The 72,089-nt window shown below is 42.2% G+C and overlaps 1 long non-coding RNA gene and 1 pseudogene across 5 annotated transcripts; both read right to left on the bottom strand.

The window, feature by feature from the left end:
- Positions 1 to 15,080: 15,080 nt before the first annotated feature.
- LOC125921605 (ATP synthase membrane subunit K, mitochondrial-like) lies at positions 15,081 to 15,263 on the bottom strand (annotated as a pseudogene).
- Positions 15,264 to 30,925: 15,662 nt separating this feature from the next.
- Positions 30,926 to 64,255, bottom strand: LOC125921170 (uncharacterized). 5 transcript variants are annotated; one of them, XR_007457327.1, is made up of 6 exons: positions 63,693 to 64,255; positions 50,235 to 50,546; positions 48,145 to 49,980; positions 47,528 to 47,589; positions 33,415 to 33,611; positions 30,926 to 31,013 (listed from the first exon to the last, which is right to left on the bottom strand). It is a non-coding gene; the product is annotated as an uncharacterized LOC125921170 (long non-coding RNA). The 5 variants fall into 5 exon arrangements; XR_007457325.1 differs by lacking the exon at positions 48,145 to 49,980 and adding an exon at positions 45,121 to 46,025 and having other exon boundaries at positions 63,693 to 64,254; XR_007457324.1 differs by lacking the exon at positions 48,145 to 49,980 and having other exon boundaries at positions 63,693 to 64,252.
- Positions 64,256 to 72,089: the final 7,834 nt, after the last annotated feature.

The raw sequence follows: 72,089 nt of genomic DNA, 5'->3' as shown, positions 1-72,089 counted from the left end.
GAAAAGACAGAATTTAAAAGTTAAAACTTAAAAACAAAAACATCATAAGATTTGGAAAAGAACATAGGAAACTAATTTTAGCACCTTGTTGGAAAAGGGGGCAGATTTTGCTTGTCAATTCACAAAATCCAGAAGCCTTATAGGAGAAGATGATTTGACAACACCAAGATTTTTAAAAATGTTGTTTTGTTCTCTTATCTTTCATTAGCTGTTTGGAGATTCTTGTCTATCTGCTCATGATTGAGATTGCAAGAGAGAACTGACTGGAACCTGTGTGTGTGTGTGTGTGTGTGTGTGTGTGTAAGGCTTGTTAACTCAACTTCCCTGTTGGGTGATATGGGCGAGCCATTTCTTGAGGAATTCCCAAAGTCTATATTAGTTTCCTTTCGCTGCTGCAACAAATTAGCACAAATTTAGTGGCTTAAAACAACATAAATTTATTATCTGACAGCTCTGGAGGCCAGAAGTCTTAAAGAAGTTTCACTGGGCTAAAATGAAGATGTTGGCAGGGTTGTGTTCCTTTCTGAAGGCTCCAGGAAAGAATTTGTTTTCCTATCATTTCCAGCTTCCAGAGGTTGTTTGCATTCCTTCCTCCTGGCCCTCTTCCATCTGCAAAGTCGGCAATGGCAGGTCGAGTCTTTTTCACATCTTATTACTGTGAGCTCTTCTGTTTCCCTCTTCCACATTTAAGGAAACTTGTGATTACTTAGGTCCACCTAGATAATGTATTTTAGGGTATATGTATTTTAGTGTCAGATGATTAGCCATCTCAGTTTCCCTTTGCTGGGTGTAATCTAACCTGTTCACAGATTTCAGGGATTAAGATGTGAACATCTTTGGCGGGTCTTTATTCTGCCTACCACAGGTGTGCATACACTCAGACTGATGAGGGATAGAAGCAGAAAATTGCTCATCTTTAGCCTGGGAGGCTGACCTAATAGCCTGCACAGTTTTGATAAGGATCAAATACGTGCTGGTTGTTACATTCTTAAAGGGTCTCATGACTGCCTGTAAATCTCACCGATAGTTAATGTTGAGCTGAATGATAAGCACCAGAGAAATCCTGTGAAAGTAGTTTTCCGAGTAGAAATTCGAGGAAGACATTTATGATCTAAGACTCTCTGAATGTCCCTCCCTCTTGAGCACTAAGCATAGAACCACCAGCCTCCTACAGCAAAAGTGTAGCCCTTTCTGTCCATGAGTCCTGTCCCTGTGCTATTTAAATAACCTTACTAACTTACACCGTAAAATGTTTCAAGAATTCTTTCTTGACCATCACACTCAATGATCCCACAATAAAATGCAGAGAAAAAGCCTGGAATGATATATACCTAACTATATACAATAACAGCGATTGCCTCTAAACAGGGAATGTCCCTTGAGAGAGAAATAAGGGAGAACTTTGATGTTTTACCTGAGGATTTATTGTCCCTTTTACCTTGGAGTAACAAACCGTAACTTAAACATGTTGAAACATATTAATAAAATAGTACTGAATTTTAATTATTTATATTTGTCATTTGAACATAATGTATGTGATATTGTGATAGAATAAGAAATATACTTCGGTGTTCAGCTCCACCTCTGGCCAGAGTTCCTAAAACTCTTGTAATTTCCTAAGTGATAAGAGCAACAGGGACATCTTTTGTTACGGTATTTGGTTTTTGTCCCCGGTTCTGAATAAGTGTGCAGTGTATAGAGAACTGTCCTGTCTCCTCTGGGAACTACACTGGAGTCAGGTGGAGTGGAAGGTGTGTGTAGAGGGAGATCAATGTTGAAGTTCACCGAAAGCTGATGTATTTCCTATCACATTCTTCTACCTTGGTTATGACTTGTTAGTTACATCATCAGGTGCTTCCATTTCATGAGTCACATGGCATTTCCCTGGCTTTTGTTTTTGGTGCACCACCCTCTGAAGAGGGTCTTCTTTGTCTTAGTCTTTCACTTTCCCTCTTAGTCATTTTTTCTCTCATTGAAGCGTTTCTTCTTTCTTCAACTTCTTTTTTCAACTATTTTTATACTCATTGAATCACTTACATTTGATTAAATAAATATTTTAAAATACAGGAAAGTATTTGCAAAAATATATGCTCAGAGATGCATATTTTATCAAAAATGCTTTTTATGTGCTACTTTTAAAGTAAGTGGCACTAGCTTCAGTTACACTTAAAGAAATTCTAAGCTTACTTTAAAAAATGAAATACTTGAGGGGCACCTGTGTGGCTCAGTCAATTAAGCACTTTGGCTCTGGATTTCAGCTCAGGTCATGATCTCATGGTTTGTGGGATCAAGCTCTGAGCTGACAGCAAGGAGACTGCTTGGGATTTGCTCTCTCCCTCTCTCTGCCCCTCCCCTTCTCATGCTCTCTCTCTCTCAAATAAGTAAATAAACATTAAAAACACCCAAAACAAAAACAAAAAAAAAAACCCTGAAATACTTGAACACATATAATTCTTCTAAGGACTACCTATCTCACATCTGTGATAGTAAATACTTGTAAATTAACAGGTGTGGTTCTCACACGATCATAAGATGCTTGAATGTTCATTGGCTAGTGGGACGACATGAAAAATCACATCAAGCTATGCCCAACTCTTAATTTGAGAAAGAGAGAGAGGTTTCCAAGCACAGAAGAATTGGGGTTTGGAATGGGTCAGTATGTGGTACAGTCTAGAAGAATGGCTGCCCAACTCTAGCAGATTAAGAATTGGGGGAGCAGAGGTGCTGGTTAACTCTATTTGTGGACAATGGCTTCTCCAGGCGGCCTTTGCCCCATTCAGTGGAGACACCGAGGAAGGCCTGCGGCAAGGAATGGACAAGGTGTGACTCAGAACTGAGGTTAGAGAATAGCATCCTCCAGGGAAGAATTTTCATTTCTGCTAAGGCAGAGAGAATAAGAGAGGGAGACTCTTCCTGTTTCCACAGAGTCCAACAGTAGAAACACCATCCTTTGAGGCCCTATCTGTAGGGGCAGGGAGGGGCATGTCAGTGGTCCTAATAAGTGGTAACAGCTATGACCACAGAAAAAACCTCACACTTTCTTGACTTCATGGCCCAAACCACTCACTGGTGTAGTCAACCCCTGGCCATTCATTCTGTAAATATTTCATCCATTCTACCTATTTACAACTATGACATGTTCTTTGGCAGTCTTTGTGTTTTTTCTACATTGTTTTCTATATTAGGTTGTCTTCTTCAGGAATGAGCCTGTGTTTTTATAGCTTCTTATGAATATGCAACACAGATTGTACACAAATGTACACAGATTGTACACAAAATTGTTGATGAGGGTTGGAACTAGAGAAAGGGGAGCCTTCATTATGGGGAAAATGTCAGGGTCTGGAGCCAACAGCCAAGAAAGAATTCTTGAGGTATCTTTGGTGCAAAAAGGTAGTTTTATTAAAGCATGGGGACAGGACCTGTGGGCAGAAATTGCTGCCCTGGGATTGTGAGAAGTGACTGATTATATACTTGAGAGTTGAGGGAGGTAAAGGTAAGGGGAAGTTTCCAGAAGGATTTTCCTGTGCTAAAGAAAACTCACAGGATCTTGGAAGCCTGGCTATTGTCAAGTTAAATTTATTTTTCCCTTGAGCAAGGCATTAACATTAATACACTTGGGAGTTCCTGGAGGAATGTCCTACTCTGCCTGTCTCAAGTATTTGTCAGTGGGCTGTAGGTTATAAGGAAATTTAATTTTATCTATCATTTCCTTCTGCTTTTGTTTCCCCCATCATTCAGACTCATGAATTTGGGCAAATTTCAGAACTGAAATATTTGAAAAGAGAGAGTAAAAAGATTTTTGTTGTTGATGTTGTTGTCATTGCTATTTTCCAACAAAGCACAAGACATTTTGTATCCAGTACTCTTGAGGCATTTATTTTACTCAAATAATAAAAGTAAAGGGAGTCAGTATACCCATAAAAGACATAAAAAAGTAATATTCCAATTAGAGATGCTAAATTGCACATATGTATTTAATTCCATTTTCTCCCCAAATCCCACTAAAACATCAATAAGGTGATTTTTAAAAATGTTTATTTTTGAAAGAGAGAGAGAGCAGGGGAGGGGCAGACAGAGGGGAACAGGGGATCTGAGGTGGGCTCTGTGCAACAGAGACCCCCATGTGGGGCTCGAACTCATTAGCCATGAGATCATGAACTGAGCCGAAGCCAGATGCTTAACTGACTCATCCAACCAGGCACCCCAATAAGGTGATTTTTAAAGCATAAATTCACAAGAAAAAGAAATGGAGGAGAAGACCATGGCAACGACATTTTGGAAACTGGGATACTAAAGGAGTCATGGCTGGTAATAGTGGACCAGAGAAAGCTAAATTCTGAGCTGGCAGATAAGAAAAAAATCTGAGCAGAACTGTCGATGAGCTCAGGATTCGATGGCACCATGACTCTAGAAGCGAATAGTATGCGTGTGGTTAAAGACAAGATTCACTGAACGTACACTAAAAAAACAGTTAGATCCTGAGATTCTGGACCCCTCCCCCAATTCAAATGACTGCCATTTGCCTCTCCTCGATCCTGGATGAAGACTGGAGATTTATTCTCTGGATACTATAACAGAGGGTCTTTGGCATGGGGGACTTGAGGATACTGAATATTGTAGTTATTGTTGCTGCATAATTACCTCCCTGCCCCTCAAAAAACACCCTAAATGGGATAGAACAGCCATTTTATTATACTTGTATATTCTGTGTCAATTAATCAGACAGTGTATGGCAAGACAGCTTCTTTTCTGCCCTATGTGTCTGGGGTTTCCCAGCTGGGACGACTCAATGATTTGGTGCTGGAATCATCCGAGGTGTCTCCATTCAACATGTCTGGCAGTTGATGCCCTTGATTAGGGCCTCAGCGGGGCTCAGTGGCCAGAGTGCCTTTCTGTGGCTCCCAGTGTGGTCTCTGCCTGGGATTGCTTGGGCTTCCTCACGGCATGGTGGCTGGATTCCTAAAGCAAGCATCCGTAAGAGCAAGCGAGGAGGATATGGGTTTCTTGTCTAGCCTCTTCCAAGATATGGTATTCCAAAGAATGAACTCTGCCTACAGTGTTGAATTATCCACGCATATCTCAGAACAATAACCACAAAAAACACATTCTCCATGTCAGGGAATTGAATTTTTCTCAGAGGCTGCTTTGATTTTGAGTCCAACTCTGACAATTAATCCCCATAGAAGCCCCATTTGACTCCCAAAATTATTTTTGCAGGGACTTCAGTTCATGTTGATTCAGTCATGTTGACTGCCTTTAGAGCTCAATGGGAATGGTTCTTCTGTGTTAAGTTCAATCTTTGAGATGGTTTGATCACTATGTGACTGACATTAATCAGATAAGCATTTACTTTATATCTTTGGTCACTTCATATTTAGGTTGCAAATTTATCAGTTAAGTGTCTGCTAAGCCCAACTCTTTACAGAGTGTTCCTGCAATTTGCATATCCTAACTTGAGGTCATTTGAGGTGTCTTAGTTTTGGTGATCTCGGCTCAGGTCCTGATCTCATGGTTTGTGAGATCAAACCCTGCATCTGGCTCAGCAAGGAGCCTGTTTGGCATTCTCTCTCTCTCTCTGCCTCTCCCCCACTTGCTCTCTCTCTCTCTCTCAAAATAAATAAACTTAAAAAAGAGAGAGAGAGAGAGAGAAAGAAAGTACATAGCAAGAAAGTGAAGTGGTAAAGAAGCTTTGCTTTTTACCCAGCCATCATCTTATGAAATATATTATTTAAAAAATGAACATTATGGAACACTATAAATGTGCTATTTGTATAGAGCCAAATTTAAAGAAATAAACTCCTATGTATATTTTAAGCATCTTATTGACTAAGCCTCATTGATGTTTCCTAAAATTTCCTGTATCTTTCTATAGACAGAGCCTTGACGTTTTTCTCTCCCTTTTTTGATTTTCCATTGAAGTCTCTAAGCTTATATGAAGCTTAACTCTGCAATGGAGTAACATAGATGTACTTATAGCAATCCACAGTTGCTCTCTGTTATTTTAGTCTTATTGCCATTCATTAAACTGAGGAAGAACTGTGAGCAGAGCGAGAAAAACACAGCATTACTCCTCTCCTCCTTGGAGGGGTGCCTCTATTTCTTCCACAGAGCAAAACCCAAAAAAGTAACACTGTGGTCACACTATATTCACACAGCAGTATAAAAACCTTTTTTTAATTAGAAAAAAAAAGTATTCTGGGAAGCTCTCACCCCTCCCCTAAATTCATAAACAACTCCACCCTAGAACCTGAGGTGATATTTTAAACAATTCAATATATGCTGCATCTATGTGGCTCAGCCAGTTGAGTGTCTTGATTTCAGCTCAGGTCATGATCTCACAGTTTATGAGATTTAGCCCCACGTCGGGCTCTGCTCTAACAGTGAGAATCCCTGCTTGGGATTCTCTCTCCCTTTCTCTCTGCCTCTCCCCTGCTCTCTCTCTCTCTCTCTGTCTCTCAAACTGAACAATTGAACATTAAAAAACCCTCAATAGACTCACAAATATGGAGAATAAACGGAGGGTTACTGGAGGGGGTCTGGGAGGGGGGATGGGCTAAATGGGTAAGGGGCACTAAGGAATCTACTCCTAGACCAATGGAATAGAATAGAAACTCCAGAATTACCCCCAGAAATGTAAGGCCAACTAATCTTTGACAAAGCAGGAAAGAATATCCAATGGAAAAAAGACAGTCTCTTTAACAAATGGTGCTGGGAGAGCTGGATAGCAACATGCAGAGGAATGAAACTAGACCACTTTCTTATACCATTCACAAAAATAAACTCAAAATGGATAAAGGACCTGAATGTGAGACAGGAAACCATCAAAACCCTAGAGAAGAAAGCAAGAAAAACCCTCTCTGACCTCAGCCGCAGCAATTTCTTACTTGACACATCCCCAAAGGCAAGCAAATTAAAAGCAAAAATGAACTATTGGGACCTCATGAAGACAAAAAGTTTCTGCACTGCAAAGGAAACAATCAACAAAACTAAAAGGCAACCAACAGAATGGGAAAAGATATTGGCAAATGACATATCAGACATATCCAAAATCTATGAAGAGCTCACCAAACTCCACACCTAAAAAACAAATAATCCAGTGAAGAAATGGGCAGAAAACATGAATAGACACTTCTCTGAAGAAGACATCCAGATGTCCAACAGGCACATGAAAAGATGCTCAACGTCGCTCCTCATCAGGGAAATACAAATCAAAACCACACTCAGATATCCCCTCACGCCGGTCAGAGTGGCTAAAATGAACAAATCAGGAGACTATAGATGCTGGAGAGGATGTGGAGAAACGGGAACCCTCTTGCACTGTTGGTGGGAATGCAAACTGGTGCAGCCACTTGGAAAAAACAGTGTGGAAAACAGTTCCTCAGAAAATTAAAAATAGATCTACTCTATGACCCAGCAATAGCACTGCTAGAAATTTACCCAAGGGATACAAGAGTGCTGATGCATAGGGGCACTTGTACCCCAATGTTTACAGCAGCACTTTCAACAATAGCCAAATTATGGAAAGAGCCTAAATGTCCATCAACTGATGAATGGATAAAGAAATTGTGGTTTATATACTCAATGGAATACTACATGGCAATGGGAAAGAATGAAATCTTGCCTTTTGCAGCAACATGGATGGAACTGGAGAGTGTTATGCTAAGTGAAATAAGTCATACAGAGAAAGACAGTACCATATGTTTTCACTCCTATGTGGATCTTGAGAAACTTAACAGAAGACCATGGGGGAGGGGAAGGAAAAAAAAAAAAGGTTAGAGAGGAAGGGAGCCAAACCATAAGAGACTCTTAAAAACTGAGAATAAACTGAGGGTTGATGGGGGTGGGAGGGAGAGGAAAGTGGGTGATGGGCATTGAGGAGGGCATCTGTTGGGATGAGCACTGGGTGATGTATGGAAACCAATTGGACAATAAATTTCATATTAAAAAAAAAAAAAGGAATCTACTCCTGAAATCATTTTTGCACTATATGCTAACTAATTTGGATGTAAATTAAAAAAAATTAAATTAAAAAAAAACCCTCAATATATGTTTACATAATTTGCAAATGAGCTTTCATCCTTACCAAAAATGTTATAAACAGCTGTCGGTTTCAAAGCAAAATAGTTTAAACTTGATTTTTTTAATTTAAAAATGTTATTCAAAGAACTTTATATGTTTTTTAAAAGCACTTTTTTATAAACTATTTTTTATGTTTATTTTTATTAAAATTTTTTTTTAATGTTTATCCTTTGAGAGAGAGAGAGAGAGAGAGAGAGAGAGAGCGTGAGCAGGGGAGGGGCAGAAAGAGAGGGAGACATGGAATCTGAAGCAGGCTTCAGGCTCTAAGCTGTCCGCACAGAGCCTGATGCGGGGCTTGAACTCACAAACCATGAGATCATGACCTGAGCTGAAGTCAGCCGCTCAACCAACTGAGCCACCCAGGTGTTCCTATGTTTGTTTTTATTTTTGAGAGAGAGAGAGAGAAAGACAAATAGAACATGAGTGGGGAGGGGCAGAGGGAGAGGAGACACAGGATCCAAGCAGGCTCCAGGCTCTGAGCTGTCAGCACAGGCCCAATGCAGGGCTCAAACTCACGAACCACGAGACCTGAGCCAATGTGGTGCTTAACCAACTGAGCCACCCAGGTGCCCCTTAGAAAAGCACTTTTAATCTCATTTTTCATGTATTGCCTCTGCGTGCTGAGTTCTACCTGATTGATGAAACATCCTTCTAGCTTCTACTTTTGCCCCATAGGCCCACCTCCAGCTGCTGGTCTCTCCTGCTTTCCCATTCTGCCACAGGTTATAGGGCCTCTCCTGGATCTTTTCTTCCAACTCCATTTCCATCCCCAGCACCATACAGGTGCACCATACAGGTCAGCTTCCTACTTTCGACAGGGCAGGAGCCCAAAAGAGAGGATGTGCCCCATCAATTATTTCTCCGAGTTGGAATCAGTTGGGAAAGTCTCCTCAGCCCTTCAGCTCATCATTCCCAGTGTAAACAGGCTCAGTGGGCACACCTTTGAAAGGGAGAAATAAAGGTGAAGACTTTCTACTTGATCTAATCCAGACTGAGGATGGTGATAAGCAAGGAGCTAGGGCTAAGCACCAATTGTTAGGGGGATACAAATGTCTTTCTTCCTTCTTTTCTTTCTTTCTTTCTTTCTTTCTTTCTTTCTTTCTTCTCTTTCTTTCTTTTCTTTCTTCCTTTGAATCTGGAGTCATTGATTTTTTAAAAATATTCCCTCTTCAATTCAGGAGCAGATTCTCCTGTATTTAGGAAGCTATTTCCAGGAATCTATCAAGCCTAACCACGGGGCTGTTAGTCTTTTTTACTTTAGGGTTTGAAGGACTTGTGTGAGGCAGGCCCAATTTACCAAGAGCTAACCCCATTCATTGAACCAGGTGGCCCGAGGAAGAAGAAAGCCAGCAGGAGCCCGGTAAGAAGACTATTGTCTAATACAACAGGAAACTGTGGAATTAAATCTAGACTGGTGAGTGTCAGACTGAGAGTCTGTCCAAGGTTTACATGCCCTTCTCCCTCTCTAGCTGTCAGCTTCTTCGGGCAGGGATCGAGTCTTCCCTGCATTCCCAGGACCTGGTGCAGCTTAAGCAGAAACATCTGGAGATAGGCAGACTAAAAATGGGAAAGCCCATATGCAGGAATAATGAGAAAGTGGGTTCTTTCTCATATGGCCCCCATCAGTGGGGGAGGAAGGGAGGAAGACAACTTTTGCTAAGCACTACCTGTAAGACAGACACTGTGTATCATATTTTTACATATATTGCAGAAGGCCATTATTTCCAAAATTTCTGAGACTTGATTTGTCCTATATTAACAATATTTCTACAGTTTGAATATCTTAACTCCAAAGAGCAAAATAATAGACAAATAATTTTCCAGGCCAAAAGATGTGGTAAAAAAATTGTTTTGAAAGAATTTTGTTTTTAAAACTCCTTTATTTTATGTAAATACATCTTGCAAATCAGTTGAAGGATGTAGCATGTATCCATCATTACTTTGCATAGATTAAAAACATCTGGATATAACTAAAAAAGGGGAAAAAAGAGTATCTTGTTAAACTCCTAAATCTTTAGACATGTAAGCATGTATACAAAAAGGATACATTCTACTTAGTTTTTCTCAGAATGAAAATTGGAATTCACGATGCTCACTCATTACCTTAAAACTGGTGTGATACAGGGGCACCTGGGGGACTCAGCCGATTAAGCAGTTAGGCGTCCAACTTCAGCTCAGGTCATGATCTCACATTTTGTGAGTTCGAGCCCCGCGTCGGGCTCTGTGCTGACAGCTCAGAGCCTGGAGCCTGTTTCAGATTCTGTGTCTCCCTCTCTCTCTGCCCCTCCCCGGCTCATGCTCTGTCTCTCTCTCTCTCTGAAAAATAAATAAACATTAAAAAAAATAAAAACACAAACAAAAAATTAAAAAAACTGGTGTGATATACATATATACAAATATACATATATATGAAAACTTTTTATTCTTTGGAAATGCTTGTTGGTCTGTGGCACTTCTCTCACCTTTGTGAGTTGATATAATTGCATCTGCGAAACAAAAGGTGAGATGACGCGACAGCTTCTTGTAGAAGGTTTCTTGTCCATCTCCTCTAACAGAACCTTTGCTTTCCAAGCTCCCCTCTCGGCCCGTGCATCTGGAATATTTCCATGAAGTCTATGATGTCCTCACAACGTCACCCAGCCTAGGCAGAGCCATGGTGGCCCATCCATCAGGGTTCCTTCCCCTTCGTCTGTGAGCCATGGCGACATCACTCTGCAGTACGGGAAGCCAAGAATCACAACTATCACACCAGTCCCTGCTGGAGGCCTCCTCTGCTCAGACTCCCCTGGAAATGATCTTCTGTCTTGTCTTCTAATCCTCCTACTAACCACCACTCTACAGGTGAGGCACCTGATACTCAAAAGGGTTTAAATACTGTTAATTTGCCTGTCATCACACATGAAGTAGGGACTGGAATCCAGAGGGTTAGGACTTGAATACAAGTCTGTCTGCCTGCAAAAGCTCTACTCTCTCTACTTCGCTCTGGGAGATTCATTGATGAGAACAACATGAAATTAGGGGAACTACTGGGCAATAGGTATAACTTTAAAACCACAAACTGGAGTATGTGGGAGATGTCCCTCCTTCGTTTGTCCATAACTCAAAAGAATTTATTTGACAAGACCTCATTCTGCTGGAGATAGAACTCTAAGTCAATCCAGGTTGCCTTCCTCCCAATTTCTCTGGCTCTATCCCAGTCCCTGGAAGACTTTGGGGTGCGGGGGGGCAGAGGTAGGCATCTGGTTCTTATTTGTTGTCTGCTAGCTCTGGGGCCACTAAACCATCCATCCTGCTCTCAGGTCATGCCCAGCATTCCTCAGTCTCATGACAAACACCCTTCATACCTAATAGCTCTCTCTGTTGGTTTTGTGCCCCTCTGGGGACGTGATTCTCATCCTGCAGCACCTCTGGGGGTTGTGTGGAATCAGTCTCCACTTCTGGACCATGTTGTCTGTGGCTGGTGGATTTTGTGAGGTCCTCTGAGGCCTTGTCTGCCCAGACTTACGCAGCAGGTATTTAATCTCTAGGGTATTGCTGTTTTCCGGGTCATGTACCTGGATAGCAGGCCACAGGTGTCCTCTCCCCTCAGATCCCACCTTCTGTTCTGAGAGTTCTGCCTCTTTCACCTGATTGTAAAGTAAGCTCCTTACAGGCAGGGGTTGTGTTGAATTCATCTTTGTATTCCAGTGCTTATTATTGAGTCTGGCAGACTAAAAGGATCCCTATAAATGCTTATTAAATTAATAATTGTCATCTTCCTAGATGTAAAGCTGTATCCACTTTTCCTTGTTGTGCTATGGTCTGTTTTCATAGCTTGCCAATATGAATATGGTAGAGAGCATAGACTTTAGATCATGAATGTTCTCTTTTAAGGACTGGCTTGTCACAACTTAAAGCACCAACCACATTCCAGAAGTCAGCTGTGTGTTCTCTAAGGGTAGATTCTAGCAGATTCTGTTGGAATCTCAGCCCTTTGCCCTCTCTCCTACAACTTCGGTGCATGCCAGCAGTCTTCCAACTACCAATACCTGCATTCCTTTGCCCGAGGGCTTTCCCTGGCCACAAAAGCCACATTGCCACCTGTGTCGCTGGAAATGCCAGGGTATTAATGCCTTCCAACAGGGGCTGTCAGTCAGTGACTGACAGGATTTGGTGAATAAATACCCCAGGTCCCCTGTCCCTAGGGTCGGATATATCTGAGGCAGATGTCTACACCAGCTCCAAGTGATTCTCCAAGTGATTCAGGGTACTAAGTGCCAGTTACACATAGTGGTAATTGGCTTAATAAGCATCCTTTAGTGGCTTCCTGCTCTTCCTATGTCACCTTCCCAGTCTTTTAACTCCAGATAAACCACTTGCCCTTGAATCTTTGTTTCATGGAGCTTCTTGGGGAACCCAACCTAAGAAACAGATTTACTAAGATCCTGAGGTAACTTTTAGTTCTGGATCTTCTGGATTATTTTAGGAAGTTGTATACAAAAATAATGAGAGAAGTATTGAGGGAGGAGGGAATGAGTCTAGAAGATTGCTGTGGGTTGACTATGAAGAAAATTGTCTAACTTTCGTAGGATAGGGCTTGGAATGGCTTCAGAAGTGTTTCTTATAGGCATACATTTCCTATTGGCTGTATTGTTATATATATATATATATATATATATATATATATGATATATGATATATGTGATATATGTGATATATGTGATATATATGAGATATATATATATATATATATATATGATATAATCTGAATGTAGGCAAGAATTTTTGCATATAGATGTTCAAGGAAGTATTTTTCCCTAATAGTGACACAACCTAATTGAGGGTCTAGTTAAATAATTATGACAAAATATGCTGTGTCTACTAAATGGAATAGAATGCATGCCCTTAAAATGCATACTTTAAAATTTTATTTATTTTGAGAGAGAGAGAGAGCATGCAAGCAGTAAAGGGGCAGAGAGAGAGCGAGAGAGAGGGAGTGAGAGAATCCCAAGCAGGCTCTCCACTGTCAGCGCAGAGCCCGACGCGGGGTTCGAACGCAGGAACCATTAGATCATCACCCGAGCCAAAATGAAGAGCCAGATGCTTAACCGACTGAACCACTCAGGCCCTTCTTAAAATGCGTATTTTAAAACATGACATGCTAACAGTATAGACATGCATGTTAAAGACAATTTCCTTTATCCATTGCTGGAAGCAAGAGTCCTTCTGCTTACACTTCTGCTTATAGTTCCTGTGACCCCTTAATAGTGATGACTTCTGAGAAGAAGCCTCAGGAGAAGGTGGAACTGGAAGGAGAACAGATATGTAGTATCTGGACAAGTAGACAAAACTAATGTAAACAGCACAAACTGAGGGGATGGAATCGAAAGGAACTGTGTCTGCTGAGCTCTACTCGCCACCCCTTCCCCTCGGGTTGAATGTGTGCCCCCTGCCACCAGCACAGGGGTGATTGCGTGTCTGCTATTTATTGTGTGCCTGCTGCAAGCAACGCACCATCTTAACAGTTTTAGACACATCCTTTATAATATTTTCAACAACCTCTGGGAAGAATATCACAATCTCCATTTTCTCAAATATCGAAAGTTAGGATCAAGATGGTGTAAGCAACCAGTCCACGATCATTCAACCACTCCACAGAATCCAAACTCTGGTGTTTCTGTTGGTTAGAAAATGAGGGCAAGGGACAGAAAAAATGACCTCTCTTACGTGATGGAGAAGTGATTACCGAGCTCCAAAATGCGAGTAAGGAAATGTGTCACTGCAGGAACTTAGAAAGTCCTAATCCATGCTGGGCTGGCTTCTGGTGTGGCCTCCTGCAAGGAGGTTACAAGGTAACCTTGTTCTCATCTTGTTTCCTTTAATTATGTATTGAGCCGACAGCAGACTTGCCACTCAATATGGAACAAAAGCTTGGCCTTTCCCTGAAGTTGCAGTTCTCGGGGCACCAAACTATCACCAAACAGAAATTCCAGCTCAGAGGTGTGCATCTGGCCATGCGCCAGGGGCATCTGGTCCTGTGGAAAGAAGTGTTCCCTGGCTCTAAAGAGGTACAACAGGTTGGCTCAGTTGGCTCTTCTTTGGCTGGAGAGAGCAGATTGCGAACATCTCCCAAGTCTTTTCGATGATGTCCCAAGCGTAGCTTGATACCAGCCATGGTGTAGGTATGTGCACCATGGAAATTAGCAAACACTGTAAGCGAAGGCTTTTATCTTGGAGATCCATTGATTATTGGGCCTTTCCCTGAAGGATCAAAGGCCATTGATTAGATACTGCCATCTGTCCTGCTGTGGCATATACAAGGTGGTCCATGGGTAATATCAACTGAGTCTACAAAAACATATTGGGGTTTTAGGGAGCTGGTAAATATACCCATTTTCCCCAACCCAGGTCTGAACTAAGTAAAATACAAAGAACAGTCAGGTAGATGGAGCCCAATGTATAAGCTCTTTTGCTGGTAAAGGCTAGGTTGGTGAATGTGGTTTAGGTGCAGCAAGAAGGGACTTCCTAATACTATACTCCAGAATCAAGAACTACCCATCTGTCACAAGCTCATCTGGACGACCAAAAGCTTTTCCATATGGAGCTCTCCTCTTGAAAAATTTATAGTACTGAGAATCAGAACAGAAAGCTTGATTTCTTTGGGCAGTTGACTCTCTAGAATAAGGGTAGAGGAAAGGACTGAGCTCTCTTTGCCTGGTTCCTGTCACAAAGTCACTAGTAAGAGGAGTCCTCCTCTCTGGGGAGGAATCAGAGAGGGACCAGATAGACAGTAGAAGCATTTCTTGTACTGAGTGCCCACCACATGGAGGGAGATATCAGTTAGGGCCTGATAACCATTGTTCTATGAAAACCTAGAGACAACCAAGTGGGAAAGTGATGAAAAATGTAAACTGGATTCTATTTTTCCAGGTTCATAATTTATTGTACAAACTGAGTATCACAGGGTGAGTTGACATTAGCTTGTCCAGGCATGGGAACTTAACAGATGAGGTACCGACTATTTAGAGTTCATATGTGGCTTTCATAGCTGGAGGTTTTTTAGACCTTAACTTCAAGTATAAAACTACCAAAGCAATGCTGCTGCATGTGGCCAGTACACAATTCATTCTCCCTGTGGGAGTATTGGACTATTTTTTAATACCAGTGAAATGGAATTGGGCATCAGTTTCTGGTACTGCCATGATTTCAATCTCGCAAAAGACACAGATTCTGCAGCCCATACACAGCTACCTCTTGGCCCAGCTGGAAGAAGCCCTGTAAACTGGATTCTGTGGGTCTCAATATGGACACACTCTGCCTTCCCAGTATTGATGTTTTAAAAAGTATCAGATTGTCCTGCATCTGGAGGAATATATAGTGGTGTTCTTATCACACATACATACATATATACACACACATACACACACACACCCTTCTGACTATGACATTACAGATGGAGTCTACAAAAGTGCTCGTAATCTATGCAAGCTTTTTATTTTTTTATTTTTTTAATATGAAATTTATTGTCAAATTGGTTTCCTTACAACACCCAGTGCTCATCCCAACAGTTGCCCTCCTCAATGCCCATCACCCACTTTCCTCTCCCTCCCACCCCCCATCAACCCTCAGTTTATTCTCAGTTTTTAAGAGTCTCCTATGGTTTGCCTCCCTCCCTCTCTAACTTTTTTTTCCCCTTCCCCTCCCCCATGGTCTTCTGTTAAGTTTCTCAAGATCCACATAAGAGTGAAAATGTATGGTATCTGTCTTTCTCCGTATGACTTATTTCACTTAGCATAACACTCTCCAGTTCCATCCATGTTGTTACAAAAGGCCATATTTCATTCTTTCTCATTGCCACGTAGTATTCCATTGTGTATATAAACCACAATTTCTTTATCCATTCATCAGCTGATGGACGTTTACTCTCTTTCCATAATTTGGCTATTGTTGAAAGTGCTGCTATAAACATTGGGGTACAAGTGCCCCTATACATCAGTACTCCTGTATCCCTTGGGTAAATTCCTAGCAGTGCTATTGCTGGGTCATAGGGTAGGTCTATTTTTAACTTTTTGAGGAACCTCCCCACTGTTTTCCCGAGTGGCTGCACCAGTTTTCACTCCCACCAACAGTGCAAGAGGGTTCCCGTTTCTCCACATCCTCTCCAGCATCTATAGTCTCCTGATTTGTTCATTTTAGCTACTCTGGTTGGCATGAGGTGATATCTTAGTGTGGTTTTGATTTGTATTTCCCTGATGAGGAGTGATGTTGAGCATCTTTTCATGAGCCTGTTGGCCATCTGGATGTCTTCTTTAGAGAAGTGTCTATAGAAGCTTTTTATATTATAGGTCTTCTCCAACCCTGAGACATCTTGTGTAATCTGGCTACAGGTGAGAAATTCTTATGGGACCTGTCAGAGAGTAAGCTTTGCCTTTCCCTCTGCTCTGTGGGGTCTTTTTCCAGGGGCCTTGGGGATATCCAGACTTTACCCTGATACCACTGACTTCCAGTTTCTCCATTGGTTGTGAGCTAATGCAGCTTAAGGTGGCTGATCAGCAGACTTTATGAGGGGTGGCATTCCATAAGGTGTCTTTACAAGTTTCCTTCAGTGCATATTCCCCTGGTTTTCATTTAGAAAATGTGGAAATATTCTGCCCTTATCAAACTACTGGTATCCTGCCTGCTACAGCATTGTAGGCCAGAGAAGCCTTGAACGGTGTGGTTGGGCTGCTTTCCAGACTTAGCCCTTAGCTCTAGATCTATTACAGAGAAAATTCCCTAGAACTTCATATCCTCTTGGAACAATGAAAGGGCTATAACTCTTTCCACAGATTCTTAGTTTAATGTGAAAGACAACACCTAGTTGGTTACTGATATGCTTTTTGGGACATGAATTTGAATCCTGTGGAATTTCTCTTGTGCAAGTTGGGTCATGGTATCAGTCTCCTTCCACTAGCCTCAAAAGTCATCTTCTGTCACAAAACAATCTAGAATCTCTTCTGAGTGTAATTATGTTTGGATTATAATTTTTAAAGCTTGGGAGTTTAATTAAAACCAAAATGGGAGTGCACTTTACATTTTATTGGTTGGAGCCCTTCTGATTAATTGCATTAGATTGTTAGTACCTCCAGGAGATTTTCTTATTTTATTGACGTAAGCCTGGACTTTACAGGCAAACTCAGTGTTTGCCTGTTCATCTATTTAACAGCTGTTTAGTGAACGCCCACTGCGTAGTAGGCTCTGTGCTGGGCATGGAGGATAAATGCACACTCAAGGAGTGGAATGAAGAGAAAGGCACACTGGCCAAACATTACAGTGTAATGAGCAATGCAATGGTGGTTTACTAGAAACAGTGGAAGGATGGGAGAGATGTTGAAGGCAGCCTGGGTGAGTCATGAAGCACTTGAGCTAAACTTGAAGAATGATACGGGGTTTTCAAGAAGACACAAAGGGAAAGAGCCTTCCAGGCAGAATGGAAGGCTTAGAGAACATGGAATTTTGGGGAAGTTCAGTATTGGAACACCAAGGGCAAAGGAAGCAGGGGGTGAGGCCTACAATTGGCCAGATACTGCTCTTACTGATATATATTAATTCTCTTGCCTAATTTTGACAACACTATGGAGGTGGTTCAACAGAGGAGAAAACTGAGCCTTAGAAGGATTGTATAACTTGCTCAGGATTACTGACCTAGTAGTTGTTAGGGTTCAGATTTGACCCCCATGTAGAAGCGACATTCATCACTATACAAAACTGCCTCTTTATGTTTATCTTCATGCTTCAGCTCACAGACAAACTTGGTTTTCAGTCCCAACAAGTAGCTGCTGAAGTCCCTGTTTTCACTGGAAATACTTTGTCTACAAGGTCAGCAAAGACAGCTGGTGTATGGAATGCAGCCATTTTACATGATCACTCCTTGACTAAAAGAAATGCAGTTCAAACCCCATTCCTCCAAACATGACAATTGCTATGTGGCAAAGCTTCAAGCTCAAATCTGAGGCTCAATAATTATCAGCTAATCAAATTGTAGTGCCACCAAAATTCAGGCATACCCTTAAAGTAGCTTCTGCAGGGTTTGAGTTGTCGAGGAAGTTTTGGAGAGAGCTGTTTGAAAGTAGAGGAATGAGTGTGTTTATTAAAAAAGCATGAGAAAAACAAGCATTAGGGCTTTTACCACTGGGCTTCCTGGGAGGCTCCATTCTCCTGATACCTGAGGCCATGCATGAAGGGCCAGCTTGGAATGATGGAAATGCCGGAGAATCTGCAGTCTTAGATCTTAACTTCTTTTTTTTTTTTTTTTTAATTTTTATTTTATTTTTTATTTTTTAATATATGAAATTTACTGTCAAATTGGTTTCCATACAACACCCAGTGCTCATCCCAAAAGGTGCCCTCCTCAATACCCATCACCCACCCTGCCCTCCCTCCCACCCTGCCCTCCCTCCCACCCCCCATCAACCCTCAGTTTGTTCTCAGTTTTTAACAGTCTCTTATGCTTTGGCTCTCTCCCACTCTAACCTCTTTTTTTTTTTTTTTTTTTTTCTTTCCTTCCCCTCCCCCATGGGTTTCTGTTATGTTTCCCAGGATCCACATAAGAGTGAAACCATATGGTATCTGTCTTTCTCTGTATGGCTTATTTCACTTAGCATCACACTCTCCAGTTCCATCCATGTTGCTACAAAAGGCCATATTTCATTTTTTCTCATTGCCACGTAGTATTCCATTGTGTATATAAACCACAATTTCTTTATCCATTCATCAGTTGATGGACATTTAGGCTCTTTCCATAATTTGGCTATTGTTGAGAGTGCCGCTATAAACATTGGGGTACAGGTGCCCCTATGCATTAGATCTTAACTTCTGTCACGTCAGACCCCGTTGGAGTTTGGGCAAGAAACTTCCTCATTTTGATTTCCATGCTTGCATAGAAGAGTGGCTCAATGTCCTGCTTCTGGGGCCAACTGGGTGTGCTCGGGCAAGATGCACAACTCTGTGTTGGTTTCATAGCTGTAAATCAGGGATAGAAATAGTTTCTACCTCGCAGGCTGTTGGGAGAGTAACTGAGCCCAGGCATAGAGGATCTTAGAATGGTGTTGACAGAGAAAGCACAAGTCACATGAGCTTTCATTACTGTTGTTTTCTTCTAGTTCTGGACTTCCCTCCTCCATCCAAGGCGAAGTGATCATTTCTGCAGAAAATCATTCTTCTTTCTCTTTAAAATTTTTTTCTACTTAAGGAAGGCAAACTTAAACTTCTTTGTGTTGTAGTACACTTGCCAACGTTGCATCGACCTCCAGCCTGGGCATAGCATGTTCGGCACTTTGTTTGCTGCAGCTCCTCAAGACCAATGGGAATCCGTTTTGTTCAGACAAACAATGGTGACCTTTTCTCCTGTTTGCTCTGTGGCAAAAATTATTGTCTTTTTGCCATAACCAAACATGATGATCTTTGTATAATGGAAAAACAAATATCAGTGAACTTTTTATTTGTTTCTTTCGATGAGGAAAAACCTATTTTAAGTTGGCAAATTCCACTGGAAATAAATCATATTGCTATAGAAACCATGCACAATTACCCCTGAAATGTGGTTGCTATATATGTTCTTTAAAGGCACATGCGTGAAGCATTATATTTTAGCACGTATTGACTTTCAATTCTGTTTCCATAGTGTTAGACAAGGACCCGTCTGCTGACTGCTTCTCTGTTCAGCCTTTTAGGATTCCTTGCTATCTTTGGGATGTGAAATCATGTGGTGAAAACCACAAAAATCTTGTGATTAGTTCTGGCTATGCTACTTCTGTCCATGTGTCCTGGGGAAGGTTTTCCAATCTTTCTGATCCAATAAATTTATACATTCTCTAGACTATAAAAATAATGATAATGTCTCATAAGGTCTGAGTGAAGATAAGTGAGATGAAGTGATATCTGCATAGGTACTTAATGCTTTCTAAAATGCTGTATAAAGGTGAAACAGTTTTGCTTTCAGAAAACCTACCCACTGAATAAATTACATATCCCAAGTAACGTTTGGAGTTCCTGTATTTTTCTTAGAGTTCGGTTATGACAAGTTGAAGATGTGTGAATCCATACAGGAGGAATGCAGACCTACTTGGGGTAGGAATCCAGCAACATTACTCACTATCTATGTAATCTTGGGCAGGCAGCATAACCTAGAGAGGTTATGCTTTACTTTCTTCCTCTTCAAACTGAAAAAATAAAATAAAATGCATATCCAGTGTTATTGAATAGATTAGAAAAAATTTACATGTCAAACACAGCTCTTGACAGGTAGTAAGCACTTAAAAATGGGACTTGCATGAAATAATGATGTTGTGCCCAAGCTGACACCATTAAACAAATTCCCAACTACTCGACAATTTGGAACTTGTTCTACCAAAGGGAATACCATTTGTCAGCACCTGGAGATTCTTATCAATTCTTGAAGAACATTTGTTTGGAGATAACAACTACTCATGGGTTCTGCCACAAACGTTTAGTGAGCATCTATTAAGTGCATGGATCAGCAAGGTGAAATGGCTATTTTCTTTCCTTTGCTTCCTTTCCTCCCCTGCCCTTCCTGTCCCTTCTCTTTCCTTCTTTTTTTTTCCACTCCTTTTCTTCTCTTCTTTTCTGCCTCTGTTTTAAGGACAATGGAATGCCAGTGGAAGAGCAAATCATTCATTTAGAACTGGCAAATCTCTCAGACTGTTATGCCAGGAGACTCATTTGAAGTTTATGGCACTGAGGTAACAACACGGGCCTCTGGATGGCTGGCAGGTCTGAATGTTGCCTCAAAATTCCTTTATGAGAAGCAGCTGAGTGTTTCTTGAGTTTTGTCTAAGGAGAAAATTTGCGAGATGATGCAGTAGAGTCAATAATGTCTTCCAGAAAGGATATGTGGAGATGTATTTGGAATAATGTTCTTCTTCATAAGGAAAGTAGATGAGAATAAATTTTTCACTGCATAGAGTGAATGCAGAATCCCAGGAACTCAGACACAATATAGTATCTGTTGAGTGTATAAACTGACCAATGAGGAAAAAAGGAAGAAGTGTTTATGAAAGTAAAAGTTGGAAGATGAGAAGGAAAGATCACTCAAAGTTCCCCATATCTGAGATAAAGATTTCCACCGTGGGCAGAGAGGAATGGCTGGAGGTAAGATTTCATCATTACAGATTACATCATTGCTCTGAGCAAAATACCCCATATCTGCTTACCTTTTCCTTCTTAAATCACAGCTTCTAGGTTTCCTCCTAATACAACCTTTCTGCACTGCACCTGCTCAGTCAGAAACACACACACACACACACACACACACCCAGCTCCTATTCCTCTATGCCTGAAACCCTACTACTGAACAATCAGAGACCCAACAATAAACCACAGAGTTCCAACAGAACTTGACTACCTAACTTTGGTTTGCCAGGCAATTCTTTTTGTGTCCTGGATATTCCCATCCAACTGGTTTTATATCAAGATCAAGGCCTGATGGGGAATTCTAAGGGACTCATCTTCTCAACTCCCACCCATTTCCTAGAGACCCTCTGTGCAGAGTGGTTTCATGAACTTGACCTGCTGAACTCAAGGGAAGAGGTGTTCAGGTAACAGCTACAGGTATGAAATGTGCCAAAGGAGTAGGTTTCCGAATTGGGGTGAGCCGGGATGGAGCTAAGATGTAAGCCAGGGGGTCAAAAATGGCAGAGTCAATCACTAGACAGCCAAGAGCTGGATGGGATGTTGAAGCTGGTGGTCAAAGGGAGCTGAGGAAAAAGGAGGAGTTGGCATCAAGCCCAGACAATGTAAACAGCCTTAAAGGCAGGAGAAAACACAAAATTCTTGTATTGGTTTCTTCATTTATTTGTTTTAAAAGCTAGGAGTATGAACTGAAGCAGAGCTTACCTCAACCTATAGGCATTTTGGTTTTTGTTCTGTTCTGTTTTGTTTTGTTTTGTTTTCTGGAATAGGAATCTTTGATCGGTCACCATAGATGTGGCCAGTCTAGGCCCTGGGAATTCAGATGGTGGCACGGTGTAGCGGTCTGGGCATCACTCAGCTCTCGATTTGAGTGCTAACTCGGCCATTTGTTGCTGTGTCAACTTTGGCAAGTAGTTTAGCTGGCTCCAGATCTCAGTCTCTTTATTTTAAAGTTGGAGTAGTAATAGGTATTCATAGGAGGCCCGAATGAGATGAAATGTGTGACACGTCCGAAACAAGGGATGTCCCCAATATGTGGCAGCTGCTTATGATTGTTGTTGAAGTCTACTGCATCTCGCAGACTTTGGCAGAGACCTTCCCATGAATTGGTTCTCTTGGCTTTGGAAGGGAGTCGAGGGAACCGCGGGCAACCTCGAGTTCACGCGAGTTACTCTGGCCCAAGGGCACGTCATGGAGTTGGAGATTAGACTATCTGCCACGGCTTTGTAGGAGTGGCAGTTGGCCATGCTTCCTACAGCTCTGCCTCAGGAACAACAGGGCCTACAAAAGTGAGCCGCATCAAAGACTCCCATCTTGTGGAGAGCTATAGCCCCATTGTGGTCTGACTTCTTGCCCTTTGCCTTTCTCCTTTTATTTTTATTATTTTTTTAAATGTTTATTCATTTGTGAGAGACAGAGCGTGAGTGGGGGAGGGGCAGAGAGAGAGGGAGACACGGAATCCGAAGGAGGCTCCAGGCTCTGAGCTGTCAGCACAGAGCCGGACTCGGGGTTGGAACTCACAGACCGTGAGATCATGACCTGAGCCGAAGTTGGATACTTAACCAGCTGAGCCACCCAGGTGCCCTGCTTTTTTCCGTTTAGACACACATGCCCCTGGCTGCCTGATGAGAGTTTGAGGAGCTCAGAGCAACAATGTAATCTGTAATGATGAAATCTTACCTCCAGCCATTCCTCTCTGCCCACGGTGGAAATCTTTATCTCAGGTACAATACTCTGAAATGGCCATGTTCCCGTTTCTTTTTTCTTTTAAAAAAATCTTTTTTAATGTTTATTTATTTTTGAGAGAGAGAGACACACACAGTGCAGGTGGGGGAGGGTCAGAGAGAGAGGGAGAGAATGACACAGAATCTGAAGCAGGCTCCAAGGCTCTAAGCTGTCAGCACAGAGCCCTACGTGGGCCTCGAGCTCACAAATGATGAGATCAGACCTGAGCCGAAGTTAGATGCTTAACCAACTCAGCCACCCAGGCACCAACTGTGTTCCCATTTCAAGTCCTTTTTATACTAGATAAATTCCGGGTTCATTATTGTCTATCTGCCGAATTAAATGAAAGGAAAATATCTTAAATCATGTTTTTAGGGTCTTCTTATAAAATGGAATCCTTTTAGACTTGTAGAGCCAAATGAGCAAACCACTGCCACTGAAAAACAGCAAAAAGAAAGTAAGGGCTTTAGACTCCTTAGCAGACCATGGTCAGATCTGGATCAGGCTGGACAAAATGATGAGAAATGAATGCAGAATATAACGGACACAGTGTGGCTTTCCTGTGTGATAGGTGATAGGCCCTTGGGAGCTGATGAGACCCCACTCAAGGCTAGGGTGTCAGGTGCAGAAAGCCAGGGGCTAGTTCCCTATTCCCAACAGGCAGTATTAACTACCAGACCTCAGACGCTAGGGAGTTGCACCCACTTATTCATGTGTGTCCTCGATGCTGGTAGTTTGCTGGTCTGTTAGAGGGCTTTCTAAGAATATTGGTTGTCCTTCTAGCCCACCCTTTTTTTGAGAGAGAGAGAGAAAGAGAGAGAGCGTGAGCAGGGGAGGGGCAGAGAGAGAGGGAGCGAGAGAATCTTAATCCAATTCCATGCTCAGCACAGAGCCCGATGTGGGGCTCAACATGGGGCTCCACGCAGGGCTCTATCTCACAACCATGAGACCACGACCTGAGTCAAAATCAAGAGTTGGATACTTAACCAAGTCACCCAGGTACCCCTCGTCCAACCTTCCAATCACAGTCCAACCTTCACAGGCTGGCCTAGCTCAGAACAAGAAAGACCTGGGGGTACATTCTTGCTCTGCTAGTTCACGATCTATGATCACCGGCAAGTTTCTCATCTGTAAAGCAACACACATTTCAAAGGGTTTTTCTGGGCATTTAATGACGCCAAGGAAGCGTATAGAATGCCAAACAAGTATACACTCAGTAACTTCATATATTCCCACCTATTCCACAGGAAAGCGGCTGGAATGGCACTAAGCCTCATCTATAAATTAATAATACCCATGTTGCTGATTCTAAGATACGCGTTTGCATTTTTTAAGAGATTTTTTTTTTTTAACGTTTATTTATTTTTGAGACAGAGAGAGACAGAGCATGAACGGGGGAGGGGCAGAGAGAGAGGGAGACACAGAATCGGAAGCAGGCTCCAGGCTCTGAGCCATCAGCACAGAGCCCGACGCGGGGCTCGAACTCACCGACCGTGAGATTGTGACCTGAGCTGAAGTCGGATGCTTAACCGACTGAGCCACCTAGGCACCCCACGCGTTTGCATTTTAATGTCTTGTAACTGGCGGCATCTACAGTCTTGGGCAGCCAGAGGGAAGGTGTCACACGGGTGTTATTACACTGGTGCCAACTGTGTCCACAGACCACTTGGGGGAGTCTCTCTGAAATGTAGGTATCACATGACACCATCCCTAGGCCACACTGCTGGAAGCAGAGCGAGAGCCGGAGCTCGGCTCTACAGACATGTTCTGTGAGTGGGAACTGACCCTCTAGAAGGTCCCTGACTAGCGACACTCGAGACGCGCAGACTCAGCCAACAATAGAATGGAGAGGAAGCCAGGGAACCCACAGAAAGAGACAGAGAGCGGAAGCCACCTGCCAGAAGAAGCCAAGATCAAAGAAGCAGAGACCCAGAAACAAAGTAGCAAAGGGATAAGAAAAGCAGGAAGAGAAGGAAGCAAAGATGGAGGCTATCTGAAACAGCCCAATTTACTCCCATCTAACCTAGAGCTGGGATTCAGTGTAATGCATTTCTCAACTATGCGTTACTTATGAGATTTTTACAAGGGAATAAAGACACTTTTTAGCTGGTTCTTTATAACTTTCTTTTCTAGTCAACTGATTCGGTGGTCTTTCTTCTTAAAGTATCCTTATAAAACCTGTAGAGATTAGACTTAGAGCCAATTATAATGCCCGAGGCAATTAAATAAAACAATCAAAACATTTTCCCAGCTGCAATTCACAATAGCCAGAAACACACTGTACAGACTACATTTAATTCTCAGCAAATTGTCTTAGGCAGTGATTCTCTTGCTTATGAATTTTGAGAAATGGTTATTTCTCTTAACGTATTGCATATTTACTATAATTAAAAGCAGATACATTTTGTTCTCAGTTTAAGCTTCCAAAAGTACAGTCTGTATTATGTTGGTGCTATATTTAATGTTTGCAACACATTTATAATTAAACCTATGTATACTTTGTATATATAACTCTACATTTTAATATAATTATATGTGTGTGTCTATATGTACATATATAATGTATACGCATCTTAGTATAAGACGGAAGGGAGAAACCCACTGAATAATACCACAGGCCAGGCATTGAAATAAGTTTTATTTATTTATTTATTTATTTATGTACTTACTTATTTATGTATTTATTTATGTTTTATTCCTTTTTTGAGAGAAAGAGAGAGTGACAGAGTGCGAGCCAGGGAGGGGCAGAGGGAGAGGAAGACACAGATTCTGAAATGGGTTCTAGGCTCTGAGCTGTGAACACAGATCCTGACATGGGGCTCAAACCCATGAACTGTGAGATCATGACCTGAGTCGAAGTCGGACGTTTAACCGACTGAGCCACCCAGGCACCCTGGTATTTTATATTTATTATTTTAGTATTCACAAAAGTCACAGGAGATAAATTTACCTTTTACAGCAATTTTGATTGTTCTCTTGATTTCCGGAAAATCGCTTTCCAGGTCTTTTAGAAGCCATTTCTGAGGGACAAAAAAGATCGTGGCAGATTCTTAAAGTTGCTACGACCCTTTGCAGGTGTCCCCAACTGGCTAGGAAGAAACAGGCCAATGGGGATGTCTTTGAGTTATTGTAATGATCTGCTTAATTCTAAGCAGGACTAAATTGGAACCAATTACCTGGAGAAGGAAGGTACAATATATCATTATCAACTCCTGGCATCATTCAATTACCTGTTTCCTTTATAATTAGATACTTTCAAGCGTGTGGTTTTTTTTTTTTTTTACTTTAAGTAGGTCAGCCTTTTCTAATCAATTTACATGTTCTCTATACAGAGACACATAACAAATAAAAGATGTGCTAAGTATTGTTGGGATCGGAGGTGGTAAGGCATACACAGGGGCATAATACATATTTCCTGCCTTCAGGAAACTTTAGTCAGGCTAGAAATATATAACCACAGAGGGGAATGGTCTTTAATTCAAGACAGTCTTTGCTATGATATAAGGCGGCTTAAAGCAATAAATAAGTCCTGAGGAATGAAAAGGTATCCATCAGGAGCCTGGTAGGAAGAAGGTGTTAGGTTCAAATTGGGAATTACAGGAGACTTTCCTTTTTTAAAAAGGCTATTTACCAAGGTAAATGTTGGGTGGAACAGAACCACAGAGAGTTCAGTATTTAGAGAGTAAGAGGGCCCACCCATGGCACTCGTTTCCTGGGGCTCAGAGCAGGGTGACGGGTGGAAAGTGGATCTGAAGGGGCAAACAGAAGGCTCTAGCCCTGAAAGTTGCCGAAGGAGTAAAACTAGACCTCAGCTTTAAAATAATAGAAATCGAATATATTGAAGTAAGAGGAGAGATGAGGATGAACACTATTCAGAGTGAGCATAGGACATAAAGCTTCAGATCTGGGAATATGCATGCTCTGGGGCGACCAAGGACAGGGGGAATTGGGCATAAGATTACAAAATAGTTTGGAGCCAAACTGTGAAGGCCTTGAATGTCAAGCCAAGGAGTTTGTACCTGATCCTGAGGACAATATCCTGAGTGTTTTAAAATCAGTAATGAAGCCAGCATCTTAGGAAGATTAATCTATATCGATAGGAAAACTGGTTTGGAAGGAAGAGGCAGAGTGACAGAATATTCATCGTAGATATGTAACAGCCCCGTGTGAAGTGATGGAAAACAGAGGGAATGAGAACGTGAAGAAACATATGAGACATAATGAAGAAAGCACAAGGCTGAAAACCTGCCTCTGGGATGTTCTTTCTTCCCAAATGGTAATCCTGATTGAAAGGCACCATCAGCAAGTCAGGGCAAACGTCCTGTGCAAGCTGACAAGGTGGTCATCAAGCTGGACTCACAAATGTAGAGCTGGTTGGAGTGTGGAAAAGGCTTGACTTGGACCCCGAAGATGTGATTTGAATCACTGCTCTGCCATGTATGAGCTGGATGTCCTTGAGCAGACCACCCGGCCTCCAGCTCACATCCTCTCAAAGTGAGACACTAACACCTGTGGTGTTACGGCGGCTGTGAGAACTTGGTCAGGGAGATTTGCGGATCGCAGAGAACCACACTGGGTAAGGACCACAGTGGAGGGTTACTGTCACGCCCAGTCCCTCTGAATGCCTTGTCCCTCTGGGCAGGACAAGAGGAGAGGAAGTAGACTCTTGCCAAAACATTAATTTCAATCCTTCCTTGCCGAAGCTGCTGTGTGATCAAATTTGATTACTATAAACCTCAGCCCCCCAGTTATCTCTCCACTGCTGGGCAAGAGAGTGCACCTTATCTGACAAGGTGTGTGTGTGTGTGTGTGTGTGCGCGCGCGTATGTGTGTTTTAATCTTGGTTTATTTTCATTCTCTCAGCCCATGACCCCAAAAAGTTTTTTCTCTTTTTTCCCTGAGCTTGTCACTAATGCTAGTTTTGGCTGAAGATAATTTCTCCTAATATTTAGTACTTTTTGGCCTGAGTATTTAGCAATATGTTGAAATACAGATTACGAGCAGTGAGCCCATTTAAATAAAATGCATGTGAAAATTAGTTGTTTTTACAGTTTCAAGGTTTGCATGTAGGCATTTCTATGGATTTCCATGCAGGCACCTCTATGGATTTCCAAATGAAACTGCATTTTTAGGCAATTTTTATAGGTAATTCATTTTCTTCTCATCACAGAGATGTAAAGATCTGATAATAGTGATAAAATAACATGGCCACACTGAGAAGTAGATGTTAAGTAGCTGGCTAGTCTCACTCACCAGCTAAGGCTCAAAACCATTAAGTCCAAATTCATGTTTTCACAAATTATAAATGAAATGGAATTCTATGGTTGGCTTTGAATAATTGAAACCATTACTTTAATCCCGGTAGGGCCAGGGATACCCTCTACCTGATTCCAATGGATTGGCAATAATTTTGGGGCGTAATGCAGAAAGTGGTAGTTTATAGCAGAAAATCTGAGTCTCACTGCCCTGATTTTTCTGTATTTCTCAATGGTTGAAATTTTCTGTATTTCTCAATGGTTGAAACACTTAATTCATAAATATTATCAAAGCCCCTGTTAGGTCCATTGACTGTGCTAGATGCTTGGGAAGAAAGGTAAAGCCTTACAAGATATGATTCCTCTCTTGTAAGTGCTTAGTGGGGACACAAGACCCATGTGGTGGTGATGAATGACTGTCTTCTGCCTCACCTCAGTCCGCAGTCACACCCTAGACCTGGCCGTTTACTGCTTCCCACTCTCAGGCTACTGACCCAATCTTTCCAGGCCACTTCCTCCAGTACTCCAACACCAACAATTATTCATCCTCACCAGGACCTATAATCCATCCCTTTCTGTGTCCCTCACCCCCCTACTCAGCTAATGTTTCATGGCCCAACATTAACAATCTCTCACTTGCATTCACTACCTTTATTCACATTCCCTTTGTTGCTTTTCCTTCTGTTCCTTCCTCACATATGCCAGGTAAAACCCTGCTTAAGTCCAAACTCCGTCTTACTCATCACTGGCACCCCAGCAGCTGATGGGAGTGGGAGGGAATGTCCACAGTCACACTGATAAGTCTCAGATTCAACTCATGACTCCCAGCCTCAGTGGGCCCTTCAAGCTGCTGGCCATCCTTCTGCATTGTTAAGATCCATTCAAGTCTCTGCTTGCTTAGATAACCATTTCACATGTTCTCTTCTCTCTTTGAGCCTCCAGGGCCTCCTCCATCCTTTTACCTCCCTTTCCCTCCAGTTCAGTGGAGGGAAAACCAGAAACTCTCAGAAGAGAACCTCCCTATCCTCCCAACTCCCACATCCCCCAACTAACTGTATCTGTGCCTAAATGTCCTGCTTTCTTCCGTGTTGCTCTGGATGATGGGGTTGGACTCCCATCTGAAGCCAAATCCTTCCACTGCGTTCTTGTTTCCATCCCTTCTTGCCTAGCCACAAACATATTTCCAGAAATTACCTCTTCTCTTTCCTGATCGACAATATTTTTTCTCCTTTGGAGTTATTTCCAACAGCATACAAACCTGTGGAATTATCGTCCGTCCTACACAAATAAAACAAAACCTCCCTTGACCGCTCTTTGCCCTGTAGCTACTGTTCTCCTTTATAGCAAATCTCGTATTTCCATCTCCCTTCTCTCCAGTCTTTCTTAAACACACACCGGTAATGCTTTCTTTCTTAACACTGCTCCCCGCCAAAATGGTTTTATCAAGATTTTCAGTGGCCTCCATATTACCAAATACAAGACACAGTTTTCAGTTTTCTTATTATTCAACTTAATGGCAGCATTTTATACAGTGGATTGTTTCTTCTTTCTTCACATACTCTCTTCATTTGGACTCCAGGGCATCATTCTCATTTCCCTGCACTGGCTGCTCCTTCTCAGTCTTCTGTCTCTTCTCATCTTCCCAAGCCCTGAAATTTCTTTCAGTGATCTCCAGTTTCACAGCTTTACATTTAATTTAAACACTTTTGACTCCCAAATTTATGTTTCAAGAGTAGGTTTCTCTCTTTAACTCCGGATTCACATACCCAACTGCCTACTAGCTCTCCAGTTGGTCATCTAATAGGTATATCAGACAAATGCCAAAATGAACACTATTGTTCCTCTACCCTAAATTACTCCTCCCAATCTTCCCCATCCTCCCAGTTGTTCAGAACAAAGAACTTGGAGTCATCCTTGACTCATTTTTTCTCTCACCTCATATTCTCAATCTATCAGAAAATCTTTTTATTCCTTCTTCACAATATATCCAGACTCTGACCACTTTTCACCACCTCCATTACTACCATCTTGTCTCTCACCTCTTACTGCAAAAGCCCCTAACTTCATTTCTCCTTCTGTCCTTGTTCCTCTGAAGTCTATTTTCAACACAGCATATGGAGTGAGCCTTTTAAAAATCTAAGTAAAATAATGTAACTTCTCTGCTCAAAACTCTCCCATGGGTTCCCAATTCACTCAGACTAAAAATCAAAGACCTTTTCATCACCTTCCAGGTGCTATCCTTCTGACTGAGTCTTCTGTCATTCTCTCTCTGGCTCACTCTGCTCAGCCACACTAGTGTCCTTTCTAGAGCATGCCAGGCTTTCTCCTGCCTCAGGGCCTTTGCACTGGCTAGATCCTTTAATCTGAAATTTCATCCCACAGGTTCTTCATGGCTCTCTGCCTCTACTCCAGAATCACTGAAGTGAGGCCTTTCTTGACCACCTGATATCCTTCCCACTCTGGCACTCCATTTTCTACTTGCCCTACATCTTTTTTCATAGCACTTACCATTTGACATGGTACCTATTTATTGGTTACTAATTATGTCTCTCTCCCTGCTATAATGTAAGCCCAATGAAAGCAGAGACCTTGTTCACAGCCATATTTCCAACATTTAGAACAATGCCTGGTACAAAATATTTACTACAGAAATATTTGTTAAAAAAAAAGGATGAGTGAATTAATATATTTGAAAAAAAATCTATGACCTTTACTGCTGTTTCAGAGAAGGTAGACTATCACAGACTGAAATTGGAGAAGGCCTTGGTGAGATGGTAAATCCAGATGCTGTGGGGTGGGTAAAATTTTGATAAGGTTAGGGAAAAGCATTCATGTGAGAAAGGGGTTAAAAAGCTAAAAGTTGGAAAAAAAAAAAACCTCCAGCTATATTTATTGAGAACCTACCACATGCCAAGTACTTTACATTCATTTTATCATATTATCTTCACAATCACTATGGCAAAGAGGTATTATTACATCTACTTTATAAATGAGAAAACTTTGTTTCAGGGATTTTAAAAAGTAGCTCTCTCCCCAGAATCTATAAATGGTAAATTGTGAGCCATTCTTGCCATTGAGGCTTAGTAAACCAGACTCCATTCTCCTTCTCTTTTTTATTTCTTTGTTATCATCAGTATTACCAGTGTGATTTAAGCTCATGCACTCTCCACCTATCAAGTTCCCTCGCTCACTACATGATGAATGATGACCCTTATTGGGACACAATCAAGTGATACATAAGACATAGAGGTTCTAACAAATGCATTCTCAAACTCTTCTCATTAAGCTAACAAAGATTAACCCTCTCTGAGCTTACATACATTGGAGGCACCACAAACTTCCGGCACTCTAGCCAGCATTAACAAGTCATTTCCCTGGCGATCATCCCAACATGAAGTGTCTGTTTATTCCCTCGCAGAGCCTAAATGGAATATTCCATCATTGGAAAATGCACCCTCAAGTTTAAATTTGAAATCTTTATTCCTATCTGGCACGTTGGTGATATCCTTAACAATTTGGAAGGAAATGCTGCTTCTGCTGCCATCGGCTACGAAATGTTGGAAGCCCACGGTGCTGTTTATCACATTTTCATGAATTCCAGGTGAATCTGACCCAGTGGTTACAAGGAGTGAATATTAAGCTAATTGTTATTCTATTCCCCCAGAATATCTCTGATATGGAAAAAGTAATTGAATCTGAATGGAGTCAGAAATCAAAATAAGATTTTGTTCCCATTGAAATTCATAGAACTGCCAGGGAGGGGAGAAAGGACATTTTTCGTTGTCTTTTACAACGTCCATTGCCTTCAGAATAAAGTAAAAAACAAACAAACAAAAACAAAACGAAACAAAAAACACTTACTGGTTGGTTTTGCTCTGGCAACAAACAATCCCAACATTTCAGTTACGCATAATAGCAAAGGTTTAATTCTTACTCATGTTGTATGTTAGTTATGGATCATTGTGGAGTCAACAGTGGGTTTACTGCGTAGGTCATCTGCATTCCAGAACTTAGCTGGAAAAGCAGTTTCCCCATGGGATAAGCATTTTGGTGACAGAGAGAAAAAAGCAAGACAGCTATTAGAAACAAAGAATGGCTCTTAAGGCTTCTACTCAAACATGGCATATGTGGTCGACGTGCCCTGGCCAAAACAAATCACATGACCAAGCCTAAGGTCAATGCAGCAGAACTGTATACTCTTCTTCTTTTTTAAAAAATTAAATTAAATTAAATTAAATTAAATTAGAGAGAGAGAGTGCTAGCGAGGGAGAGGGAGAGAATCTTAAGCAGTCTCCATGCTTAGTATGGAGCCTAATGTGGGGCTCAATCCCATGACCCTGCGATCATGACTGAGCTGAAATTGAGAGTCAGATGCTTAACCAACTGAGCCACGTAGGTGCCGCGGAAGTGTGTACTCTTCTAAATGGGGAACTGAAAATCCCATGGCAATATCTGGAGATGTGTACTTTTTTTGCAGGAATGAATAATGGAAAGCTGGGAACCTTGATAAAATCTTCTATATGCTTATCATCTTAGCATTCAAAGCCTACAGTAGAGCCAGCCTCATCTCCCACCATAGCCCTTATTTGTCTGTGTGCTGGACATATCAGCTGGTCTCCTTTCCCCTGAACACCGCATGCTTTCACACTTGTATGTGTGTTTCTTAACTGAAAATGCAATTCCCTCCATTTTCTGCCAACTGAAATTGCTCTTAGCCTGCAAGGTCCAGCTCAAATTTCACCTATTTTATGACACCTTTCTCAATCACCCAGTTAAAATTAAACGCTTCTCTCTTGGAGTTAACAAAGCCGACTGGTTGTACGTCTATCCAGCTCTAATTTTAATCTTACTTGGAAAGTCTGGATAAAAAAACTCCTGGAAGGCAGGACCCAGGAATCCTATTGTGTTAGAGCTATTCTCTAGCCTCTTTGGGGTCAGAGTCTGGACCATAACCGATGCTGCATAAGTTACACTGAGTGACTAAAACCCTACATATTCATCATCAAGCTTATCCATTATGTGAAATTACAAGTCTTTTTTTTTATAGGGGGTATATATGGGCAAACCACATAGAAGAATCTTTGGGTATTTTCTTCAGTCAGAACAGCCATGAAGATTATTCTGTTGGTTTCACAATCTAGACTCTACCAGTTGTGTGTGTGTGTTTTTGTGTGTTTGTGTTCCTTACCTTCCCACGAATAAAGCATTTTGGGCACCATGTTTTTGCAGCAACACTGTTTCCCTTGTCAATGATTGGTTCATTGAGAATTGGTGTTTCTTTTCCTTCTTTTTCATCATCTCACATTTGGCATTCCGTGTGAAGCACTTGTCCATGACTGCTCAAGAAGAGGTGTGGCAGAGAAAGGGCAGACCATGGGAGAGGTGCTGTGATGCAATGGAAAGAGAAGGAGCTTATAACCAGAGAATCTGGGTTTGGGTCTTGTCTTTGCCCCTTACTAGCTTTACGGCCTTAGGTAAGTCACTTGACTCTACTGTCCATTCAGTTTCATTATTTGTTTAAAAACTAAAAATGAAAATGAGACAAAAAGAAAGATAAGAAAGGATGTTGTATAAATTATCATGTGTGAGTGTCTTGTATTAGCATGAATGTGTGAACAGAGCCTAATATATTATAAGACCCCAATATTGTCATGGTATGTTTTATGCTTAAAAAAACAATGCTGTGAGACTCCCTCATCTCATAATAGATCATTGGTACACTTGGTGTAATTACCCAAATGGACTTGATGTATCACCAGTATGAAATGGGCCATTGGTTTCCAACCAACTTAGCTTCCTTGGCCTGATCCCATCTGTTTACCCTTGGGCTTTAATAAATCCATGAGTCAAATGGGTGTGTGGACATGGCAGAGAAAAACCAAGGATAATAATCCTAAGTTTCTACTTCCTGGGGAGAAAGCCAGATTTTACTGGGAAGTTGGGAAGAGATTTACAGGCTACTGACCCTCCAGGTCAGTTATGTAACAGCTGCCCACTCCACTTGGTGGTCAAAATATGAAACATCCATGATCAGAGAACCAAACTCTCACTTTCAAAATATTCTTTTCTTCTTCCCACTCAATAGATGTGCTGGATTTTATGAAGGAAGTCTGGAAGGACCTTTGAATATATTGACATTGTATGCAAAATGTTGTTCTTATGTCCTGAGTATGGGCAGAAGATCATAGGTTTTATCAGATTTCAGAGGATATTTCATATTTTATTTATATTTCATATTATATATAAATAAATATTTCATATATATGAATATGTATATATATATGCATGCACACATATCCTGTTGGTTCTCTATATATGTTGTAATTTGTAGAGATGAAGATAGATAGATAGATTTAGAAGTAAGGAGGGAGAAAGGGGAAGAGAAAGAGAGATTTTAAGGAATTCATTTTTGTCACTGTGGAGGCTTAGTGAATCCAAAATCTAATGGGATAGGCTGGCAGGCTGGAGACTCAGGGAAGAGTTGTAGTTCAAACCCAAAGGCAGTCTGTGGGCAGAATTTCTTCTTTCTTGGGGAAGGTAAGTCTTTGCTTTATTTTAAAAAAAAATTTTTTTAACGTTTATTTATTTTTGAGACAGAGAGACACAGAGCATGAACGGGGGAGGGGCAGAGAGAGAGGGAGACACAGAATTGGAAGCAGGCTCCAGGCTCTGAGCCATCAGCCCAGAGCCCGACGCAGGGCTCGAACTCACGGACCGCGAGAGTGCCCAGGCGCCCCAAGTCTTTGCTTTATTAAAGTCTTCAACTGACTAGACCTTCAACTGCCTAGATTAGGCTCACTTACGTTATGGAGAGCAATCTACTTTACTCAAAGTCTACCAATTTAAGTGTTGATTTTATGCATAACACCTTCAGAGAAACATTCAGAATAATTGGCCATTCAGTCAATATTGGGCACCAAGGCCTGGCCAATTAACCATCACAGTAATATAAAACAGAAAATAGCCCATTGGCATGAAAAGCAGGAACAGAGAACAAAAAGAAACCTTTGAAAACATCTAGTCTGCCCTTCCCCACCTTGCAGGTAAGAAAACCAAGGCTCAGAGATTACACATCTCTTTAGCCAGAACGCTGGAGCTAGATCACAGGTCTCTGACTCTATGGCTGCCTAATTCATGTTGATTAATTCAACATGAGATACAATGTAATGCCCTTCTATGAAAATCAGGCAGGGTCAAGTTTAGATTTGGGTTATTTGTGTGGCAGTTACAAAGCACATTGCAACTAGACCCAAGTTTCCTTCTTAACACGATATAAAAAAATATTTGTGACAATAACAACATAAGTGGGATGGAGCGCATTAGGAAAAGAATTTTTGGTATACTATTGAAGCTAAATCAATATTAATTCAGCCCAGATTGTTATACATTTAAGATGTTAACTGCAACCTGCCTTTTCTGAGGTTGCCCAAGCCATGCATTTGGTCTAAATGTAAAATAAAAAATTGAATGTTTCAGTGGGAAATGATGCCTTGTCTAAGGCACAGCCTTCTGGGTTGTCTGATTCTGATTCCATGGGAGGTATTTCACTCAGAAAATTGTAGATAACTGATAGCAATGCAAAATAATTCTTGTCTATAAACATGCAAATGGATTTTGTAGATAACTCAGAAAATTGTAGATAACTGATAGCAATGCAAAATAATTCTTGTCTATAAACATGCAAATGGATTTTGTCCAGGAGAGGGACCAGCCTCCAAGAAAAGGGTTTTGCCTCCATTTGCACATTAATTTCAACATTCTTTTACTTTATATAAATTTGGAGCAGAAATTTGTGCTTCTTTGACTTCTTTAATCCAGTTATAACATCTGCCTGGTTCTCTCACTTAATTAATGAGTCAAATAAAATCTTTAACACATGTTCATTTTATGGCTCTATGAGAGACATAATTTTGCCCTTTTTGGGGAAAATTATCCTTTAATGAATGTCATGTCTTTTCCAGCACATAAAAAGGATGCTCTGCTGGAGGAAAATCAACCCTCTGCACAGTATCCATTCAGCTCCATTCTGCTCTAAATTCTCACATTGAAAAAAAAATGTTCAATTAGGGTTTCACAGAGTTTGCCGCATTAAAATCTGGGAAAAAAATAGAAGTGGAAATGGAGATGCTGGCAGCAAAAGAAAATAGGTTGGGGAAGAGATGGACGAGCACACGGATTTCTTAACCACTTGGTAAAGGATCTGGGAAATTAGGCAAGCCTGGGAGAAGGTAGATAGAGGAAAATAGGATAAATAGTGGCTCAGAGCAATTGCCTGTGAGATCCGCCCAAACCATCAGTTATCCTACTAAAGAGCTGCTTTCCTCCACCCCCACACTCCACATAAACTTCCAAAATGGGTTATTAGCAAATGTTTGAAGCTCCATTCATCTCAAAACGCTTTAGTCTGCACCAAAGTCTGGGCTCCACCCCTCCTAGGAAACAGCTAGGGAGCATCTGGGTGGGAAGTGTTCAAGAAGAGGACTGAAAGGTGGAAAAGGAAGGGACTCAGGCAAATCTCTGTTCTGAGGTCAGTTCTGAGGTCTTTTCATCCTCCTCTGTTTACTCTGTAGCGTGGGTCCCCCAAAGCCTTATATGCATGTTGGGTTAAGGAGAGAGAGGCAAATGGATGTGCAGGACCTACTCCCCAAGCTAAACCTGGGACCCTCAGCTCTGCTTTGCCCAGGGAGTCTGAACTGCTTCCATGATGTCTCTGCTCCGGAAGTTCTCCTATTGTGTTTGTCTCTGAGCTCCCAGCTTCTGGATGGCTTTGCTGGATATCTGTCGCCATGGCTACTACTTTTTCTAACAATGACTCCACCATCAGCTCCGTTATCTGTTTGGCTACTTGTTTGTGGGTCTGTCTGGCTGCTCATTCCTTCCAGACAGTAGAGCTTTCATTTGACTCCAAAGGATGCCTCACTCCTTAACTCCTCACCACCCTCTCTGATGAGGAATATGGGAGAAGCTCCTGGGGGTTGAGCCACAGTTTACTTTTCTTACTCTATCCCCTAAGTCCTCATCTCTAGTCCAGATCCTCATCATCTCTCTTCTGGGGCGTGTAACAATATTCTAAGCAAATTGCATTAACTTGTGGAAATAAAGGGATCCCAAAGTGTTGATGGTTTAGCACAATACAAATTTCTTTCTTGTTACAAGGTTGATGGGGAAGCTTTCTCTGGCACAATATTTCAAAGACATTGAGTGATGTAAACTTATCTGTGTTCAATATGTGGCCCTCAAGGGCTCTCTGGGTATGAACACTCCAGTTTTCAGAAAAGGGGAACAAGAATGGAAAAACATGCATGGGAGTCCTTTCTGTGTCAGGAATGGAGAAGGCACACCTCCTGTCTGCCCTCATTCTCTCAGAATAAACAGTCATGTGGCCACACCTAAGTTCAAGTAAGTCTGGGAAACAGACCAAGTGTGTGCCCAGAGAAGGAGAGAGGGGTGGCAGTCGGGGGGTGGCAGTGGTGGTCTCCACCATGAAGTTTCCTGCCTCCAGTCCTTTGTACCAACCCCTTTTTGAGAGGTTGAACATGCAGAGTCCCACAACTAGTGAGTAGTAAAGCCATCATCAAGCCCCAGGTTGGTGGACTCTGAATCCCCATGCTTCTGCTAAACCTCTCAGCCTCCCATAGCAGCTTTCCCTCCCATCCCATCTTCACCTCTTCCTTGTTTTCCTCTTTTTTTCTTTAAAGTTTATTTATTTATTTTGAGAAAGAGAGAGGGAGCCAGAGAATCTAAAGCAGGATCTGCACTGTCAGCAGAGAGACTGACATGTGGCTTGAACTCATGAACCATGAGATCATGACCTAAGCCCAAATCAAGAGTTGGATGCTTCATCTTAATGACTGAGCCACCCAGGCACCCCACCCCCCTTTCTTTCTTCTTTAAATCTCACTACATTCCCCAGAGTGGGGAGACATAATAAGGGACATAATACATTCTTCCTCCTTCACTCAACAGAAGCTTGGTGTGGGTATGAAAATCTTTTTTCTTTCCCACAGCTTCTCAGCTGCTTCCTTCCCAGGCCTCTTTCCACGGTTTCACCACTGTGTTCTCAGCTTTGCGAACCCCAAGTATAGCTCTACCCCAGGGAACTGCTAGAATGATCTGCCCATCATCTGTCCCCTTCGAGGACCAGGCGTCTCCCTCCTCTGTTACTGCTTGCCTCTGCTCTTCCCCAGCTTCTGGTTTGTTGGTCAAAGCCAGTCACAAGGCCAGTCCAGATTTCATGTGTTCATGTAGGAATGAAAGTAGACTCCACCTCTTGATGTCAGCAGTGGCAAAGAATTTGTAGCTACCTTTAATCAGCCACAAATGCAATAAAAATGAATGATAATAAACATTTGCATAGTGCTTTGGAATTATGGCATTTTTTAATACACATTGTCTCATTTGAAAAGGATAGTCTTTATTTTTTCTCCTTTTTCCACATGGGAAAAAAACCATGACATGGTGGAATTAAGTGTCTTACCCAATGTCACTTGTCTAGGAAGTGACAGAAAAGGGGCTTGTATGAGGTCTCCTGGCTGTTTATCTCATGCTTTCCCCCATACTTCTCACTGCCTAGTTCTAGCCATAAGGGAACATGCAAGAGAAGCCTTTTATTTCCCATTTGCATTTATTGTAGCAACCTCAAATAAAAATGCTAAACAGCTAGTGAAAGAGTGAAGAGCTATGAAAAGTAGACTGAGCAAACAGATGGACTGAAACACATATTTATGACCCTAAATTGTGACTTCTAGGCTTCACTGAAACTATGTTGAATGTTAAGTAAGAGGCAAAGCCCCAAGCAAGCTATTAACCACCCTGTGCTATGTATATGGCTTACATTTATCAAAGAAATGATTACAGACATTTCAACGATGGAATCTTACAGGAGAGGAAGGGTGGATCTGGGCAAGGTGTCCCTTGAGCTGATGACCCACCAAATTAGGTGCAAGCATATAAATCTCGGTTTGTTATTCTGAAATAGCATCTTAGTGCCAGGATGGGGCCATGCTAACCACTTTAGCTGACAGAGAGAAAAGAAAGAATACACGAGGAAGGACGTGAAGGAGGCAGGAAGAGACAGTGAGGCAGCTTAGAGAAGTCCAGATCTCACTGAGCTAGCCACTCATTCTGCCCTTCCCTCAGCCATAGTGAGGACATAGCTCTGCAAAAGGCTGCCCTGGACAGTTGAGCAGGTTGTTCTGTAGAAGGGCACCCAGCAGAGGGTTAAGTGGTAGCCGAAATCCCGCCTGCACTCCACTTGCCAACTATGCATTGTGGGAATGTTGTGCCTACTCAGAGTGGGAAAGGAGAGGTCCCTGTTTAACTCAAAAGGTATGTCTCTTTCCCAGTATCATGTACTTGGAGGATGTCTTTTTCTAGTTTGCCACAAATGTGCCTTATATGCTACCAGAAGCCCTGCCCCAGCAGCAGATGAGCTGCTTACTGCAAAGTAGCCTTTGATTCCATGAATTAAAAGGCCATGCTCCAGTGATGCTCTTTCGGAAACCTGTCATCTTTGACCTTGACTCTCATAAGAATCACAGTGACCTCACAGCATGAAAACTGCATAGACTGTATGGGGTTATTCCATTGGCTTTTCCATGGGCCAATGGACAGGTCACTTAGGTTTTCTGTTTCTCTCCTTCCTGTCTCTGAAATGAAGAAGTTGAATCAAGCGACACTGGTATCCCTTCCTGGTTATAACATGTTGTGGCTCAGAATTCTGTCAACGGCAACAAGTCTGGGAGTGGGTCAGACTTGAAAGTCCAGTCTGGGCTTTTCTCTGGATAACTTTACTTATCTTCTTCTGTTTGGTCATTTTGTTAGTCTTGACTAACACTGTGCTCAGAGGACTATAGGTATCCAGAGAAAAGAGATTGCAGTTTGAGATAAAGTCTACTAAATACTAGCAAACAGTAAGCCTTTTCCTCTCTCTGTTCCTCAGTTCACTTGTTGGTCCAAATGCATGCATATACATGTATGTACACACACCCATGCGTGCATGCACACATGCATGCACATGCATACACATGCTGAGCTTGGCATGGGCTTCCCTCATTTCAAAGCATAAACAATAAGCGAGCATGTCCCGCATATAATCATTTAATGCACTCTAATCTGTTTCTCTAAAACCCAGAAGCAACTAAAGTGCAGACAATCCCTGCCCAGGGCATTCTATTCACATATTTCCATGCACGATTTTGGAAGGAAGTAGTTCATATTGATAAACGAGTTGGTTTGCCTCCATCGCTTTTTCCTCACAGTAAGTACTATCAAAAACCTCATAAATCATTCCAAACCTCCCAGGCTCGTCTTTGTATCACAAAGGAAGCCCTGCACCACTCCGAAGCCTTCTATTTATCTTGCATACACTGTGTGCATTTCCATTATTTATATTTTTTCCAAAAAGCAACGATTCCCCAGCTACCTGAGACAGACATTTTATTCTTTGTGCTATAAGGAGTGGGAGAGAGAAGAGTAGAGGTGGAGAAGCAGGCGGAGAAAGCCAGACTTGGATTCTGAAATGCATGACAATGAGGGAGAGAGAAAATTTGGAGGCAGGGAAGATAAAGCAATTTGATTAATACTGATTAAACGCTTATCCAGTACTGAGTGTGCCACTGCCTGCTAGAATGACTACCTGGTTGTGCCATGGGCACATGATAATCACAAAGTCCCAGATTGAGCTTGTTACCTGCTACTGTTGTGCCCCTCCCCTCCCCCCATTGTGAAGGATACCACCATCCATGCAGGGATTTTCACGTATTATCTCATTCAACCCTCGTATCTTTTCGTCAACTAGAAATTATCACTCTTGGTTAACAGATGAGAACACTGAGTTTCAGAGAGGAAAAGGGTGATAGGGTGCTAGAGTTTCCATAACAAAATACTACAGACTGGGTGGATTAAACAACAGAAATTATTTTCTCACAGTTCTGGAGGCTGAGAAGTCCAAAATCAATGTGGTAGTAAGCTTGGTTTCTCCTGAGATCTCTCTCCTTGCTTCAAACATGACCTTGTCTCTATGCACCTGAATCCCTCGTATCACCTGTTCTTAAAGAGACATCTGTCTCATTGGATTATGTCCAGCCACAGAAATGTATTTGATTTTAATTACCTCTTTAAAGGTTCTATCTCCAAATAGTCATATTGTAAGGTAGTGGGGGTTAGGACTTCAACATATGAATTTAGGGAGACATGATTCAGTCCGTAATGCCGAAGGACACACTCAGCACGATTCCAAAACATCTTTTTCTGCTCTCCTTTACTTACTTTTCAGAATAGATGTAGATGGTAAATTGAGAGGAGGGGAGACTTCAGGGCTTGGAGGATTCGGTGTGATAGGCATGTCATACTCAGGTCTGCATTCAGTGGCCACAGTTCATTCAATCGGCCGCTGATATTCGCTAAGTGCCTATCGTAGTCCAGGTACTTTTTCTAGGTGTAGGCAATATAAAAGTGAGCAAAAGAAACCGAGTCGTTGCACATTGACAGTGCAATCCGTACTCAAAGTATTAAACGCACAAGTAAATGAAAAATGTACACTAACGTTCAAATAAATCACCCTTGGGGTGAGCTGTGTGGAGCAGAAGCTGAGGTCTGTGGTGTCATGGGAGTGTGGCCGCGGGGCAAGCCCAGTCTGGGAGGATGCAGTGGCTGCTTGTGGTGCCTTGTGGCTCCCCTGCAGGGCAGGTCGCTGGATCCCCAGTCCTGTGGCTGGCTTTCTGCTGAGTCTTTCTGCAGGAATTGCCATCAGTCACAGAAAGTCTTCTCACACAAGGTACCCCATCCCACATTCAACGACTGATCCGTGTTGGGAGGAAGGGGTGGTTGGGTCTCAAGAACTGACCTCCTCTCCTTACCTCCTGATGCTCAAGATAGGACACCTCCAAAGGACTGTCCCAGCTCCAGAGTGACTTTGGAATTAGCCGAGCTCTCAATTGCAAATGCCTCACGGTTCAGCTCCTCCCCCTGTCCAGTCTCCTTCTGCCACTCCTAACGGGGGTTGATTCCCAAGGACTCCCCAGTACACTTGCTTAATGCAAACTTTCATTTCAGATTCTGTTTTTCTGGGAATTCAGGATCAGTTTGCCGGCGCTACCATAACAAAGTACCCCTGAGTGGCTTTAACAGAAGTTTATTGCCTCATAGTTCTGGAGGCGGGAAGGCTGAACTCAAGCTGTCTAAAGTGTTGGTTTCTTCTGAGGCATCAGAAGAGCATCTGAGGGCGTCTCTCCTTCGCTTGCAGATGGCCACCTTCTTATTTCTCTTCGTATCATCTTCTCTTTGTGTGGCCCCTTTTTATAAGGACACCAGTCATACTGGATTGAGGCCCACCCCTAAAGACCTCATTTTAACTTGATTACCTTTGTCAAAACACTTATCTCTAAATAAGATGAGATTCTGAGGTACTGGCAGTTAGGACTTCAACATATGAATTGGGGAGGGGGGGCACAGATCGACCCATAACATTGCCTAACTCGGAAGAGTTTTCTGGGAAGCAGCATTTGAAGAATGGGTTGTGTGGGTAAAGATAGGGGCAGTGAACAAGGATTGTGAGAGGAGTCCCAGGGAGAGGGAATATTCTAAGTAAAGACAAGAGGGGGGTGGGAGTGGGACACAGCCAAACACATACACTTCATGCTGAGGAACTTGAGGCTGCAGGAAGGGTCCTGACCATTCACACACAAGCCATTCACTGCCCATCCCAGCAGGAGCTGACTGCCAGGGTAATACTCAACAGAGTATCCCGGGGCTTGCCAAGTAAAGATGTTGCTCCTTGAAGATTGTAGATTTGCTTCTGTGTGCATCATGACTTAGGCAATAGCTGGGTTTGGCTGGACCAGAAGAAGTGAGATTTAGGTTGGAGTCAAAATATATACCAAAAGGATCTTCGAACTCTATGAATGAGTAGAGTCAGGCAAGGAGAGAAGCTGCCATGAGAGCACAGTCAGAGTGGAGAGCAGTACTTAGAGAAGAAGCTGGACAAACGGGACTATTTATAACTAAGGCTGAGGATGCCTGGGGTTCCCCCCACCAAGCCCTGAAAGGAGAAAGAAGCGGAGGAGGAGGGATTAAGCCAGATTACCTCTACTTGACAGTTTTGCCTTCTCCTGATACCCACTGAAAGACACTGGCTACAAGATAAGGACTTTTCACCATTAGGTAATATGGAATAAACTGTCAGAAGAGGCCAGACCAAAACTACCCAAATAAGAACAACACCAAGCAGAGGGGTGGGGGTGGGGTGGGAGGGACTCAATCTTAGCTTTATTCTATTCTGAGCCTTTGGTACACAACACAGAGTCTGCACATGGTAGGAATATGAGGGATACTTGAATATTTGTCTCTTTTCGGGCACGTAAGAGGACATCCCAAGGATACCAAGAGTTTCCAGGTGAATCCTCTGAGGCTGTCCCCAGACTGGGAGACCTTGCCCTGGAAAGGGGGAGACTATCACAGTTTACTTCATTTTCAGGTCTTTTCAATGCCAATTTCGTTTTTGATAATTTATGGCTGCCTGAGGCTTTTCAGTAAGGAGACTGAGATCGCATAGTACACAGATCTTGGAGTTTAATAGCTCTTCTCCAAGAATGAAATCATATTCTTTCTAAAAATTATCTAAAATACTTGGCTTAATTACACAAGGAGAGCATGCTCCCTGGGAAGATGTGGATATTTTTAGAGCATGTGTTTTGAATTTTATATTTTTGGTTCTATTTACCTGGCTAAGTCACATTTTTAACTTTCCTTACCTTCTACCTCTAAACCTTAGGTTTCTTGTTTCTTGGAGGAGGTTTGCTTAGAAGAGTACACAGAATGCAAATATTCCCATCATTAAACTGCTACACTATTTATCAGACCCACTGTTTGCTGGGTTTTGTATTGAGTGGCATCATAACATCGAGAAATTGTCAGGCCAGCTGAATTCTTCACCCCAAAAGGCAGCTCTGAGTAAATAAAGTATAAAGACACCGCTGGAGGCCTGTAGAATGTTTTTTGCCTTTCCTTTAACAGAGGGCTTTCGGCAACTCTAATAAGAGAGCAGAGAGAGAGGTCGGGCCTCCCCAAGGTCTTCTGGGGGAGAAAGTCTGGCAGAAGTAGGAGCTGCTGAGAGCTCACAGAAAGTGGCAGAGGTGAGTGAAAGACTAAGGGTGCAGATGAACAGATTGCCCAGACCTGAGAACATGGATTGAGGAAGAAGCATGCCGGAGATTTTTTACTGGATGTTAGCCATTGACAATTTCACCTTGTTGAGTGCTGGATATTTTTGTATTCCTATAAGAATTTGTGGGATTTGTTCTGGGACAGGAGCAAGTTACCTAGAACTAGTTTGATCTTTCTGGGCCTTGATTTTAAGGTATTTTAGGTGGGATTATGGCAGCATTTATTCCAGAACTAATTTTCCTCCTCTCTTGAGGCAAATACTTCTTCAGTACTCAGATGCCTTGTGGATTTTGAGGTTTTCCACTCTAGCCAGTGGGATCAGACACTATTTCCTGCTCTATGGAAGCCCCAGCTGTGTTTTCTTTCACGCTTTTGGTTGGCTCATTTACTGGCCCAGAATTTCCTCTCCTACATGTGCCAATCAGCAGGAAGCTGAAGACCATCTATAGACACCTAGAGGTCTCAGTGAGTGCAACTTTCTCCTCTCTGCCACTCTGCCCTGAAAACCCTAGCTGCCTTTGCAACCCAAGACTCCCCACCACATATCCTCAACTCAGAGAGGCTACAGGACACCTGCATTTCACCTTCCTATACCATAGCTTGACCATCCTCTCCAATAAGCTGGGCAATCATAGCACTTCCTGTCCTTCCTTACTGATGTCCATTGTCTTGGTTGTGTCATATATTTTGTCCAGGCTCCTTTTTTTTCAGGTGGAAATGTAAATCTTACCCTTATTACTCCATCTTTGGCTGGAGTGGAAGTCAGCTCTATGTTCATTTGCTTTTATGAGGAAGTCCTGAGCCAGCTTAGGTCACCCTGTCTTGACAAAATTCCACAGCAGACTTCATTTCTTCACATTGCCTGATCATTCTGTTTAGTTAATAAACAGAAAAGAGTCCACAGGATCTCTGCTGATTAACTTTTCTGTTCATGGTGATACTCTTTCTGAAAAAAATCAGTGCTAGCTAGTAGTGTTTAAGTAATAAAACAGAGACAGACTAAAGTGTCTTTAGTTAGACAAACGTCTAACTGCATCTTCCACTGATGCTTCCACTGATGCTGTCAGCAAAACAGCAAGGGTGACAGATGAGATATGTTAAGAAAGAGACTTTCAATTTATATTATGCCTACCTCTGTACTCTGTACTCTGTTACAAGGAGAATGCATTTTCTTGTAATTTAAAAAAAGAACTGGAAATAATAAAGGACACAATAAATGGCAGTAATATCTGATCAACAAGACCATTGTATTAATTAAAACGATATGCATGCTCTTAAAGATGGAGTTATAATTTAGTCCATCTTTCCACCATTCCAAGTACGGAGCAATCATATTCTAAATAGCCAATTCACAGATAATACAATCTGTCTTCTACAAAGGTCCAGTTTGCTGTCTTTCTTTTCTGCAAAACCTTGGGAGCATTCCTAAGGGCCCAGTAGGGTTCTGCAAGAATAGTTTGGAATTCCTTAAATGTACATGGACACTGAAGTATAGATTTCCACTGAACGACCTTTGATTGGGCAAACCTCAAAAATGTTGCTGAAGGAAAAATTTAGGCCATCTTTAAAATGGATGGGTACATGGATTCATGATGTAACTTGTTGAGGAGAGATGAGGGAAGGAAGATATAAAGCCTAGTTAGAAAGAAAAAAAGTCAACTTGGTGATTAATATTTACTGCATGCATGCAATTAACCCTAAACTACCCATTACCTCTAATTCTTTGAATTTCTGGGTCATATCTCATTTTGGTTTTTTCTGTACCTCAACTCCTTCCATAATCTTTGAACAGGTATCATAAGCAGGTTTATAGCACATTTATTACTTTTCCTTGTTCCTATGGGCAAAGATTGCTAATCTATCGTGGTACTCTTTCTATCTGACCCTGAAAATGGCCCCAGAATCCTTCTCAACACAACAGTCTGGGCAGCCAGAAAATTCAGTCATAGTTGGCATAAAATCCAAAACTTCTTTCCCATCCTATGAAGTTTTCAAAGTTCATTTAGAAGACTCATCCAATAACCTAGCCCTGCAATTCTTATACCTCCTTATTATACTAATATAATTAATTCTTTTCCACTTCAGCCACCCACTCTCCACCTAGAAACTCATCAGTTGGAATAGTTGTCTAATATCCTTCTAGGTGATAACAACTTTCAATCTTTCCAATGCTCTCATGACTCCACTTCCTCTGCCCTTATTCTTTGACCATGGTGGCTCCATTTTATCCGGAAGTTCCTCTCATGGCTTTTCTTTCCAACCCTGGAGCCTGTGGTAAGAGCCTAAACTACTCTCTGCTAGCATTTTCAAATTCTTTGCCACTGTCCATTCCCTTGTCTTTTGCTATGCTCATCCAACAAAATATGGTACTAGATTTGTGTTATAGTTTCCTTTTTCCTTCCCCAAGATGTTGAGCACTGATGGAAAAAATCCTATGACCACACAGACTTATGCAATCACAAACTTATGGCACCAAACCTCAGCCAGGCTCTCAGTGTTGCCAGTCAATTCTTGTACTTGACTTTGATCAACAACTTCCTCTCTTATCCTCACCGACTCGAATTTTCTCCATTTTCTTTAAAACTCTTAATCCCTCCATCCTCAGAAAATAATCTTCTCTGTTAATTTACTGCAAAAATCAAAGAAATAGCATTTTTCTGATCTCTTCAGCTTTCTGAGCTATACCTGCAAATATGTCTATAGCAGTGCCTACCCTTACCATCAGTATGCAGACTGTGGTAAATGGCACTGACCCATTTATGTAAGAATATGATAACAGTTATTCTTACATGCTTGCTGAGAATCCCCAAAGGCTTGTTGATTGACTCCACCTGAATTCTTATTACCAACTTCAGCTGTACCTCCGTGGTTACCCACAAACCCTGGGATCTGCTTAGGGCATATTTGCCTCTCTCAGGTCCCCAAGACTACTTTAGCACCTCGTGCCTTCTGAGCAGAAGGGGACACTCTGATTCTTAGGTGTCCTCTTTGATGTCTCCTTTCCGTTCCCCTAGCCATTATGCTTTATGCTTGTCACTGAAGAAGTAACTCCATCCCTGTGACAGCTATTTCCACCTGTCCAGCTATTTCCCTGGATAGTCTTCCATCTATGGTTTTGCACCCTATTCATCACTTACTTTCTCTATCATCAGCACCTTTCAGTCTCTCTGTATTGTCTTCTTATTGAAGTCCCTCAAGCCTGAAAAGTAAAATAGAATAAAAATTTAAACTTCCTACTTAATTAAATTACTTCTTCATTGTTCCCTTTTTTTCATCAGAAAACACTTTGCAAAGCTTCACTATTACTCTCCATTTCTCTAAAATCTATTTGTTTCCTAACCTCTTACTGAAACTTGTCCCCTGAAAGTTAACAGTGAGTAACCCACAAAGCTGAGAGTCTCTGTGCTGTTATCTACCTAAACCCCACTTGAAATATCTGTAATTTTTTTATCGTCCCCTTTTCAAAAAGACTTTTTTTTATGCTAAAATAAAATATGCATACAAACTGTGCATACTACATAAATATACAGCTTGATGGATTGCTTCCCAGGACAAGAAATTAAATAATGCTGGTACCTCAGATACGGGCTGTGACCCTTCCAGTCCCATCCCCACCCTCCTAAAGGCAACCACTACCTTGACTTTTATGTCAATTGCTTCCTTGTTTGTCTCAATTCTTTTACCACTAGGGTGCATCCCTAAATAGTTTTGTCTGTTTTTGAACTTTATATAAATGCAACCGCACACTACATACATTTTTGGATCTGGCTTCTTTCACTCAATGTTATATTTGTGAGATTTGTCTGCCATCTTGCTTTCAAATGTAGTTGATTCATTTTTGTTGCTCTTATAGTGTTCCACACAATATACCACAATTTATTTATACATTTTCCTGCTGATGGCCATCTGGGTTGTTTTCAGATGGAAATAGTATGAATACTGCTGCTATAAACATTTTTGTACATGTCTTCTGATGCGTGGCACCCACATTTCTTTTGAGGATATGCCTAAGAATGAAATTACTGAGTAATAGATTGCATGTATCTATCACTTCAGAAAACAATGCCAACATGTTCTCCAATATGTTTGTTCTAGTTTACACGCCCGCCAGCAATATATAAGTTCCCACAGTTCTAAATCCTCACCGAAACTTGGCATAGTCCATTTTGTAAATTTCTGCCATAGAAGTAGATGCGTGTTTTTAACTTGCTTTCCCATGATTACTAATTGGAATCTTTCATACATTTTTGGACATTTGGATAATGCATTTTTATGAAGTACCTTTTCAAGTCTTTGCCTGTATTGCTTTTCCTTTTGTATTTGCAGTAGGTTTTTAAATAGTCTGCATCATGTCCAGTGACAGTCATGTGTGCTGCCAACGTCTTCTCTGTGCCTCATCTTTTCCCTCTCTTAATGGTTACGTTTGAAGAACAGCATTTTTTTTATTTGCAATGACATTGCTCTATCTTTTCCTTAATGGCTAGTGTTTTCAGTCTCCCCCTCCTTATTCTGGAAGTCCTTTCTTTTCAATGTCTCTGGGACGCTGCAATTTCTCAATTCTCTTCTCCTTTGCAAGGACCTGTCTCAGTTTCCCTTGTGGCTATATCCTCATGCAAGGGCTGCCTTCTGCCTCCTTGCTCCACACTTTCCCCCCTCGCTTTCACCTCTGGGAGGGTGCACCCCCTCCCTGGCACCAGGAAAGCACCTCCTTGTACTGAGTGGTCCAATGCAGCAGTTCCGTGGCAGAGCATCTGCCAACCAAGTTCTCAACATCAGGCGTTATACTGGGGCCAGGGCTATCAAGGTGAACATCACACAGTCTCTTCCTTTGGGCCAACCACCAAATAGAGTAGCCTATAAGCTGGTCACACTGATGTCTCAAACACTCCAAAATCAACAGTTGTCCATTTCCCAGCATGCTGTCACTGCTGAGATAATGGCACCATCATATTTAAGCACCCAAAGTATGAGGATCTTCCTAGACTCCTCCTTCCTCATGTTCATCTAATTTCCAGTGTCGCTTTGAACCCTACACTTTCAACTTCCATCTTCTATTTTTTCCATTCTCACTGGTGGACCTCACATTTAGTTCCCTAATAGGCTTCCCATGGAGCACTGAGTTAGCCTCCTCACTAACGTCTGTCCATCCAGTCTCTTCCCTCTCACTCCGCCACTCAATTTTCATTGGGTCATTTTACCTTGGGCACAGGCTTTCAATGATCATCTGAATTACTCTCTTATGCCTCCTATTTCCCTGAAATCTCTTTGAAGGCAAGGCTAAACCGTGTCTTGCTCATCTTCATGAAAGACTTACTGGTTTTACCAGGTAACATAAACCTTGAGGTTCTCAGGACTTCATAAGTAACTGGATTTGATTGACCTGGGCACTACACAGCACAATAATGTTGATGACTAAGGGCGAAAATGTTTGGCTTCAGCTCTAAGTGCCATGGAGGCAAGAAGCACTTGAGAAAATCTCACTGTGGCTTTCGCAGTGGATCCAAGAAAATCCTCTACTCTCTCAATGTTATCACATCCTTCAAAATTTTGTGATTCTGGATTACATTTCATCAGGATACTTTTTCCTGTTCTGAGAAAATGAGAAACACCAGGATGATTCATTTATGTTGTTCACTTTGTCAAAAATCTTCCATGAACAACTCTTTATAGCCCGGCATTCAAGCTCCTTAGGATTTGACCCCAATCTACTCTAACAGCTTAATCTCCTAGTTAGCATGCCTAATACCAAATCAGATGTCTGGCCATGCCCCCTCTGTGTTCCATGCTTTCTGGCTTGTTATTAGGCTGTCATGTCCCCTTACAAAGCTTCATGCAACATCTTACCTCTCATTCAAATTTCAGCTCAAATGCCTGCATTTCCCTAAGGTTTCATTGAGGTCTCCAGCCAGAAGCACATATTCCTTCTCTGAACCTCCAGCATTTAATTTTCACTTGCAGCCCCACCAATCACTCTTCCTTTTTGCTGAATGTTGTGGAATCACTTGTCCTCTTAGTCTACAAAGCTGTGTCTTACTCGTCTTTGTGTTCCTCCCAGCCCTGTCAATGTTTCCCACACAGCAGATGTTCAGTAGGTATTTGTTGCATGATCAAGATATTGATTGAGGACACATTATGGGCAAAGCTCAGTGATAAGCTCTGTAGAAAATACATAAACAAATATAATTCCATTTCTGCTCAAAACACTTATAATCTAATAGGCATTTACATAAATACTAACATAGTGAATACTGGTTTGTTATACATTACATACACAAGGTTCAAAATACTGTATTTTGTCCTGAAGCCAGTCTTTCTAACTTGCAAAACAACACACATAGACCCTTTGAAAGGAAAGAAACTAATTGCACGTCATCAGGATTTACTTGAATTATTCTTACACGATGCTACTTCGATAAGAAAAGACTTAAAGCCTATGTGTATAGCTCTTGATACCAATAAAATCAAAACTCATTTCCAACTTATAATCAAGCAGAATTATTTTTTATTGCATTAGCTCATTCATACCACAAACTGCTTTTAACCAGTCAGGAGGAACTTGGTAGAAAGTGATGCTGGGTCAAGGAGACGTTGGACTCTCAGGACTCACGGCAAAAGCTTCTGCCCGCTAAGCGCTGCTTGGGATCACTCATTCCTGGGAACTAGAGCTTCAGACTGGGGTACATCAGTCTGCACCTCCAGTTACAGCAATGAATGAGGAACAGAAGTGGCAGAGGCAGCCAAACAGAGGAGACGCTTAAGATCAGGGACTCTAGAACTATGAAGAATTGAAAAAGCCAGAATGGATCTCAGGAAGCATGTGAAAAGAGCCCCTCCGAAGAATGTTCTTGGGGAACATTTATTCTGAGTCTTTACTCTTTGCTGGGCCCTCTGCTAAACACTTGCCATTCATTCCACATTTAATCTTCGCAGTAGATGTAGGCACTATCATCAGCCCAATTTTATAAATCAGGAAATGAGCACCAAGGAAACTCCACAACTGGTCCAAAGTCACAAAGCTGGCAAGTGAGAGAGCCTGAACTTGCACCCAGGTTTGCCTGACGCCAGAGTCTGAGCCTGTAACTAATATGCAGGACCACCCCTTGGCTGGCCTCCTGGTCTAGTGGCCCCACGCATTTGTTTTCTTTTCTTTTGAAAGGCAGCAGGGAAATGTTACCAGGAAAGTAAACCCCTAGGCACTCAGCAGTCAGCATCAAGCATGCCTTGTGCTCTCCCAGGCAATGTAGAAAGGGGAGTGGGAGAGCAGGGTTGGAGTGTCTTCAAGAGGGGGCCTAGGGTAAGTCATGCTCACAGGATCTGAATCTTAGAAGGACTTCCTGAGGGTTCTCTCTTGGAACATTTGGTTTCAACTCTAGATATCCTCTGAGCTTGTATTGTGTGCCTAGCCTTGCGCTTAGTGGTGGTTTAATTCAGAATTTTTGAACTATCCCAGAGGTTACTATAGCTCTGATGATATGAGCATGGTATCATGGATGAGCAGTATGTGTTGGATGTATAAGAGAAAGGTCTGGGGTTTGATAAGCTAGTGTTTACAAGAGCCATTTAGGGAAGCGTGAAGGAAACCCTCTCCCCATGTGTGGGTGCTAACACCGATCTATATGTTCACACTAAGAACAATTTTGATAAATTGGTAATATGCCTTTATATGTCTCTCAAAAGCATGTATTTAAAACTCACTGAGTGCATAAAACCTAAGGTATACAGATTTCATATCAGTACTAGCTATGGCCTCTCCACCTCTCTCTGGTTGACAGTACAGCTGAGGAGACATGAAGATTTCAGCTTACAGACCAACGTAAACAACTCAGATTGAAAATGGCACCAGCCGCTCCTAAAAGTTACTGTCCCCACAGATAAGGCTGGTTGCAGATTATGTAAAGGAACTAGGTAGGCAGAGGAACATTGGTGTTCTCCTTACCCCTCTCCCAAATCTTTCCCTTGCGTCCACAAAGCCAGGTTGCAAGACAGATATCTGATTAAAACACTCATTCCTTTTAGATTTTCAGTTCCATGGGACCCAGAATGGACTCATCATGGTGGTAAGGGCCTGATACCTAAGTGTCCTAGAGGCCCCAAAGGATTAAGAATCAATAGACTTTGCCCTTGAGGATAGAGACTGTGTTTGGGTCATCATCATTCATTACCTGGGGCAGTGTCCAGCACATAGCAGCTGCTTAATAAATGTTGGTTAATGAATGAATACATGATGATGGAGGGACTTCAAAAGCTTAATGAACGTAGCGTGGTAGCCAAGCAATGGGTAGGAGGATGGGAAAAACTTGGTAGCATTTGCCAGGAGTATCTGATGCTTATTAATGATGCTTGACTAACAGATTCAAAGCAGATAACTGGGTTCCACCAGAGGCCTCATGCTGCTGCCTCTTTCTGGAGCAGGTGCCATCCCACTCTCTGATCACAGCAGGAAAGCAGAAGAAAAAAAACGATATTTTGCCTGAGGCCATTTTTAGAAGATGAGAGAGAATAGAATCATTGCTGCCTGTCACTGCTGCTTGTTCAATTTGAACGAGCAAGATTCAGGAATGAGCAAGCCATTAGTGGAAAAAAAAAAAAAAAAAAAAGTCAGTGTGAATTGCCCAGACAAGAACTGCCGTGTGATGTTTTGAAACGTAGTTTGGGTAAGACTCAAATTCAGCTTGCATTATCATTACTGTTTTGGGACATTTTGTTGTCCATTTTAGCTTACTTGTCTCACTTTCTACCTCAAAAAAGTACTGAGAAGTCTCCTACTAGTCTATTCAAAGATTTAGAAAGTAAATATCTCACTCTCCCCAAAAGGGAGTTTTGAATATAAAATAAGATATGACAAGGTATTTTTCCTCCTTTAGATGCACAAGCAAATTTGCTTTGGTATTTATACATTTTGTAACCTGTGATACACGTTCAAAGAGAAAGCAGCAGCCCGCCAGGGATTTGCTCACGTGAAAAGTGCAGTTATTACATTAACTCAATTAGCTCTGCATTAGAATCTGTTCTCCTGGAAGAAACTGAGCAATAACACATAAAATCACTGTAATCTGAGGTCCTGAGCAGCATCTTGGGTTTCAAAATGACTCACAGAAAAATAACAAGCACCCCAAAACTCACAAGTTGGGACCAAAATATTTTCTCCATAATTCTTCCAATATGGTGGGATAACAAGATTGTAGTAGTGGCCATAAAAATAATGACTAATTTAAGATGTTTGTAACACAGAACAAGAGGGGAAATGTTCCCCAATTTTTGAGTCAATTGACAATAGCTTGCAAGAATTGCCAAGTAAAACTGAGGATTTCAAATCATCATTAAATGTTACTGAATTATTTTTCTTATTTACTCATTTGCCCTGGAATTTATTGGTAACATTTGTATACCTACATTTACGTTACCAATGGCAAATAAATCCATTTGGGGAGCAAAATGACAATGATTCATCCTTTGCATATATAAGCAATGTGTACATAAAAGTATATGTGTACGCATTAGTCTGCACATGCATACACATATATGGATATACACACATGTACATTACATTTATATACATATACGTGTGCATTCTTTTTATCATACCCCCTTCTGAGTACACTATGAGGACAAATTGTCCTACAGAGTCACAGTACTGGGATAAGATATACTTGGAATGCCACAGTCATCATTTTATTCAAGTTTTGTTGTCTTTTCTCCCTCTCGGAAACTTCTGGAAGAATTATACATGCAAACCCACAATACCAAGAAATTGTTGGTCAGAAATAAATGGCCACAATGAAACCACCCCACTGATGAACTCTGACTTTCTTTACAGCTTCTTTAAACGAAAACAAGAGGATTGCATTAGTGTATCGGCTTTGCAATTTCTTCACAAATTAAAAATCCTCTTTTATTTTCCCTCCAGCAGATCTGAAACTTCCGCATGCCTGGTATCTAAATCAGTTTTCTGATAGAGATGAGTACAGGCAAGTTTTGAAGCAGCTCAGTTCAAGACAAGAAAGAAGTGATCACCTTTCACCCGCATAAAAATACCCATTCTAAAATGTGCTGATTTGACAACAATAATAATTGCTATGGGTTGAACTGTATCCCCTCAAAAGATATGTTGAAGTCCTACCCCCTGGTACCCATGAATTTTACTGTGTTTGGAAATAAGGTCATTGCAGATGTAATTAGTTAAGAGGAGGTAATACTGGAGTGGGGTGGGCCCTTAATACAGTATGACTGCTGTCCTTGGAAGAAGACGAGAAGAAACACAGACACAGACGGAAGACAGCCAATGTGGAGATGGAGGCAGAGACTGGAGCTATGTTTCCACAATCCGAGGAGTGCCTGGAGGTACTGGGCGCCGGAGGAGGCAAGGAAGTTTCCTCCCCCAGAGACTTTGGAAAGAGCATGGCCCTGCCAACGGAATTCTAGCCTCCGTAATTGTTAGAGAAAAAAAATGTTTTATTGTTTTAAGCCACCCGGTTTGTGGTATTTTGTTCCAGCAGTCCTAGGACACTAAAAGAATGATTATAGTGATGATATTAATAACAAGAACAATGTCCCATATAGTGAGTGTTTTTTCCTATGTGCCGGTAACAATTTCAAGTGCTTTATATGTATTGACTTATGGTAGTTACTGCTTATTGCTCTCCACTTCCCAGCTGAGGTAGCAGGCGTAGAAAGCAAAGGAAAGCTTGACTGGAATGTGCAGAGGGGGAATTTGTTTTCTGGTAAATGGAAGAAACTCTCCAAGGAGGCTTCAAGAGTAGGCATCTTTCTGCCACAGGCCTCCTGGGCAGAGCGTGGGATAGGGTATCAGGAGATGCTGCCTCTGGCCTTGACTTTGCTACAAACTGCCATGTGGTATTTCTAGGGTATCCATTTCCTCATCTGTAAAGTGAAGGAGATTGGACGCTCTCAGAGGTGCCTCCTAGCCCGAAAACTCCACTGGAGTGGAGATTCTACCGGAAGCTTGTGATTTCAGAGATCAAAGAATAGTGACTTGCTAGGGGCTGAGAGGTAAAGGAGGAGGGGTTAGACCCTCCGCAAGACTGGCTGTGCAAATTCTCAGGACATGAGGCTCTGGTTTTCCATGGAGGCCTGTGGACAAGTGTCAAGGTGTGGCTCTGCTCCTCTGTCCCCAAGGCTGAGGGACCGACAGGCCACTGATGCTGGGGGCCCTGAATGGCCAACGTTGGTGATCCTCTATCCTTTACCGCACAGGCCTCAGCTTGTTGGGGGGAGATGTGTGACCTCAAGGGGCAGGGATTTTCCCAGGGAGGCAGCAGGAACGGAAGGCCAGTGGGGACATGTCTGCAAAGCTTGATTCCCAATTGGGAGACTTGAAAACAATGGCTGTTCAGCCTCTTCCTGTATTTCTAACCGATTCCATTACGTGACTCCAGGTCTACGGAGTCCTAACAGAGGAAACTCTAGAGGGTCATGGCCACACCTCCTGGCAATGCCTGTTTGATCTCCCAGAAAACCTACAGTACCAGACAAATTATCCTAAAATGTGGAAAATTCGAAAAGCCTCAGATTTGTCACCATAGGCTGGGCTGTGATGCTGGGCCCTGCAAATACCTCCTCCCATCCACTCACCAGCAGATCAACCTCACTGAAGTTTTAGACGTTCTAATGCCATCCGTTTTGCACTCTGGCCCCGTACAAAGTTAGAGTACACAAAACCAGTGTTTTCAAGGGGATGAAACCAGTTGGGTAAGAGGCATATTGGAGCATAAACAATATATAGGCAGGTAGAATACTGCAGCAAAACCTGGATGTTGAATCCAGCCTTATCTTGTTTAGAAGGTAATTTTTAAGCCAACACAGGAAACATGAAGTCAGGTTCAGCTGTCACAGGCTACACCGTTCTCTTGCTTGGCTATGTAGGAAAACTGGAGTCTGTTTCCATAGGATTTCTCCTCCAGCTTTCCACAGAGGCCGTAGAACATAATCATGTAGGCTCTAGAATCAGACTGCCTACATTAGACTCCCAGATGTACTGCTCACTACTTCTGGAAGCTTGGAAAGTTACTGGCCTTCTCTGGGTCTTGGTTTCTACATCTATAAAATGGAGCCTAAAGGCACTATCTTTTTCATGGATGTTGTGGGTTAAATTTTGTCCCTCCAACACTCATATGTTGAAGTCCTAACTCCCAGCATCCCAGAATGTGACCTTATTTGGAAGTAGGGTCATTACAGATGTAATTAGTTAAGATAAGGTCATACTGGAGTAGAGTGGGCCCCTCATCCAATATGACTAATGTCCTTATAAAAAGAACACCAAGTGAAAAGAAAGAAATATGCACACAGAGGGAAGACAATGTGAAGAAATACAGGGAGAAAAAGGCCACCTGCAAGCCAACCAGAGGGGCCTGGAACAGACCCTTCCCTCACAGCCCTCAGAAGGAACCATCCCCCACCCCCAACACCTTGATTTGGGACTTCTAGCCTCCATAGTTGTGAGGTAATAAATCTTTGTTGTCTAAGACACTTTGTTTGTGGTACTGTGTTAGGGCAGCCGTAGCACATTAGTACAAGGGGAGATTAGTGAGAATTCAATGAGCTATTGCATGTAACGAACGTTAAATGGATCCTGGCACCGTATGAGAGCAGAGCACAGCGGACGCGGCTTTTGCTTGTTGATACATTAGACTTCAAGGAAGTGGGGGAACAAGGTTCAAATCCCACATTTAGACCCAAAGAAGCTTCAGGATATTTCCCCCATGTTCTCCAGTGGCTACACCTCTCTGACCTAGCTCTGCTCACACAATTTGTTGTTAGTTTAATTTTACTTAAAAAATCGATTCATGGGATGCGGGGGGCGCTCAGTTGGTTGGCTGGGCATCAGACTTTTGATTTAGGCTCAGGTCATGACTTCATGGTTCAGGAGGCAGTGCCCTGCTGTGTTGACAGCACTGAGCCTGCTTGGGATTCTCTCTCTCCCTCTCTCTCTCTGCCCTTCCCCCACTCTCTCCTTCTTTCTCTCTCTTTCAAAATAAATACACAAATTAAAAAAAAAATTGATTCATGTTCTCCAAAGAACATTCTAATTTTCAGAAAGAATAAAAACATAAAAGCAATCTGCTTTAATTGCTCACTTCTCAGAGGCAGCCAATTTTGCCATATTTATTTTCTATCTTTTTGATGCTTTTCTTATACAATTGGCTTTATTCTCTCCATACACACAGTGCAGTGCCCTGTTTTTTAGTTTTCCATGCCATTCAAGCACTTCATAAGTGTAACTTTTAATAGCCACATCACAGTCCGTCTTATGCAGATGCATGGCTTATTTCCAGCATCCTTCTGTTGGTGCTCATGTACTGTATATCTTTTCACTTCCAGATTGCTTTCTTCTTGTGCCTGAAGTCAGTATCTTGAAAACTGAGTTTCTCCTCACACCTCACCCTCTTGTCCACACTAATGTCTTTCTCTCCTCTCCTCATACTGCCTCTCTCAATCTCAGCTTTATACATTTACATTTATAATGGCTTTTCATTAATACCACATTTGCAGTCAAAATGAGTTTTTTCGCCTTCTACATCTTATTCGCTGTCCGCAATAACCCTCTGGGATAAAGCAGGAAACATAGAAGCTAAAACTCAGAGAAGTGATTTGCCCAAAGTCACTTAACCAGAAAACACCTGTCCAGTGTCTACATCAGACCACTCTAATGATGGTTCCTTTGGATCCGTGTTTTAAAAAGCTACATGAAATACAAAAACATTTAGGAAAACCATTGTTTATGTTTATAGGCTCTACGGAGGGTTTTAAAAATAAAGAAAAACAAAATAATTGACACAGATAAACTTTAGCAAAGACCTTTAAGGGGCATAAAGTGGTTACGTGTGGTTTTTCAAACCTCCTCAGCAAGTACTACACTAGCATCAACATTCAATTCCCCACCATGCTTTAAACTGACCCCCATCCTTTTTTAAATAAGCAAAATACCCTATTTGTTAGTGAGTGTTGAGGATTGTCTCCTGTGACCTCTAACTATATTAAGTTCTCTCGCTGCAGAGGAATAATGCCCTTCCTGATCACCCCATTAGCCGCGTCTTTCCAGGTTTAAAAAGCAGCTTTGTTCAATTATGAGGTCAGATTTCCCCCTTGTGCAGGTCTTTCTGGGGCCAATGGGCTTCCTGAGGAGTGTGAAGATAACCAGATTTCCTGGGGCTTCCTCCCATCCCAGATGGTGTTCCCAAAACATCATCTCTGAATTTTATGTTTCCTTTAGTGAAAGAAAAAAAATGAAACATCTCAATCTATGTATGCCTAGAGATTAAAAGCCTTGTGCTTGACCTTGATTTTATCAGTTTTTCAGGACAGTGTTATTAAAACACACACCTATTTCAATAGCTGGAAGAATGCTAGTGTTTTTTGGTAATAATAGCAAGCACCTTTATAGTGCCTATCACATGGTAGGCACTGTTCTGAGCAGTTTTATGAATTCACTTAATCCTCAAAACAACCCTGTAAGGTGTATTTGGTCATTGCCCCATTTTACAGATTGGCAAACTGAGGCACAAAGTTATTTGGCTTGCCCTAAATTACACATACAAACAAGAGCCTGAGGGAGAATTTGAAGACACTCCGTGTCCAGTCTGTGATGCCACTTGCCACACTGTGCTGACCTCTCTCAGGCACTGTGCCAATCACTTCATACGTCCTGTCTTATTTAACCTTCACATAGTGTAAGGGGTGATGTCACCTCCGTTTTACAGTTGAAGAAAGTGAGGCTCAGTAGGTCCAAGCATCTTGTCCGGACCCCACATTGGCAAGCTCAGAGAGAAGTTGTCCATTTGCCTTTCTTATTTCTTTGGTATATAAAGCTATTGATACAGTGATAAACATTTCAGAAAATGATCTGAATACTGATCATAGGATCTTTCTAGAAATAAAGTGGTACAGTCAATTAAAAAAAAAGTCTAAATAAGGCTGCTCTGCCACTGCATTTCTCCTTAGAAAGTAACTTTTACCACCACCACACAAAGCTGAGCAAGTCCCCAGGGAGCTGGGGAGCAAGGGGGGTTGATGGTCATCTGCAAATAGATACCAGAGAGAGAGAAACACTTTAAGGATGGGCTATTATTTTCAGATTAGGTAGAAAAACAGAGGTGGTGAGACAACTACTGAGAGAGTCTTTGAACTTGACCTGAGGCAGGAAGTAAAGTTCAGTCTAATCACTTAATAAAAGGCATTCATCAAAGGGACCCAATCTTACACGGTTATTTCCCACAGGCATCTTGCCCTGGTGGAAAAACAAGCCTGGTTTCCAAATTGTTTTAAGCTTGCATACGAGAGCAATGGGGAGCTTGATTTGGGAGGTAATGAGACCACCAAAGGAAATGAGAGCCATTAGTTGAGGCACAGTGAAAGCATGGAGCGGTTGGTAAAGGAAAATGGTGTTTGTGGAGCTCTGGGTGGGGGGCAAAGGCAGGGACGAAGAGAACAAGAGGGAGTGGTAACTCCTGAGATTGGTAGCAGGAAACCGGAAGATTCTTAAGCACGGAGGAAGATGTTTTTTAATACAACTTTACAAAATGAGGACATAGGTTATTTTTCAGTTTATATCAGGGAGGGTTTCATGTGGAAACAACTTCTCAGCTACAGCTCAGAAGCACAGATCCTTTGGGTGTTTTATTACACTCCAGGGGGTGCTGTTGCAAATAAGCTAGATTTCTTTATGAGCTCATTGGTGCTGTGGATACCTAGGCATGCATTGTGGCTCCATCCATCCTAACCGGACCAGCAGTCGGCTTGGAATTCAATACTGTAATTTCTCTTCTTTAAGATTTCCTCCCAAGCCACCCCAGTCAGTCATGCTTTCTACTCCAAGGAAGCAGGAACCATTCTTAGCAAGAAATATTGACCCTTAAACATTTCAGGACTGACTCATGTCCCATTCCTCACACATGGTTCTTTGCCTCTGTTCCAGCAATCTGTCCCAGAGAACTGAGAGGCTTCCAGTGAGTTGGGGTTGGGGGTGGGGGGTGGAGCAGGGGTAGGGGCACTACTTATTGGACACAGACAGAAATGAAAGATAATGCAATACATAACTTTCATGTGACCATAGATCCTTGTGCTTTGGGGAAGGAGCAAGAGAATAACAAAAACACTGTTTTCCAAATGTGTGTGGTTGGACTCTGAGTCATCTGGAACCTGATATAAAGTCTGAAGTGTTTGGAGAGGCCCTCGGTGGTATTTCAGCTGACCCATTGTTTCCATCCTTATGGGGTCTGGTCGGTTACTTGACAAATGTTAATTGAATGATGACCACAGAGAGAAAAAGCCAGAAATGTGATTAAAAGTCCCCTAAGGAATGCACTAGCCACTCAAGCTGCAGGATTTAAGATTTTGATTTTTAGAAACATGTAGTGTGTTCAGGGGCACAAGCCAGAGAACCAACTCTCATGGAATCATAATGCTCAAAGGGGCTGTGTAAGGTCCTTTATTGTCCATCCTTAACTTGGAATGTGACTTTCAAAGCATCCAAGGAGACAGTTTCCTTCATTTCACAAACTTTACTCTTTCTATTGAGAATTAAGAGACAATTCTTGTCCTTTGTCCTGTTTTTCATATTCTCTCTTGAATTTTACAGTTCTTTTCTTGACTAGAGCCAACATCTTTATCTTATATTAAATGTTTAGAACAACCCTTCCTTAATAATTTGGTGTTTTCCTGAATACACACTACAAAGATTAATATTCATTAATTAATATTTATTAATTTATTCATTTTGGATCCTATCCCTGGATCCCACTGATTTCAAAAATGGCTTCACACTGTTGACCCCTATTCAAACCACAACTATTTCCTATTATTCTCTTACTTTGTAGCTTGCAGTTTGGGGAGCTGCCTTAGGTTTACTATCAGGGATTTTCTCCAGTTTCCAATCCCACTTTTTTTCTGGTTGTTTTATGGTCACATATCCCAGATTGTGAGATACCTAGTTGCCTCACACAGGAATTCACAAACTCAGGTTGCAGATGCTAGAAACCACACTTCTCCAAGGACACCCGTCTGCCCCTTGAAGCAGAACATAAATCCCAATATTATTATCTTTGCACAGAACAGTCAGCCTGTGAAATATTGTAATAAAGGTAACATAAAATTAAAAAGCAGACTAAGGGAACATAAAGGAATGTGAGAATCCCCTATCTCTGGATTTACTGTGAAATTCAGCTGTCATTCCATTACACTCCATTAGGGGATCTCCAAAAAAGAGCCATCATACAGAAAGGAAACGAGAAATAAGATAACATTTTCTCCTCAACTGCTTGTGTGTTTCAGCAGTAAAAACAATAGTTACTACTTGAGAACTTCTTAAATGCTCTGCATCGCACTTACTACTTTACATGCATTAACTTACTAGACAAATTCTAATAGGCTCAGGTTGTAGGCGGTTCATCGCTTTTCACAATGCAATAATTGGGTTAAACAGCTTGCTCAGGGTTGCATGGTTACTAAATCCTTAGGCCAGGACTCTGCCTTGGGTATGCCTGACTCCCAAGTTCACACACTTGACCACCAGGCTTTCAACTCCTATGCTTCATGGACTGTGAAATCTTGTCTCATGATTAACAAACAAAAAAATCGACTTGCTCCCACAGGATCTTCCCAAAAGAAAACGAACCTGACCTAAGCAGATGTTCTGTGTATTCTGACAGTTCAGTGGGCATCCTGCCCCTTGCCTACGTTGGTAGGAAGCCAGGGACGAGTGCACCACATAGAGTCACATCATATGATCATTTCCCACCAGCACAGGCCCTGCTGTCTCATGATCAAAGGCACAGACCCCACCGGCTTTATTCTCTGCCTTCCCAGAGTCCCACCACAACCTGCAGTGTTCAGGCCGCCCGAGATTTCCTCTGCTTTCCGGTTATCACCTGACGGCCCCCAGGAAGTCCCTTCCAACCTTGATAACAAGATCCTCTAGGAAGGGGAATCACTGTTGCTGAGTGTTGTCTATGCACCAGGAACTTTGCCAGATATTTTGCTTAGGCATTTAATAATAAGCTAATGGTAATAATAGTGAGATAATGCGTGTACAGTGCAAGATTCAGAGTCAGATACAGGTTTCAATCCAGGCTTTGCTACTTTCTAACTGTAAGACCTGGAGCAAGTTAGTTATCTGAATCTCATCTGTAAAATGAGGATAATAGAGTTCTTGTGAGGACTGAATAAGATACAGTAGTTCCCCCTTATCTGTGGTTTCACTTTCCATGGTTTTGGTTACCCACAGTCAGCTGTGGTCGGGGAGTCTCCTCCTTCTGACTCAAGGTCAGAAGGTCAATAGTAGCCTAATGCTCATGGCGGTGCCTGTGTCAGTCACCTCACTTCATCTCATCCTGTGGACATTCGATCATCTCACACCATCACAAGAAGAAGGGTGAGTGCAGCACAAGAAGAGATTTTGGAAGAGACCACACCCATATAACTTTTATCACAGCATGTTGTTATAATTGTTCTCTCGTATTGTGAGCTGTGGTTGTCCATCTCTTACTGGGCCTGATTTACAAATTAAGCTTTATCATAAGTATGTATGTAGAGGGAAAATGTAGTATATATAAGGTTCAGTATTAACTTCAGTTTCAGGCATCCACTGGGGGGTCTTGGAAAATATCGGCCACAGATAAGGGGGGCTACTGGGGTGTATAAAAACCCCTAACAAGTGCCTGGCCCATAGTAGGTACTGAATAACTGTTGAAACTCGAGGATTGAAAAGTCAGTTAAAACTGAGATTTAACCGTCAGTACAACACCAAGAGTGAATCATAATGTAAACTATGGATGTGCCAATGTAGGTTCATCAATTGTAACAAATGTACCACTCTGGTGGGGGATGTTGGCAACAGGGGAGGCTGTGCATTGGGAGTGGGGGTTTGATAGGAAATCTCTGTATCTTCCACTCAGTTTTGCTGTGGACTTAAAACAGCACTAAAAAATAGTATATTCACACACAAAAAATTTGTCTTTCAGAACTCACATCTCATTTGCAAAGAAAAATCTCAGTTATCTATGTATTTTTTGGTCTGTTGAAAGATTATCTATAACTTATATAAATAAAGTTTATCTTTGGGTGCCTGGGTGGCTCAGTCAGTTAAGTGGCCGACTTCGGCTCGGGTCATGATCTCGCAGTCCGTGAGCTCGAGCCCCGCGTCGGGCTCTGTGCTGACAGCTCAAAGCCTGGAGCCCGTTTCAGATTCTGTGTCTCCCTCTCTCTGACCCTCCCCCATTCATGCTCTGTCTCTCTCTGTCTCAAAAATAAATAAATGTTAAAAAAAATTAAAAATAAAGTTTATCTTACCGTTGGGCCTCTATGTAGGAAAAACTGTAATGAAACTTCATTAATTCTTATTTACAGAAATTAGACATTCCAGGCTGCCATCCAGGTTTTTAAAGTTTTTTTCGCGGCACATGTCACCACACATTGCTTCCTGCTGGCCAGATAGAAGACGGTGTGGTACAGACATGGGTCTCCAACCTGGTGAGGGTACAGCCTAGACACGGGGACTTTGAAAGTCTCCAGTGATTCCCATAATTAGCAGCCAAGTTGTCAAAGCACTGGTCCAGGGACAGCCTGGTCATAGCTCTGGTGCTTGCTGGCTGTGTGGCCTGGGTAAGTCACATGGCCTCTCTGAGGCTTTGTTCTTTTATCTATAAATTGAGATAAAAATGGGGGCGCCTGGGTGGCTCAGTTGGGTAAGCCTCCTATTCTTGACTTCAGCTCAGGTCATGATGTCACAGTTGGTGAGTTCTAGCCCCACGCTGGACTCTGTGTTGACAGGGCAGAGCCCGCATGGGGTTCTCTCCCTCCCTCTCTCTGCCCCTCTCCCTCTCATGTTCTCTCTGTCTCAAAAAAAACACTAAAAAAAATTGAGATAAAAATAACTACACTTCAGGGTTGTTTCAAGATTAGAAATATATGTAAAATATCCAATGCCAGTTTCAATATATAATAGCCACTTTTAACAGTTTTATTGAGACATAATTTTCATAGAATAAAGGTCACCTGTTTTAAATGTACGATTTGCTGAGTTTTGGCAAGTATATATAGTTTTGTAACCACCCCTCAATCAAGACGTAGGTAGGTCTTAGCTTTGCACAATAGTATGGAACCATAAAAATGACCATGCAAGCTGAGACCATGCAAAGTGATTTTAAATAAATGATGGGAAGAATTTTTATTGTTCCATGACCTACAAAAATTTTTGCCAAAATACTAAAACCTCTTCTAAAGTCCATTATAAATGAATAGAGAAATTTTTTAAAAAGTAGAACAGGTATTTATTTAGTACACTGTAGTTTAAAACATCAGAAACATTGAAAATGATTTTGTTTACTTGTGAAAAGCTTACCAAGAGTAGTTTGAGCAGGGCTGGCCTTCTTGCCATGTAACTTATAATACAGAGTGAGCATCTTTTCTACACCCTGGCCACTGGTCAGCCCCCTCTCTGAGTTTGGATCAGCTTCCAACAGTGTATGCTTGGCACCTTCAATGTCTTCCAACTCATGAAACATCCCTCTGAGGATGCCTTCCGTGGGGGGGGGGGGGGGGGGGGGGGGGGGTTGTTTGTTTTGTTACCAGTGTCACTTCTGAGACATCTCCAACCTTTCATCGCAACAATATTCTTCATTTATGTCGACAATACATTCACCTTCACTGAATTCCTCTGGCTGCTTATCCCGAGTCTCTCAGCTGGTGGCAGCTGTCCTATTCCCACCGTCAGCTATTTCTTCCGTAGCCCCATTTACATTCTATTTGAATTCCACTTCCAGAGTTAGCTCTTTTCATTTCTTTGCTGCACCTCCATGTTTGTTGGCTAGTTCCTTCTTTTGATTATCCAGTTATGTAAAATCCTATGGGTCTATCACTGGGAACAAGAGGGTAGCACAAAGATCCACTCTGTGAGTGACTTGGAAAACAGGTGGGCAGTGACCAAAAATCAACAGACCGAAAGTGATGTGGTTGGACACTGGTCCTGAGGCACCTCCGTTCTTTACACAGTGATTTGTGAACCGAAGAGCTGACTGCAAAGTTTTTCCCTTACGCGATTACTCCTAGTGAAGGTACTGTGGTAGCTGAAACTTGAACCGTGTTGTTGGGGGGCCAGAGCTATCTAACTGATCTGTGGTAGCTGAGATCTGGGCATTTTTCAAACACACACCCACCAGGGACTGCCTCCCCTGAGCGCTTCCAACACCTCAAGTATCTTGCTGGTGCCCATTTGCAGTCACTCCCCATGCCCAGCCCCCGGTCCTTGGCAAACACTGATCTGCTCTCTGTTGCTATAATTTTGCCTCTTCTAGAATTTCATATAAATGGATTCTGTCTGAAGTCTTTTATGTCTGGTTTCTTTATATAGCATAATGCTTTTGAGATTCAGTTAAGTCATTGCATGTATATCATGGCTGTTTTTCTTTCTTTTCTTGTAAACTGCTATACCAATCTCTCATCTGAAGTGCTAAATACGGTGAAAGAAAATAAACAGATAAGTAAATTAGCTTCCCTTGATTCTATAGCTGCCCTCCAGCCTCCCCTCTCTCTCTGTTTCCAGAGCCAACCTTTTTTTTTTCTTTAATGCTTTTTTTTTTTAACGTTTATTTATTTATTTTGAGACAGAGACAGACAGAGCATGAACAGGGGAGGGTCAGAGAGAGGGAGACACAGAATCTGAAACAGGCAGAGCCAACCTTTTTGAAACAGTCACGCCTTTGCTTTCTCTCCTGCCACTCCCTCCTCAGTCCGCTGCGTTCTGGTTTCACCACACCTCTAACACTACCTTTGACAGGATCACAAACAGTTCCCTTTTTTTTTATGTTTATTTATTTGAGAGGCAGGAGAGGGGCAGACAGAGAGGCGGAAAGAATCCCAAGCAGGCTCCACACTGTCAATGAGTGCAGAGCCTGATGCAGGGGCTTGAACCCATGCACTGTGAGATCATGACCAGAGCCTAAACCAAGAGTTGGATGCTTAATCGACTGAACCACCCAGGTGCCCCAAACAACACCCTTCTTGTATATCCACACACTTCACTTTTATCTTTCTCACCTTTTGAGCCATGTTGGATGCAGTTGAGGGCTCTTCCTTTACCATCTTCTGATTATCTTCCTTCTCTGAGCCCCACCTGCTCAGGCTCCCTTGTAGGCCCCTTTCTTCCATACGCCTTTAATGTCAGTGTTCCCTGGGGTGTAGTCCTGGGACCTCTGTTGTGGCCACTTACATCTGTCTGGGCAATCTCAACTATCCCCATAGTTTTCTCTAGCTCTAATCTCTTTCCTGAATTCCAGGTAAATGTGTGCTATTGTCTAGTAAGCATCTGCATTTAAATGTCCCAGAGTTACCTCAGAGTCATATATTTAAAAATAAACTCATCATTTCAATGCCCCTACTTTCAAGAAACAAAACCTGTTCCTCCACCTATGTTCCCAATTTTAGTGAGTGGTTTTAGTACCAACTATTTGTCCAAACTAAAAACCCAGATTCCCCCCCCCCCGCTTCCTTGTATCCCCAACCCCCCATGTTCAATAAACTACAAAGACTAGTCAATGCTACCTCCCAGGCCCCAGACATCTGTACCTTTCTCTCCATTCCTACTCATACTACTCCTGGTTATAGTCACCATCGTGTCTCCCCACAACCACTTTGTTGCCCCATAATCTATTTTCAGCACTATGTGATGTTTCTAAAAGACAAATCTGATCTTTCGCCTTCTTGCTTAAAACTATTTAGTGCGTCTCCGTCCGAAGATCCTAAGGAAGAAAAGCCCTCGTGACGGGGCCCCTGTCACATTCCCTGGCCCCCAGCTCACCACCCCAAATTTACAGATAGTCAGTAAATACGTGCCAGCCACTTGGGAGTAAACATTTGACCCTTTGTCCCTTGGGTCCTACACAGCAGAAACTAGGAATGTAACAGAGTGATAGGTTCTTGGTCATTTCCCAGGAGGCTGGGTCTTGAGCAAATGACTGAGGTGGTGTTTACTTTCTGCTTCAGAGGAGAGGGTATGTCCCCCAGCCCAGAGGCACACGAGCTGTGTTCAGGCAGTGAAGGAACTTATAAGGGAAGAGAAGGACACAGTGATGGGAAGAGGAGAGGGAGGAATCCAGAGGCCCCATCCTGGAACTGTGGGGCTCAAGGAAATGGACAGAGCCTTCCTTGCTCTGTACTTTGTACTACCCAGCAGCCCCCACTCCCAAAGAACTTGGTCAAAAGGCTCCTAATGGGAACAAAAGCATAAATAATCTCAGAGTTTTTCTCATAATAATTCAGAGCATCTTTTTAATCAGCCAGCTTGGGTTTAGGTAGTGCTGAAGGGGCCCACGAGGCAGACACTACTCCCTTCCCAGCTGTCTGGATTAGAACAAGGACCAGAGATCCAAACCTGAGCTGGGACCGTGGGATTCAATTTATCACTGAGTACTCATGGTTCCAGCTTTTTTCTCAGAATTTCTTTCTACTCCGCACTTCACATGCTAATTCCTCTTTTCTGAGCAGAGTTACTTCTTTGTGAAAAAGGCTTACTTACCAGCAGGATGTGTGCAGAGACAGCAAGACCATCTTTCCAGTGATGAGACAACCAGGAGATGGAATAAACCCACAATCTAGCCTCCTGCAAATCAGGAGCACCAAAAAATTGTTTTTAAAGAATTTGGTGCCTGTTCCCAAGAAAACATGTCAACATAGTCACTGTGGGAAAAATGAGAACTCCACTGCATTTCTTAACATTTGTTTTATAGTTTCATAGTGTTTTAATTTTAAATTATAGCTGAAGGCATCCCAGAGGTTTAGTCCAGCCAGTTCTGCCGTATGATATGTGTTCAGAAACCAGTTCAACCTCTCACAGGCCCTTGAAGGAATTCAGAGCAAGAAACGGTGCTCCTGAGTAAAGGCAGTTTTCCTCTCGATAACTCATAGACATGACTAGAGCAGTCAAGATGTCTTTAGGGGTCACCTGACCCCCATCCTCCATTTTACATTAAGGAGAGTGAGTAGCTGTGAGGTCAGGTGACTTGTTCAGGGTCACAAAGTTAGGCTACTGTCAAAGCCAAGATGGAAAAATCTGGTCTAACTCCAGCATAATATTTTCCCCACAATATTGCATGTGGCTCAGCAACGGTCCGTGTTTCCCTCCCTGGCCTCTATTCTCAAAAGCAGACACATCCCATTTTGGAACTCGAAAGCTGCATTTGAATCTGTACATCCTTGGCTTACAGAGTTGGGTCACGTTGTTTCCTTCTCTTTACGCAGTGTCAGGGTTGTGGGAGGGGTGATGACTTCATCACAGACCACGCAGTGAGTCAGGGACGGAGCCAACTCCCCAGCTCCCTTATCCCTCATTTTCTTTTCTGTGTCTGAGTCAACAGAGCTGGTCAGCCGCCCACGCTGTAAACACCACAGAGCAGAGAAACAATGAGGCTGCTTATTTAGAAAAGACCTGCTTCCCTGCTGAGGGTCACTACACGTCTCCTTTTATGCACTGGAACAGTCCCTTCCTGCAGTTGATCACTACACAAACAGGCCAAGGGATGCCCACCATAAAATAGCTCCTTGAAGGGACTCGCCCCATGCCCTCATTGACCAGAACAAGCACCAGACTCTCTTCTGCTCAGCATAAGTGAGCAGCCGATCTGAAGTGGAGGCTGTGGCAAAGGACCAAGTCATTGGTCCATAAGCCAGATGCACCTTTATCAGATCATGCCGCCGAAGAGGCACATCAAGAAATAAACATTACCTCCACCCTGGAAAGGAAACTGTCATCTTTCTGAACAAAGCCAAAGCCTAAGCTTGCAAAGTAGCCACGAAGGAGGGAAGAATCCACCCTCCCTTTCCCATAGGCAATGTTTCTCAAACTGTAGTGAGCACTTCTTCCAAAGGCAGATATTTGGGTCTCACTTCTAGGTGAAGGGAGATCTGGGGAGGGCAGGATGCCTGGGCATCTGCATTTCTGACGAGCACCCTAAGATATCTTAGGTTCCCTTCCCGCTTTCTGCCACTGCCACTGGGTGGCCTCTGAAGGGTGCTGCTCCTCATCTGTTACTCTTACTCAAGTATCTCCCCTTCCACACAAGGCTGAAACATTTAAACAAGACTATGCTCAAAGCCTGGGAATGAAAAACAAGCAAGCAGAGAATAGCTTGCAACTAAACAATCCCATTTGCAAGAGATAGTTTTCTCATCTTCAGTGTGGGGGTCACCTTTGGGGCTATCTCTCAGCTGGACTCCAGCTTGTCCATGCAAGAGGATGTTTTTTACCACCCAGACAGGCATGTGTCCCTGCATATGGAGATGGCTTGAAGTTCAGACCCAGGAGAGGGGAGCTTAGGAGAAGCTGGGAGTTCCCCCTCTGGCCTACCAACACTTTACCTTCTGAGCCCCCCTCTTATGTTATGAAAATACCCACCTCTTTCCTTGGCAGTTGATTGTAAGAAAATCTAAATCAGTCAGGGAAGAAGACAAAATCCCCTAAATGCTCATGGATTTACCTAAGCCAGTGCCACATCTGGATAAATATCAATTCCAGAAAATAGATACAAGAGAAAATTTGGGTGGGGGTGGTGCTTAGTAGAAGGGATCAGTTCCTTTCAACTCAATCTGGACAAATCTTCATGATAAGATTTTGGTGATTTGAGAGGCAGCAGCTTGCAAAAATAGGCCAGGTTTGATATTTCAATTTAGCCACTTGTTTATTGAACCAGTATTTTTTGAGCACCTACTACATGTTTGATCCCATGCTATGCATTGTAAATACTGTAGAACAATCAACAAGACAGACTTGCCCCAAAGAATAAAACGGAATAATTTTCTTACCTATAATTATATGGTCAATTAATCTTTGACAAAGCAGGAAAGAATATCCAATGGAAAGAAGACAGTCTCCTCAATAAATGGTGTTGGGAACACTGGACAGCAACATGCAGATTGAAACTTGACCACTTTCTTATACCATAAACAAAAATAAATTCAGAAGAGGTTAAAAACATAAATATGAGACAGGAGACCATCAAAATCCTAGAGAACACAGGCAGCAACGTCTTTGACATTGTCCTTAACAACTCTTACTAGACACATCTCTGGAGGCCAGGGAAACCAAAGCAGAAATAAACTATTGGAACTTCATCAAAATAAAAATCTGCACAGTGAAGGAGTGCACTTGTGATAAGCACCGAGTATATATGGAAGTGTTGAATTACTATATCGTATACCCAAAACTAATATAACTCTGTATGTTATCTATACTGGAATGATAATAGATAGGTGGATAGATGGATAGGTAGATAGATGGATAAGACAGACAGACTTGCCCTTATAGCCCAGCAGGGTAGACAGTGAAGACAACTAAACAGGAGTTTCTTCTGATGGTCCACGGGCTACATATGGGCTTATACAGAATGTTCAACGTCAAGGCATATCCCATAAAATCTGGATTCCTAACTTCTCTTTAAAAATCAGAAAGATGGCAAAAGTGGGATGGTATTCCCAAATGGCAACACTTGTCTGGAGCTGAGAAGGGACTGTCCATTTGGAGAGCATGTCCCTCTTCAATTCAGTCTGCACCGGTCTTAACTGTCTCGTGTAGGGCCGGTTTCACTCATTTGATTTCCTGTCCTGCACCCAAACAAATTCATTTGTGTTGCAGACTCTTTACAGAAGAATCTGGAAGAGGACCTGATGCAGTCTGGAGAATGAAGGAGGAAGGGGAGTTTCCAAGGTGAGGAGAGCAAGGAAGAGGGCAGGTTTGAAACAAGAGGCAACGGAGACAGAATCTGCCAGGGCCCAGAGATGAAGACTGGAGATTCTGAGAACAAGGGGACAGGTGTGTCTGAGCAAGCTAGAATACTGCTCACAGCTGGAGCTCCAAGTGAGAAGTGAGACTCAGAGCTGGAGAGGTAGGGGTAAGTCATATTTAAAATGTTACCCTTCGGGATGCCTGGGTGGCTCAGTTAGTTGAGCATCCGACTTTGGCTCAGGTCATGATCTCGTGGTTTGTGAGTTTGAGCCCTGCGTCTGGCTGTCTGCTATCAGCACAGATTCTGCTTCAGCTCTTCTGCCCTCCCCTCTCACTGTCCCTCTCCCACCCTCTCTCTGAAAAATAAATAACATTTTTTAAAATGTTGGCCTTCATCCCATTACACAGAGGAAGCCACTGAAGGTGTTCAAGTGGAATAATGGCCACCATCTTACTGTTTTTGGAAAGATACCTGGGCTGCTGTGTCAAGAGCAGATTGAAGGGAGCAAGACTGTGTTGGGAAAAGGTATTTTAGGACATTCATGAGCAGTCCCCCTGCACAGAAGCTCCTGAGGAATGCCGAAAGATTGTGTCCTATCTTTTCTTCCTCTGAGCGCCTGCTCCTATTACACAGCAGCAGGTGCACAGAGCAGGAAACGGTTCTGGCTCAAATCTCTGGCAGCAACAATGACATAAATGTTTTAGTCCAGTGGTCATCTCGCTTTGCACAAAGAGTATGCTATGGATTTGCATAGAACTATGACCCTTTCTGCTTGACACAATGGAAAGGGGAAATTTTTGTAAAAAATCACAAAAGTGAAGCCGTTCTAAAGCTATTGACCTTCTCCACCAGGTATTCAGCTCGTCTTTGATTTGTGTGACCCCCCTGTCCTAGACATGACTTTCTGAGAAAGAACACATCGGAGCTGTCAAACCTCCCTCAGATGTCCATCAAGTTTAAGGAAAAGACATGA

The sequence above is a fragment of the Panthera uncia genome, chromosome C2 (assembly GCF_023721935.1).
Source record: "Panthera uncia isolate 11264 chromosome C2, Puncia_PCG_1.0, whole genome shotgun sequence".
Lineage (NCBI taxonomy): Eukaryota > Metazoa > Chordata > Mammalia > Carnivora > Felidae > Panthera > Panthera uncia.
The sequence above is the reverse complement of the archived record's forward strand: the minus strand, read 5'-3'. Positions and strand labels throughout refer to the sequence as shown.